Below are 72,089 nucleotides of genomic sequence, written 5' to 3'. Positions count from 1 at the left end.
AAGATATGTAACAGACCAAGAAATTAGCCACCAAATTGTACTGAATTCTGAAAATCTGTATGAGCCAGGACAAATAAACTTATACCTAGTATCTTCTTTGTAGATCACTAGCCATTTAAAATTGAGTCACTTGACAGCTGTATATGAAAATATACTTAAATGTGTTTTGTTTTCTTTTAAAAATCTTATAAGTGTATATGAAAACTATAAAAAATATTATTTTATTTCTATTAAAATATTTTACCAATGACTACATGTTCTAATAATTTTTCTCAAAATAAAACAATTGAAGTTTCCTTTTTTAAATAATTTCTACAATTTTTTCAAGATGTTTCATGTCAGTCCTGCCTATACAGAGAATTACCAACTAAAAAGAATCAGGGCTATAAAATCAAAAATTTATATAATCCTAAGCAAAGTAAGAATTAAACATTTCCCTTCCTGAATTAAATAATAAGCTATTACTTTTTAGAAGACAAACTTAAGTGATTTAAGTTATAAATTGATCAGAAAATGGAAAAAAATGAGGTAAGAAATGAAAAATATACTTACAGTTATATAATCCCACGTGGTAAAAATGTAACTGCTCAAATACAAATGTTCTGTTGCCTTACTTTATTTTTTTCTTTTAATTTTTTTAACGTTTATTTATTTTTGAGAAATAGAGAGACAGAGCATGAACGGGGGAGGGTCAGAGAGAGGGGAGACACAGAATCTGAAACAGGCTCCAGGCTCTGAGCTGTCAGCACAGAGTCCAACATGGGACTCGAACTCACAGACCGTGAGATCATGACCTGAGCCAAAGTCGGCCGCTTAACCGACTGAGCCACCCAGGCCCCTGTTGCCTTACTTTAATTGAGGGTCAGTGTTGGAGGCTTTACTTTTGGAGCATTTTATAGACTTCACAATTTGTTTCTGCCTTTAATTTTATGACGCAAGAACCTATTTCTGTAGTATGTAGGTGGAATTTGGCAGGATGATCCTGGTTACGTAAAGTGAGATGGAACGTACTGAAGAATAAATTCAGGAGAAAGTTTATTCCTAAAGTCAGGGGGGCCCTGATAGAAAGTTGACACAGTCCCAGTTGCAGGTAGAAGGTGCAAGTATTCAAGAGGTTCTATAACAGGTGATCCAGAAAAGAGTTGGTGACACACATGGTGGAACTAGCTCTATGGTTAGTCCCACGTAGTCAATCCATGTTAAGTCTGGAAGACCGAGACTCAAATGGTATTGCAAAAAATTTTCATTGGGTAGCAGTGTCTCCGGCACTAACTCATTGTTTAGGAGTAGAACTAGAGAGGTGGAGAAGGAGGAGCCAGCAGCAAAACAGACCCCTGCTCTAAGTTTCTGCCTGGTTACACAGCAGAACTAGAGACTAAACTTTCCTGGAATGTGGGTAAGACTCTCAAAGAAAAAGTAGTTACAGTGAAATAGGGGTGACAAAGTTGTCCATTTTGCTCGTCAATTAAGTAAAGCTCTTTGTTCATAAGAAGGAAAGGCTCAAACCATGAGTGAAAATCAAGGTATAACAGCTATAGGAAAGAGGTGAGCTGCATGGGAATGGATAAAAATTTGTGAGACAGAAAATCCTTGAAATGTAAGAAACTATCTTAAATTGCACAATCCAAGACCACACATTAATATCGCTTGTTTTCCAAAATTTCCATAAAAACAATATCCTTCCTAACCCTAGATCCTAGGAAGACTTACTAATATAACATTTACCTGACTCACAGTAACTTTTATAAAATAAACATGAGTTGTCATTTTTGTAAACTTTTTATTACCTTCCTGTGGTTTTCTAACCATTGTTACTAAAACAAACAGGTATTTTTTTTCTAAAAATAGTCACAAGGGATCACTTTGGTATGCTGGTGAAACGTAATTTCAAAAATTAATCATCTTTCTTGATGTTCAAAAAGTCACAGGGGATTCAAAAAAAGTAGTCATAGGGGATTCTTGTAGGAAAACAATTAAAATGTCTCTGGGGAGAGATGTTCCTGATGAATGTACTCTAAAGTTTAGTTGAATAATTTTGATTAGGTATCTTTGGGAAATGATTTAAAAACAAACAAACAAACCACATTCCATTTCAGAGGGGTATATAAGTGCAAAGAATAGCAGTGAGGAAAAAGCAGTCTTAGAATTCTTTAGGATTTCCTATCGTCAATGTTATTTTATTTTGACCTTAGATAAATGTCTGTTGAGGTACTATAATCCAATTACATAATTACATGTAAACTTGTGAAGAAACAGAAAACAGCAAGAATAAAGGGCTACAAGTGTATAAAATGTGCTATTCAAATATTTTGTTAATAAAAGTATATTGAGAATAAACAAAGTATAGGGACTACACCAAAATAAAAAGCTTTTGCACAGTGAAGGAAACCATCAACAAAATGAAAAGGCAACCTCCTGAATGGTAGAAGGTATTTGCAAATGATAAATCTAATAAGAGGTAATATCCACAATATATAAAGAAATTATACAAAGTCAACATCTACAAAAGAACAAGGAATCAATAAAAAATGAGCAGGGGATCTGAATAGGCATTTTTCCAAAGAAGACATAGAGATGGCCAAAGACACATGAAAAGGTGCTCAACATCATTAATCATCAGGGAAATGTAAATCAAAACCACATTGAGGTATCACCTTACAACTGTCAGAATGGCTAGAATCAAAAAGGCAATAAATAAGAAGTGTTGGTGAGAATGTGGAAGAGAAAGGGAACCGTTATGCACTGTTGGTGGAATGTAAAATTGTTGCAGCCATTGTGGAAAACAACATGGAAGTCCATCAAAAATTTAAAAATAAAAATACCGTATGATCCAGTAATCTTCAGAAAGATATATGCACCTCTAAACTTATTGCAGCATCATTTACATTCACCAAGATGTGGAAGTAACCCAGTGTCCTTTGATAGGTAAATGGATAAAAAAAGATGTGGCGTATATATAATGGAATACTGCTCAGCCATATGAAAGAATGAGATCTTGCCATCTGCAACAACATGGATGGACTTACAGGTTATTATGCTAAGTGAAATAAGTCAGAGAAAGACAAATACTGTATTTTACTTATATGTGGAATCTAAAAAAAAATGAACAAACAACAACAAAAAAATAGACTCTTAAATGCAGAAAACAAACTGGTGCTAGAGGGGAGGTGATTGGGGGAATGAGTGAAGTAGGTAAAGGGGATTAAGAGGTACAAACTTCTAGTTATATAAGTCAAATAGGTGAAAAATACAGCATATGGAATATAGTCAATATTATTGTGATAATATTATCCAGTATAGTACTTACTTTGGTGAACAAGGGGTAATGTATAGAATTTTTGAATCACTATGTTGTACACCTGAAACTAATATAACATCGAATGTTACTTCTACTTCAATAAAAAAATAAACTAATTCTTTGTCATGGAGAATAAAAAAATAGCATAATAACTAAACAGAAAGCTATGAAATCCTCATGCTTTAGAAGGCTCAATATTTTTTTTTTAATTTTTTTTTTTTAACGTTTATTTATTTTTGAGACAGAGAGAAACACAGCATGAACGGGGGAGGGGCAGAGAGAGAGGGAGACACAGAATCGGAAACAGGCTCCAGGCTCTGAGCCATCAGCCCAGAGCCTGACGCGGGGCTCGAACTCCCGGACCGCGAGATCGTGACCTGGCTGAAGTCGGACGCTTAACCGACTGCGCCACCCAGGCGCCCCAAGGCTCAATATTTTTAAGGTGTCAATATTTAGCAAATGTATTGATAGATTCAACAACATTCCAGTCAAGATATCATCAGGGTTTTTTTGGATACATTTTTTATTTAAGACAGTTTTAGAATTATGGAAAAATTGTAAAGATAGAACAGAGAATTACTACATATCCCTGACACAGTTTCTCCTATTATTAACACGTTAATATGGTATAGTCATTACAATTAGTGAACTGATAAGTTATTAATACGTTATTGGGTTAATACATTATTATTAGCTAAAGAACTTAATTTATTTAGATTTCCTTGATTTTTACCTAATATATTGTTTCTATTCCTGGATCTCTTTGAGGATAGTACAGTACTATAATCATCCTTAGGCTTCTTTTGGCTGTGACAATCTCTCAGAATTTTGATGATCTTGAGAGTTTTGAGAACTCTGATCAAGTATTTTGATCAACTGGGATTTATATGATGTTAGTCTTGGATTAAATTAGGGTCATGTGCTTTGGGGAAGACCATTGAGTTAAATTTACCATTTTCATCACATCCATGTCATGAGTTGGTACAATCAATGTGATTTATCACTGCTGGTGTGAACTTTGATCACCTTAGGTACTGATAGTTAGATACTTCACTGTTAAGGGTGCTATCCCACCTACCTCCACTTTCCACACTGTACTCTGTAGTATGTGCAGTCCACGCTGCGTGGTTGGGAATTACACTCTGCCTAGAAGATGGAGTAAATTATTTGGGATTCCTTTACATGGAAACTTTGTGTATTCTTTCTCATTTATTAATTTATTCAATTATTTATTTATATCAGTATGGACTCATGGAAATGTTTTGTACTTTGAATTATATTCAATACTAATTTATGTTGTTGCTAAATTTTTCTAGCTTTGGCCATTGGGGGCCTTTCAAGTTGGCTACTCTTTCATTTGACATCCATCCATCATAGTTGTTTTTAAAAAATCGCTTACTTATTTTCTGGTACTGTAAGATGCTTCAGGATCATCTTGTATATTCCTTACCACAGCCCTGTAATCAAACATTTCTGCAGTAATACCCAGTTACTTTTATTGGCCAATAGTATTAGAAACCAAGATCTGAGCTCTAGGTGTGTTGATTGCTACCATAGTGTCATTGTTTCTTGACTAAGAGGACAGAACCAGGAAATACATGTGATCCTAATAACCTGTGTATAAATACATATGTATAAATATTACTATATGTAACTTTCCTTCCCTTCTTCTCTGTAACCTCCTATTCCAAAAGTGAGAATTCTGACTCTACCACCCACCATCCAATTACTTATTGTTCAAGTTTTATAGTAGGTCTATGATCCATTTTGAGTTAATTTTGTGAAAGGTCTGTGTCTAGATTTATTTAAAAATTTTTTTAAATGTTTTTATTTATTTTTGAGACATAGAGAGACAGAGCATGAGCAGGAGAGGGGCAGAGAGAGAGGGAGACACAGAATCCGAAGCAGGCTCCAGGCTCTGAGTTGTCAGCACAGAGCCTGATGTGGGGCTCAAACTCACAGACTGTGAGATCATGACCTGAGCTGAAGTTGGATGCTTAACCAACTGAGCCACCCAGGTGCCCCTAGATTTATTTTTTTTATATGTATGTCTAATTCTACCAGTACCATTTGTGGAAAAGATTAACCTTTCTCAATTAAATTGCCTTTGTTCCTTTGTCAAATATCAACTGACTGTATCTGTGTTATTTCTGGAATCTCTATTCTGTTTCATTGATCTTTACATATATTCTTTTGTCAATACCATGCTGTCTTCGTTAATTTTGATCTTTATGGATATTCTTTTGACAATACCTTGCTGTCCTCATTAATTTATTTTTATAGTGAGTGTACTGTATTTTACTTTTAATTATTTTTTCTTCAGTGTCCGTCTTTGTGTAGAACGGGGTTTCTGATCTATATAATTTTCCTTTGATGGAAGAACTTTTGAAAAACTTCTTTCAGGTCAGGCCTGCTGATAATGAATTCATTCAGTTCGTGTTTGTCTGACAAAGTCTTTATTTCTCCTTAACTTTTGAAGTATAATTTAACTGTGTATAGTTAGTGCTTTTTCTCTTTAAACACTTTAAATATTTCTCTCCATTCTCTGCTTGCTTGCATATTTTCTGATTAAAAATGTGTTGTAATTTCACTCTTGTTCTTCTCTAGGTATGCTGTATTTTTCTCTGGATTATTTCAAGATTTTCTTTCTATTTTCTGCATTTGAATATAATATGAGTAGTTGAAAAAAAATTTTTTTATTTGTCCTGCTTGGTGTTCTATTAATTTTCTTTTATCTGTGTATTTGCTTCTGTCATTAATTTGGAAAGTTCTATTTACAGCCACTATTTCATCAAATATTTCTTTTTTCTCACTTTTCTCTTTCTGGTATTTCAGTTATGCCTATGTCACAAGTTTTGGGATTGTCCCATATTCTCTGTTAATTTTTTTTTTTTCTTTTTTCTCTTTGCATTTTGGTTTGGTAACTTTTCATTGAGCTGTCTTCAGAAACCATTGATTCTTTCCTCTGCCTGGTTCAATCCACTCATGTGCCTATCAAAGGCATTCTTCATTTCAGTTACAGTGTTTTAGATTCCTGGTATTTCCTTTGCTTCTTATAATTTTCATTTCTTCACTTAATTTTGTCATCTGTCATTTTATGTTTTCTACTTTTTCTTTTAGAGCCCTTACCATATTAATCATAGTTATTTTCAATTCCTGGCTAGATATCTTTAACATCTGTGGCATATCCACTCTGATTCTGTAGCTTGCTTTATCCTTTCAGATGGTACGGTGTTTTTGTTTGTTGATTTGTTTGTTTCCTTTGCTATGTATTGTAAATTTTTTTTGTCATTGAAATGTAAACTGATGTAAATAGGCCATTAGTATGAAGATTTAGTATAATCTTGCTAGGATAATTTTGCTTCGATGTGTTTACTATTTGCTGTTGCTGAAGCTGTAGGTTGAAGAAGTTTTCATATCTTTTAGTGTCTTTGCTTTTGTCTCCCCCCTCTTGACTTCAGGCTTCTTTTCAGGAATGAGAAGAGCTCTGCAGCTGTAATCCACTGTTACTGTATTGTATATTGTGTGATGGTAGTTGTGGCAAAGGGATAGTGTTCTGTAATCTTGTGATTACACCTCAATATCTTAGGCCTGTGTCTCTAAACTGTGATTTTTCATGACTGTTTCTCCAGTAGTATAATTGTCCCAAATACTCACCTTTGAGTTGAGACATGAAGTTTAGAGAAGATTGGACTGTGAGTAAGGTGCTTTGCCCAGGTGGGATAAGGATATAGTAAAGTTCCTTGAAAATTTTTGTGATGAGGAACAATTTTGGTGTGTTTTAAAATGGTTAATTCCTGGGGTGCCTGGGTGGCTCAGTGGGTTAAGCGGCCAACTTTGGCTCAGGTCATGACCTCGATGTCCGTGAGTTTGAGCCCCGCCTCAGGCTCTGTGCTGACAGCTCAGAGCCTGGAGCCTGTTTCAGGTTCTGTGTCTCCCTCTCTTTGACCCTCCCCTGTTCATGCTCTGTCTCTCCCTGTCTCAAAAGTAAATAAAACGTTAAAAAAATTTTTTTAAATGGTTACTTTCTGAGGCACCTGGGTGGCTCAGTCAGTTAAGCATCTGACCTCAGCTCAGGTCATACATGATCTTACAGCTCATGAGTTTAAGCCTGGGGTCTGTGCTGACAGCTCAGAGTCTGAAGCCTGCTTCACATTCTGTGTCTTCCTCTCTCTCTCTGCCCCTCCCTTGATCACACTCTATCTCTCAAAAATAAGTAAACATTAAAAAAATAGATCAGTTACATTTCCTTTAGCATGAAGGGATTTTCTTTGTTTTTCCCAAAACAAAAAGTTACCCCTGGAGGTAACTTCCATGTAAGTGTCAGGTCATTCAGAATTCTCTAATTCTAGTCTATACTAGGCCCCTAGCAGTTTGTAAAACTTACCGTTTAAGAATTCCTACCATTTAATGGCTCTAGCAGTTGTGTTCCAGGTAAGCGGATCTTAGCCATGACTCTGAATTTGTTCCTCTCTTCAGTTTGCAGGGTGGCAGTTTATCCTGTGACCTCAGTTCTCTGAATGGTCAAAGACAAGCCATCAATTTCAGTTTGTTTAGCATTTTATGTTCTAAGAATGGGAACTCCAAGTTCTTTACACGTCAAGCTGAAACTGAAAGTCTTTGTGGTGGTGGTTGTTGAAATTACAAGCCTAATCTAAAATTTCCATTGAAATCTAAAAAACCTAAAATACTCCAAATAACTTTGAAAAAGAAGAACAAAACTGGGAAATATGCAATATTTAAATTTTAATGTATCCTTTAAGACTTAAAGATTTAATGCATGTATTAGAATGTCAGAAATAAGAGTACTAGACATGATTTTATTTATATATACTTTTGTGAATTTTTATATAATAAAATTATTAAATCATTATTTCTAATGTGATTATATGAAATATATATATTTTAGGTGCCCCAAAGATTCAATGACAACACATTATTTTTCAGCAAATGGTGCTGGAAAAATTGGACTTCCATAAGCAAAATCTGAACCACAGCATATATATTTTATTATACAAAAACCTCAAAACAGATCTACCTAAATATGAAACCTGAAACTTTATAATTTCCATCAACTGGTGAATCCATGTATTCATACAAACAAGGAATAAACTAATGATATATGCAAATCATATATATATATATATATATTCATACATAGATGAATCTCAAAAGCATTTTATGAGGTGAAAAAGGAACACTTAAAAGGTACATACTATATGATTCATTTTCTATGGCAATACAAAATAAACAAAATCATAGGACAATGGATCAGTGGATTCTTCAAGAGCTGTAAGATGTAGGGATTGGCTACTAAAGTACATAAGAAAATATTTTGGATATTTTTTCAAAATATATTTATTTCAACTGTGCTTGTGGATACACAACTGCATACATCTGTCAAATTTTATAAAAGCATGCAGCTGAAATTTACTGTTTGTAATTTTTAATTCTCTAAAACCTGACCAAAACCCAGGAAAGAAAAATATAAAGAGTTAATTTTGGTAGTGTGAAAAGCAAAGCAGTGTCAGTACAGTCGACGTGTCTTTTGAAATCTGTATTTTGGAGGACAGAAAAGTTGGGGGGTTCTATGTTAATATGGTGTTTGGTATGTTAGCCTGGGAAGTGGAAGTATGCATGTTTTTTAGGTATCATTTTATTTATTTATTTAAAAAAAATTTTTTTTTTTCAACGTTTATTTATTTTTGGGACAGAGAGAGACAGAGCATGAACGGGGGAGGGGCAGAGAGAGAGGGAGACACAGAATCGGAAACAGGCTCCAGCCTCTGAGCCATCAGCCCAGAGCCTGACGCGGGGCTCGAACTCACGGGCCGTGAGATCATGACCTGGCTGAAGTCGGACGCCCAACCGACTGCGCCACCCAGGCGCCCCAGCATTTTAACTGAACATCATTAACTTCCTATGTATTTCTCTACATAGGATACATTTGACAATAAATACAAACCAGATGGTAATGTAAGAGTTTAATCTTAAAATCTCAATATTTTCACCATACCCAGATTATTTAATTTTGGATCTGTTTATGTTTATGATAAAAATGTCAAATGTTAAATTAAATTCTGCAATGGGTCATATAGTTTATTTTCAAATTATTTTTAGATCTGTTTGATTAAAAATTATAAAGTTACTGTTTTTCACTTATGAGTGTGAGTACATCTTTTGTATATAGAAAGCTGACTTTCAGACCCAGCGCTTCCATTTGTGAACTTGACATCTGTTGGAATTTAATTCTCCGTGAGTTCCTCTCCCCTCAAAACCTTTGCGATATTGTATGGTCATGGAAACATAATAATACCATGAGGTTTGTGGTTGGAGGACAAGGAACATGACAGGCAAGGCTGATTTTACTTACCTGAAATACAACGATGATGATAAGATGCCTGTGAGAATGAAATGTGATAATACATATGCAGTGATCAAATAATTGTAGAAACTTTCTGCTTTCATTCAATGCATGAAAATTATTGTGACTGATATCAATGTAGAGTATGTGTACTGCTTTAGCCTAAGGTTATCTTGGTTATTGCTATCAAACTAAGAATAAAACTTTAAAATGCTGTTGCATGAGTAATACTCTCCCTTATATAGTAATGGAATTGACTACATAATATTGTTCCAAGGCTTATGATGTACTCAGATCATGTAATTTGTATGTGGATTCTAGATGTCACTGATTTTGATGAGTGTACAGAAAGACTCTTTTTCATTAGGTAAGAGATTAATTCTTTGCTCAATATTTATATAATTGGGAAGGAGCAACATAAGGAAGGAATGGAGCATTCCTGGAGAAAGGCCTTTGTTCCTTGATAGCTCCTTCTCCCTTCCCTTTTTTCCATTAATTTTGAGATGCAGTGTCATTCAGACTATGTCATCCATATTTATTTTTAAAAAATCTTTGTTTATTTATTTAAGTTTGAGAGGGGGTGGGGCAGAGAGAGAGGGAAAGAAAGAATCTCAAGCAGCCTCTGCACTGTCAGCACAGAGCCTGACATGGGGCTCAAACTCATGAGATTATGACCTGAGCCAAAAGCAAGAGCCAGAGGCTTAACCGACTGAGCCACCAAAGGCACTCCCCAGGAAAGTTAATTCTTAACTAATGTATAGTTTCTAATAATAATTCTTTTCATGTGGAATTTGCCAAATAGCATGTTTGGTCACATAAAGGGGGAAGAAGACCATGATTTATCTGATATTCTCTGAATGTTATTTTAAATGGTAAATAATTTCATTTGTGCATCCAACTCAAACTTTATTTACTGCAAAACTTGATATTCTTTCTGTGCTCTTAGGCTCTTCCTCCTCTGCCTTTTCACCCATTTCTACCTCTCTCCTCGTGAACTTTATTAATGACTTCAGTTTAAGGAGGGATTTAAGATAGAATTCTTAAAAGATTGAATTGAAAAGTTTCCCTTAGCATTGCATGTATTAGAGATAAAAAAAATAGCTGAATATTTATGAAAGCAAATGGATAATATAAAAAGTAGTTCTAGAGAACTGGAAAATATCACACCTCTCCTGAGTTATAAAGTTGCTTCTAAAAAAAGGAATATGTAGTTTGCCTTTTATAGAAAACATAAATGGAATGCCTTAGAAAAATGTTATCACATTTACTGTATTAGTACTTAGAGGAATTTAATTAAGTACAGGCAGCCTGGTTAAGATCAATGCAGAAATGTTGTGGAAGGTACAAAATAACTGATTTCTTCCTTTTCTATTCTAATTATCTATTCATCTAGCTCACTTTTCCTTCTGAGCATTAAAAAAAATTTTTTTTAATGTTTATTTATTTTTGAGAGACAGTGCGAGGAGGGGAGGGGCAGAGAGAGAGGGAGACAGAATCTGAAGTAGGCTCCAGGCTCTGAGCTGTCAGCACAGAGCCCTACAAGGGGCTCCAACTTACAAACTGCAAGATAATCACCTGAGCCAAAGTCTGATGCTCAACTGAATGAGCCACCCAGGCACCCCTGAGCATTTATAAGACAAAATGAAGGCTTTTCCAAAATTGTCTGATTGTGTGATTCTTTCTTAGATTTTGTGACCTGTAAGTTTTAGTGATTACTTTTTCTTTAGCCAATCATCACTTGGTATTAAGATCCCAAGAGATTCAATGGCCCATGAATGGTTAATACTTTTTGGAGAGTATTTTGTAATCTCTAGAGCTTGAGGAATGCTTCATGGGAATAGGAGTCAATGAAATTCCAATTTGCAATGCTATTAAGAAATTTTTATTCTAAGCTCCCACTTTTTGTTTAATAGAATCAACTTTTAGGATGATAATTCACCAATGAAAATAAATGATTTCTTATGTTTTCAATAACCACAAAACAGTAAAGTGACAGTAACTGTGATTTGATTTTAAAAAAGGTTATGGCACAAGTGTGTTTGTGTGATCATTACATACATGTAATTTCCCTTGTCGTTAAAGGGAAGGCGTTTTAGAAATATTAGTGTGAAAAATAATATGAACTTAATACTTTTGAAAGCCTCTAAAACATAACTGTATCTGATACATTTCTCACCAACCATCACATTTGCAATAAAATTTCATTATTTCATAAAACTTTACAATAATATTTCACCTTACGCTTATGAACAATGTGAATATTAGAATCAACTTTTTCCAGAGAAGTTTCTGTCAATCAAGAGGATCACCTTTCCCTTCCCTCTTATTTTTGTTCCTCTCTTTCTTATGTCTACCTACATACCTATTATATATACCATATGTATAGTATATATTCATTTAGTTAACATTTTCACGTTGTTTGTATACACTCATATATATATATATAATCAGTTTTATAATTTAAATGTTTTTATTTAAATTTAAGTGAAATACAGTGTAATATTGGTTTCAGGAGTAGAATTTAGTGATTTATCACTTACATATAACACTCAATGCTCATCATAAGTGGCCTCCTTAATACCCATCACCCATTTAGCCCATCACACCACCAATCTCCCTCCGTCAACTCTCAGTTTGTTCTCTATTATTAAGAGTCTTTTATGGTTTTCTTCCTTCTCTGTTTTTTTCTATGTTCATCTGTTTTGTTTCTTAAATTCCACATATGAATGAAAGCATATTGTATTTGTCTTTCTCTGACTGACTTATTTCACTTAACATTATACACTCTAGTTCTATCCATGCCATTGCAAATGGCAAGATTTTATTCTTTTTGATGGCAGAGTAGTGTGTATACACACACACACACACACACACACACACATATATATATATATGTATGTATGTATATAGATGCCACATCTTTATCCACTCATCAGTCGATGGACATTGGGCTCTTTCCATAATTTGGCTCTTGTTGATAATGCTGCTATAAACATCAGGGTGCATGTACCCCTTCAAATCAGTGTTTTTGCATCCTTTAGGTAAATACCTAGTAGTACACTTGCTGGGTTGTAGGGTTGTTTTATTTTTAGCTTTTTGAGGAACCTCCATACTATTTTACAGAGTGGCTGCAGTAGTTTACATCTACACCAACAGTGCAAAAGTGTTCCCCTTTCTCCATACCCTCATCAACATCTGTTGTTTCCTGAGTTGTCAATTTTAGCTATTCTGACAAGTGTGATGTGGTATCTCATTGTGGTTTTGGTTTGTATTTCCCTGATGATGAGTGATGTTGAGCATCTTTTCATGTGTCTGTTAACCATCTGGATGCTTGGAAAAATGTCTATTCATGTTTTCTGCCCATTTCTTTTGTTTTATCTTTTATTTTTTTAATGTTTATTTTTGAGAGAGGGAGAGAGAGGCAGACAGAGTGTGAGTAGGGGAGGGGCAGAGAGAGAGAGAGGGACAGACAGACAGACCGACAGACAGAATCTGAAGCCGGCTCCAGGCTCTGAGCTGTCAACACAGAGCCTGATTTAGGGCTCAAACCCATGGATCGCACCATGAGATCATGAGCTGAGCTGAAGTCAGATGCTTAAACAACTGAGCCACCCAGGCACCCCTTCTACCCATTTCTTAACTGGATTATTTGTTTTTTGGGTATTGAATTTGATAAGTTCTTGCTTTTGCATTTCAGCTTGTTATTTTCTTACAAAAGTAAACCTATATAATTTCATTTCTTACAAATTGCCCCAATATGGAATTTATAATTGAATAAAATGATAAATGAATTTTCATTTTGTGGTAATATTATGTTAAATCCTTTTTTTAAAAAAATGTAACCCATTCCATGAAAGGACAATGGTAAGAAATAAGTGAGTGTTCACAGACACTCTTGTCTATGAGATACAAGAAAAGGTATTTCTGCCTGGGAGTTAGAAACTATGTACAGCTCTTTACATTAACCTATGTATCAGACCAAGCTGGAAATCAAGAAACCAAAGTCAAATCCACTTACCTAGTATCTAGTTATATTCACAACTGCTGTCTTAAGACAACCAGTTTTCTTAGTGATACATAGATGCCAAAGGGGATATTAACTGTAGGAGCCAGGCTTGGACACATTTTTTACAATTCTGAAGTTGTCAGAGTCATTTTCTTGGATATTATTGAGGGAGGTAGAACATGCTGTAAAAGAGGCAAAGGACAGATAAACACAGTGTGTAGATTTGCTAATAAAGGAAAACTAAGGCGTAAATAAGTCATGTATCATCATTTCCAAGAAACTCTTTGGAGTCTATATGTCCTATCATTCCAGATTATGAATTTGTTGTTTCATATCACTAGGAAAGACCATTTTTGTATCAGTTGAAAGAGTTTGAATATAAATATGACATTTATCAGGATAGCTTAATTTACCTTTATATACCATGCTTTTCCCTTTCAAATATGATTGGCAGATAGGGAATTCTTCAGTTAATCTATTTTCTTTTAAGAACATATCAGTGGAAGAAAAAGGTAAATTTCATGTCTTGTACTGAAACTTCTATATTTTCCTACAAAAACTAATATAAAATAGATACCATCTCATTTCAAATGGCAAAGATAAGGCTGACAGCAGATTTTATCTTAAATTTCTATTTGATTTTTCAGCATGTTTTAATTACATTTTATTGATAAACTCATGGAGATATTTTAATAATCCTTTTAATTTTAAACGTTTTATTGATGACACAGAAGTAGAAATTTAAGAAATATTAATTGATACATATTATTATTTCTCATAAAATACATTTCATAGTGCTTGTGGTTTTTAGTAGCTTCTTATAGTATAGCAATCTGTATCTTTTCTATGAATGTTTAAGCTGCTTTGCTTTGATATGAGAAACAATGGAGATTATTGACACATGAATTTGAGTTACACAGGATAAGATTGACTATTTTCTATACAGAAAGCCAGTTAAGACCTGGTTTTTAGGCTAGTAAGAAAAAGAGGCGTTGTTTATATACATATGTCTAACTGAAAGAATGAATTGAGGTGTTTGAAGAATTTATGTAGAGAAAGGCAGAGAGTTCTTCATTCAGCTTTACTTTTAAGGGTATACTTTTTTCATAATAACATTCATTTATTTGAGTAAAAGGCCATTCTCTGGACCACATTCTTAAAGGCTTGCTTCACCTGCTGATTCCTTAGTGTATATATGAAAGGATTTAAGAGAGGAGCCACTGAGGTATTGAGCACAGCTACTCCTTTGCTTAAAGTCACCCTTTCCCTTGCAGAACGCTTAATGTACATGAAAATGCAGCTTCCATAAGAGAGGGAGACCACTATCATGTGGGAGGAACAAGTGGAAAAGGCTTTCTTTCTTTGACTTGTGGAAGGAATTCTCAGAATTGTACGGATGATGTATGTGTAAGAGAGAATAACTAGCGTTAAGGTGACCATAAGTGTTACCACCGCTAAAAAAAATGCCATGAGTTCTAGAAAGCGAGTGTTTGTACAAGAAAGCTGTAGAATTGGAGAAGCGTCACAGATAAAATGATCGATTACATTGGAGGCACAGAAATCCAACTGTAGAAGCAACAGTATTGGTGGAAAGATGATCAGGAATCCTGCAAGCCATGAGCTAAAGACAAGAAGGGTGCAGACTCTGCTGCTCATGATGGTCATGTAATGGAGAGGCTTGCAGATGGCCACGTAGCGGTCATAGGACATGGCAGCCAGAAGGTAAAATTCTGTCACCCCCAAGAAGATGAAGAAAAATAGCTGAGTCACACAACCATTGTAGGAAATGGTTCTGTCCCTTGTCACAAAAGTGACAAGGAATCTGGGAATGCAGACAGACGTGAATGATATTTCTAGGAATGAGAAGTTTCGAAGGAAGAAATACATTGGCGTCTGCAGGTGGGCATCTGAAAGGGTGAGGGTGACAATGATCAGGTTCCCAGTCACACTTAGCATGTAGGTAGCAAGAAGAAATACGAAAAGTACAACCTGCCACTGTGGGTCATTTGTCAATCCAAGAAGAATAAATTCTGTTACTGAGGTGTAATTTTTCATTATCTTCCTTCTTTATAATGATATTTTTGTGTAGCTGTAAAATAGATGAAAAAGTAAGAAAAGTTACGACACCAGAAAAGAAAAACATACACACATACACAAACACATAGACACACTTTTAAACAATGTTTATTTATTTTCAGATAGAGGAAGGAAGGGGCAGAGACAGAGGGAGAGAGAGAATCCCAAGCAGTCTCCGTGTTGTCAGTGCAGAGTCTTACCTGGGGCTTGATTATATGAACTGTGAGATCATGACCTGAGCTGAAATAAGAGTCAGGTGCTTAACCGACTGAGTCACCCAGGCACTCCAACTTAAATAAATAAATAAATAAATAAATAAATAAATAAATAAATAAATAAATAAGTTTTAAGTCATTGCTGCCTTATATTTTTAGAGAAACATGATACTGACATTTATAATAATAATTATATAATAATATATAATAATAAATGTTAGTATGTCATATATTAATTCATTATTCTTATATATCTTTCATTGTATTCTCACATATCTCAGTATAAATCCCTGTCTTCTGAATATTTTGGTATATACCTGAAAACAAGAAAAAAAGATTAAAACCTCTAAGATGGAAACCTTTTCTAATAAAACTCAGCTTACTCCCAGCATACTACAAAATTTTGAAGGTATTTTTTATTACTTTCTTCATCATATATATTTTAACTTTTCTATTTTGAATAACCATTTGTCTTCTCCCTTTCAAACTTTTACAATCTTCAGAGACAACTTACTTGCCCATCTGGTAGAATAATGTTCCATGATAACAGTATACAGACACATTTAATGCATGGGAGGGTAGTCTCAATCGAATTCCAATGTCTGTGTCACAAGACATTCTAGTTTTAATTAGTAATTTGCCATAGTGGTCTTTTCTAAGATTATAAATATATTCTTAAATATATTTGTATTTACTATCTACCTATCGTGAGTCTGCTCTCTGATACATAAAGCACTACTGTTTCTTAAGTCCTAATTTTATTTTTGTATATTGTAAATTGTAAATTTTGTAAATTCTAAAATGATTTTGGGGCTCCTGGCTGGCTCAAAGGAGCGTGTTACTTTTGATTTAGGGTTGTGAGTTCAAACCCCATGTAGGATGTAGAGATTATCTCAATAAATAAAACTTAAAAAAAAATAAAATCATTTAGCACTTTTCCATAAAATTGCCTATTGTTTTCTTGAGGGAGACAAAAGGTACGCTTTGGGGAAGCAAGGATTATTTCTTATTTCTTTTATTTTTCATCTTTGGCTTTAATGCAACTCTTGATGTTTATCAGGATTTGATTTTTTCCTGTTTAAAGTTTTTATTTTCCATAAAAGCTTTAGATGCGCTGTCATCTAAGATCATTTTAAAAAATGCTTAATTGTCCATACAGCCTAAGTCTGTAATATCTCCTTTGTTTTCTACATCCTTCTGAGGTTTCAGAGCTTTCAAAAGGAATGCTATTTTCTGAGGATTAGCCAATTAATTTAGTGTGTTAATGAACAGATTAAAATCTTAACCTGATTGCTAGGAGGGGATTATTCCTACTTTCCATCATCTGTTCTCCTCGTGGTCATAAGATATGCATGTTTTTTTTTTTTTTTTGTCTTCTGCCTTTACATGATGGATGCTAACCCTCACTGTATAAAATTCACATTGTGTAAAATTAAAACAGAAAATGTATCTGCTCAGCGTTAAGACACATGAAATGGTTTCAAATCTTGCACAAAAATGATTACATGGTATCTTGATGTTGATTATATTAAAAATAATTATTAAAAGACATTTAGATTAAGAACACAAAAATATCATGTAGTCTTATCAATCACTGAATATTTACATTATAATGAACAAAAATGTTGCATGAAACTATTACATTGTTGCAGTTTAAAAATTTCATTTATATATTTCATATAAATTGTGTGGTTTAATTTAGTCATATATAGTATTGTGCATAATTGAGAAAACTTGCATAAAGCATAAATTTATCCTATTAAAGCAAAATTGCATTCCTGAAAGAAACTACTAAAGACATACTTACTTTTTTTTTTAATGTTTATTTATTTTTGAGAGAGAGAGAGGGAGAGGCAGAGCATGAGTGGGGGAAGGGCAGAGAGAAAGGGAGACACAGAATCTGAGGCAGGCTCTAGGCTCTGAGCTGTCAGCACAAAGCCTGATGCAGGGCTTGAACTCACAAACCATGAGATCATGACCTGAACCAAGTCGGACGCTCAACCGACAGAGCCACCCAGGTGCCCCAAGACATACTTACTTTTATGGTAAATATGGTTGGTTTAGTCATTGTCATTTCTAATGGCTTATTTAATTTGTTCAAATGTAAGAATTTTGGGAATTTTCAAAAGTCTTTGCAATCTGTTTCTTCTCTGTAATCTTATACTTGTAACCAAGTATTCAAAATATTGATAAAGCATAATTCAGGGAGCTTCTCAGCAATTTTTATAAAAAGGGCATACATCAACTTATTTCTATGCATTAACCCAGATTTCTTGAAGGATCTGAGTTCTCAAGATATCCTACCTATTGTCACTTTAAGAAGTATTGTCTTGATACTTGAAATGAAGTAAGTTATAGTTGAAATGAAATAAGTTATAGTTGAATGAAACAAGTTATAGTTGAGTGAAATAAGTTATAGTTGAAATGAAGTTATAGTTGGAATGTCTTTCCAGGTATGGTGGGCAAGATGATATGATCTTAGTAATGTTATTCAGGCTAGTTATCATTTTATCTGCTCCATTCACAATGGACTCAGGGGGAATAGCTGAGTAAATAAACAAAAGGTACCATGGAGATTGGTGTTCTCCAGACACCAGCATTCAACAATAGTCCAAATTAGTAAATAATTTAGAATAGATTATTTTGGTGATTGTGGCCTGAAATCAGAGCAGAAAAAATACATAGAAGAATTTAAATTATAAAAATATTCACATTGTGCAAAACTAAAACTTAAGTATACCTGCTCAGTGTTAAGACACAGTGTTAAGACACAAAAGTAAATTATAAAAAGAACCCATAACTTCACAAGGAGAAGAAATTTAATGGTGTAAGAGATAAACAATTTCTCAATGGCAATAGATTTTAAATTGTGAACAAGTGGGCTTTTCTCTAATCTTAGGGAAAATATTAAGAATTCACTGTGATGTTTTAGACTGGGGCTGAGGTCTCAATCATTCTACACCTTAAGAAATGCCATGTTTTTTAAGGTTTTACATTTTTACACTGAATGGTGACATAGAAAACCTGTCATGATTATAATCATTACCATTTATTCACTCCATGATTACTTTTGGGATGTTTTCTATGTGTTGGGGTCAAGCTTAGGTTCTGAGGGTAGAGAGATGTAAAAGACAACTGTGCGCATAATTTTCACTTCTTACAACAGAAGGTGAGAATTCTACGTTATTTTAGAAACCTCAGATTCCTTTTCTCATGTCCAAGATAAGCGATATGTCCCTCATCCCGTGCATCATTTTATTTTTCAGTGCACTGATCTGAAAAGATGTCTGTAATATCCCATTTGCATTCATCATTCGGAACTTATATTTAGTTGCTATTTAAAAGAGGACAGAGAACAAACTGAGGGGTGATGGGGGGAGGGTGAGAGAGAGGGGAAAATGGGTGATGGGCATTGAGGAGGGCACTTGTTGGGATGAGTACTGGGTGTTGTATGTAAGCGATGAACCACGGGAATCAACCCCTAAAACCAAGAGCACACTGTACACCCTGTATGTTAGCCAATTTGACAATTAATTATATTTAAAAAAAATAAAAGAGGATTTCCATAAGACATACAAGTAGTTTAAAGTCAATGGAAATTTGGATTACTTGATGATCTTAAAATGTTAGACAATTTCTGAAGAAAGATTTTAAGATTTTTTTTTTGGAGACATGAAATTATTCAAGGTATATGACTAAGTAATAAAGAGTACACACTAAAGAAAGAGACTATTGAAGCAAGCAGAACAGCTATTTAAATTCAAAGAATATTAGTCTGTTCATGAGAAAAGTCAAGAACTTGAATACTATGCCATACATGTAATCATGTTTTTAAAAAATTTTTTAATGTTTATTTATTTTTGAGAGAGAGAGAATGAGTGAGAGCGAGCAGGGGAAGGTCAGAGAGAGTGGGAGACACAGAATCTGAGGCAGGGTCCAGGTTCTGAGCTGTCAACACAGAGCCTGACACAGGGCTTGAACCCACAGACTGTGAGATCATGCCCTGACCCAAAGTTGACGTTTATCCGACTGAGCCAGCCAGGCACCCCTGTGCTCATGTTTTATTATAAACATTGTCAGAATAGTATCTACATGACGTTTATGTGTAGGTCATCATATTATTTAAAATTTTATGTTATATAGAAACTGTTGTCACATCAAGTTACATGGAAATTGCTTTAATGTATATGACCTCAACTTGATTATGTATGGGAGGAAAGATGAGTTTCCTTTTGCTCTTTTAGGTTCTTGGCTGAGAGCCCTCCCCTCCCCCCCCCCATAATAAAAAAAATTAACAGGAGAAAAATAGAAGTTTAATAGCATGCGTACCTCCTGTATACATGGGAGAGATCCAGGAAAACGGAGTAATTCCCCCAAATGGCTCAAGCCACCACCTTTAATAATATCCTCACCTGTAGCCAAAAGAAGATGTCGTGGAGTGGGGAGGGAGCCAGTTATAGGAAGTTATCAAGGGAAACACAGTGAAGGAGGGTATGGTTGTTGTACAGATTTGCATTGCTGCCTTCTCCTTTGGTAAGAGTTTCTAGAGATTTGATTATCCTCCACTTCTTGGTACAGAGAGGGAGATACCCTTACAAATGGAATTTTCTTACATAATGCAAATACCTTACAAAAAAGTGACTTCTCAGCTTCCCAGAGCTTTTCCTTTGTCTGTTATTTCTTAAACAAAACCAGCAAAAAATAATCCTATGCCAAAGAGACATATCAGGGGGTGACATAGTCTGCTCCCCTTCAGTACTTCTGCAAAGACCCTATTTCCAAAGAAGGTCATATCTGTAGGTTTCAGATGGGCATGACCTTTGAAGGGCACTATGCAAAGCAGTACAGGACCCAAACAGATACTTCTAATAACAGTTTAAGAAATAATGTATTTCCAGGGAGTAGAGCAACTTATGTGCCTCAAACTTTTTAGCAGAATTTGCTTTTATATCAATATTTTCAATAATAGATTATAGAGAGATGCATAAAGATTGACAGAATATAAGTAATAAAGCTGTTACATTAAGCATAACCTTATAAATGAAGAAAAACTTAATCTTTTATCTTTTAAAGACATAGCCATCAAAGATTAAAGATTGTCTTAAATCAATGGCATGCAATATAAGTTATTCATGATAAGACCTATATGTTTGTATTTTAGCTTTAGTTTACTTTTAAATTCACACCTGAGACCATCCCTCCCACCCCCACCACCAGTGATTAAAGTGATACGCTTCATCAGTTGGCTATCCACTATGCATAGTAAAAATATTAAATATATGGATATCTAGTATTCACCTTCATTTAAAGTTGTGAAATAAAAATGAATACAATGAATATATACAAAATTATAAATAAGCAAAAAGACAGATGGAAGAAATGAGTCAAGTTTATATATGGCATATTAATAAACTCCTTTCTACTCATGTGGCTCAGTAGTTCATTTTACCTTCTGTTGTAAGCAACACGATGCTTCTTAGACATCTAAGGGCTTACCCCCAATCAGAAAAAAATGTCTTAAACAGTATTTTCCTAATTTTATCATTCTACAATGATCTCGCTGCAGAATTGTCACATGGTTTTGTGACTTGAAACTGGGTTTGCCTTTAGGTGGATGTTGAGCCAAAAACAATGAGCAAGTTAAAGAATAGGAAAGGAAGGGTTTTACTTGCAACAAGTAAAGGAGAACACCTGGGATATTTCCTAAAGCGATATGTCCTTCATCAACAAAACTGGAGAAATTTTAAACCAAGGGTGAATACATATTCATCCAGAGGCTTGCAAAATGGGAAATTCAGCATGGGATTGGGAGAAAATTCCAAGGTGACTGAGTTAATTGAAATCACAAGGGCTGTCAAGGGTCACTTCTCTGGCTTCGGTTGGTGTGATCTGTTAAATTGTTCAAAGGCATTTAAATCCTGCAAAGATAACAAGAATGCATCAGGCCGATCTTTACTTTTGAATCAGCCCTGGGAGTTCTACCACTGATTTATTGTTTCGCATATGACTATGCTGTCTCCTGACCTTATAGTGGCTATTTGGTCTTACCTTGTTTTATTGACTATTGAAGTCTATTCTTCTGCAATTTCAACATATCCTAGGAAGTTCTGCAAGAAATGTGCTTTGGACAAGTAGTGCTGCTCAGGTATAGGTCCCAAGATGGCAGGGGGCCTAAAACAACTTTTCTTATGTCAAGAAAGCTATGTCTCATCTTTTTCAGGGGACCCCAAACTCTTTCTGCTTATAGTTTTAAGGTAGTGATTTTGTATTTGTCACTTTTTTCCTGTATTTGTTAATTGGCATTATTCTGTAAGAAGGATTCACTTTTTTCCACTTTTATTTAATTATACAATCATTTCTTTATAGTATGTACAAATGATTATTTTAAAAAGTTTCAAACACTTATTTATTTTTGAGAGAGAGCGAGCAAGTATATGGAGGAGAAGCAGAGAGATGGAGACAGAGGATCTGAAGTAGGCTCTGCGCTGTGAGCACAGAGCCTGATATGGGTCTTGAACTCACAAACGCACCATGAGATCATGACCTGAGCCAAAATCAAGAGTCAGCTGCTTAACCAACCCAGGTGCCACCCAGGCGCCCCAACACTAATGAATATAAATTGTATCCTTTGGATTATAATATAATACTAGATTCTTTATTTTTTAAATTCTCTATCTTTGGCCTTTGGATCTTTCAATGGCTCTTGAATCCTTTCAACCTGACTCCATCTTAAAAAAATTTTTTTTTTTTGAGTTTTGAGGTTTTCCTAGGGTCTGTCAGTGGACAGTGATGAGAAATCTTTCTGTGCACACTAATCCATGTATACAAAGCATCAGCATGCATTTATGTATCAATATACCTGTATATACACATGTACAGTTTTTTAATGTTTATTTTATTTTTGAGAGAGACAAAGTATGAGCAGGGGAGGGTCAGAGAGAGAGGGAGACACAGCATCTGAAGCAGACTCTAGCATCTGAGTTGTCAACACAGAGCCCGACACAGGGCTCAAACTCACCAACCATGAGATCATGACCTGAGCTGAAGTCAGACGCCCAACCGACCCAGCCCCCCAGGTCCCCCTACAAATACAAATACATTTGTAGAGAGTATTGATTCTCATTATTCCAGGTAGTTATGCTCCATAAGCTTTCCACACTGAATTAGCAATATTGAGTTTTTGTTCCTAGGGGGAATAGAAAGGTACATTCCTTCAAGCCTCTGTCACATCATTTTCACCAACTCAAACCACTTGTTATTATATAGGTTATATGCAATTTGTGCTATATGGCTTAGTTTTCCAGTGTCCTTTTAGAACAGACCAGTCTAATTAGCACTGAAACCCTGCTCTACATAATCATTTTCCTGTATGATATCTTAGAGATATTTAAAAATTCTTCCACAGCCTCTTGATCTTCAGAGCTTGCCTAACCTGCAAATTTAACATTTCTTACACCTTGTCACCTTTTGAAAAATGTTAGTCAACAGCACTAGCTCTGTAGAGTTTAACATTTCCTAATAATGAGAAAACATGACCATAAATTTCTTCGGCTTTCAGACTTACAATGTTGTCATTATGCCTCCCCCCCTTTTTTAAAATCTGTTTTCAGAGAACAAGCTGAGAATTGCTGGAGGTGTTGGGTGGGGGAATGTGCTAAATTTGTGATGGGCATTAAGGAAGGCACTTGTGATGAGCACTGGGTGTTCTATGTAAGTGATGAATCACCAAATTCTACTCCTGAAACAGTTATTACACTATATGTTACTAATTTGGATTTAAAAAAAAGTATAAAATCTGTTTTCATTTCATGCGTCTACAAATTTGTCTGCTTTTCATCTTCTCTATGGCTTCATGACACAGTAAAGATGCTACTTTAGCATTTTCAATAGAAGCCTCACGTACAGAGTGACAAAATTTCCTCTTCCTTTTTCTGAATGTACTATGTTGTTGATCTATTAGCATTAAGCCAACAGTCCTAGAACTCATGCCTGGCCCAAACTTACCCAGTAGATAGGTATTTTCTCTGTAAGTCACATCACAGTTCTTGCTCTCAAGACACTTAGTGCTATAGCACTGTGCTCTGGGTTCATTAAAAGCAGTGAAATAATTAAAACAAAAAGTGAAAAATGTGGCATTATGTAGACCTTGACAAAGACTTTGTTTAAGGTATGAGGGCTGAAACAAGAAGGCAGAGCATCACCTTGTTTAACCTCTGCTGGGAACAGGTGTAATGGGTAACTCAAACTTTTTGCTGCTCTGCACATGTCCTGGACTGACTCAAAAAGTGTCCCGTAGATTGATTTTGGGGTTGCAAATACATGCTAGAGAGTAGGAAAATGTACAAATAAGGAGTCTGAATAAGGAGGAACAACTTTATATAAAACGAACGTAAGTTCATGATCCCTCCAATGTCGGTTCTTCAGACTTCATTCTTTATAAAGTAGGTTAATTTGTCAGTGTATGTCCCTCTTGATTTCCACTGACATCCTGGGCGATTATTTGTCGTTTTCATTTGGTGAACTCACACGCTATGGGTTGTTTACTGTTCTATGGGTGGTTAAAATTGCATGGATATAAAATTGCTAACTGTAAAACTATTTGTATAATGTATGGCTTAAGGAATTATCAAGACAGCTGAAGGCAGATTTTAGGATGAGCTTTCTGGAATGATCTCAAAGCTGCCTCACAAAACTGAGCCCATGAGAGCTGCTCCTCAGGAATGTAGTACTATTGCTACAAAATGTAGAGTCATCTGAATCTACTGTGATCTACACTAGCAATACAGGTATTTAACTGTTACTAAGTTTAGAGTTTGTACCTTTTACAAATGTATCTGATTGGCAGAACTAAAATTACATTTAGAATCCTAGCTTCAAGGACAACTTAAAATGTAGTCTTTGCAGTCCTTGCATATAGATAGACATATTTGATGGAATTTGGAAGATGCAAAATGTTTAAGTTCATAATGTTTTTAGAGTAGTGATAGACGAAAGATAAATTTAAATTATTCACATCAATAAATCAAGTAAGCATTATTGTAATCCTCAATTTACAGATGTGGGAATAGCATATAATGTACTATAGAAGGACAGTTTTCCTGCAGACACTGTTGTGATACATAAAGCTGAATTATTTTTGAGTAAATACCATGTGGTTAAAACTGACATTGTGTAAAATAATAGTATTAGTTTTAATTTATCAGGTGCTTGGAAGGTACCAGGCATGTTTGTAAGCCATTTATAAGCCTTGTCTAAATAAATATTTACAACTACCACCAGAGGAAATCCTATTATTCTCCTTAATTTTTATGTTAGGAAGCTGAAGCTGACTCATTGAGAGTTGCGCTAATTCTTCCAAAGTCTCACAAATGGAATTGTGTTTCTGGGGATTATATAGAGTGAATGATAGAGTAGATGAGCTGCTGAGACTTGAAGAAATCTGTCTCAAGGAAGCCACTTATATATGCTAAGTAAAAAATATTATTGAGCACCATTGTGATGTTTCACTATTGTCTATATGAAAACATCTCAAGTTAAGAAAACATTAAAATTGTGATAACCATGATAGTCTAATCATGGGGTTCCATATGGTACCTTAATGATTAAAAGATAGGATTTTGCCCTAAATATGTCTACAGTGGAGATCCTGGGAGGTAGACCTATAAATAAAAGAGAGGTCCTATCTATTGAGTAAGGAGTTTAAGAGGTGTTGGTATTGTTTGAAGGGGTATAGCAATTTCTGTCTTTGGTTCTAAACACAAGGAGTCCTAGAAAACCCAGATACAGAAACTTATTCAAACAAGATATCAGCAGAGGAATGATAATTTCAAGGCAGGAGATACCAATCATTTAGATAGGAAGTAGGCATTTTGACACTTTCATCCATTTGTTGATTAATTTAACAAATATTTGAATATATGACTACACTACAATAAACCCTTTGGTAGGCAATAATGGACATAGTATTCCCTTTGCTAGAAAAATGCTCGTGGTCTATTAATATAGTCATGAAAACTGAAATTCAAGCATATTGTGAAAACTTCTAATTATATTGATAAGTATACTGTACCACGCGGATCATGTAATCCTATATGACTGTAAATTATAACAATCCACGTCCAGTTTTATAGATGGAGCCAAAAAGGCAAGTGAGCTTGAGAACTTTAGCACTGGAGATTTACCATCAGAGGGTGATGTAGGGCATGATGAACACCAAAATGTTCTGATTATTTAAGAATACAGAGGTTTACTCTGACTCAAATCAGAATGATGGAGAATGACTAAGTAATATCTATGAGTGAGATAATGAATTATCAATTGCATATTCTATGGTGATGGCTGCAGTTGTTGTTGTGGATAACTCAGGGTTCAATCCAAAAATAACAGAGAGTCTTGCCAATTGAGTGTCTATATTATCATACAGGTATATGTTGTATCTGAGACTACCAATGGAAAAGTTTGGGATTCTGAGTTTCTTTGGCTATTTTTCTGGTTTTAGGTTTAGGGATTTAATTTTAATTTCAAAGGAGTGCTTGTCTTCTGAATTTTTAATTTTCTGAGAGATGTTATTTTGAGAGAAATCCCCATAAGCCAAATGTGGCATTTTGGTGGACTTATTTAGTACTCTTGTGAAAGAAAGTACTTTCGTGAAAGAATGCCATCCTATTCTGAAAGTCTATTTCTTTGTATACGTTTATATTGCAAGATTTCTCCCTTCCCACAGGAATTGGCACAATGGCTTATTTGGGGACATAGCTAGATTTGAATCATGGTTCTAATATATATTGGCCATATATACATTATTTGTTTCCTGTGAATTTCTATGTCTCATTCCTTAAAAGGAGAAGAGAAACATACCCACTTGAGGGGATTGTTAACACTCATAGGGGTAGATAAAATGTTTAATATCATTTAAAACATACAATACTCACATGAGGAAAGTGAGTATTGGTTTTATAGCATTATTTTACCTGTGTATAATAAATTGAATCAATACAATTAGCTTTTTAAGGAAAACATAAAAAAGAAGTAGTGCCTACTTGTTACCTTCCGTTTATTTCCATATGGTTCACATTCACTTCTCTCACTTTTACAATTGTGTTTTGTGCAATCATTATTCTCCTTGTCCAGAATATCCATTTGATTATATTTCTTACATCGAATTGGTGTTCTTACTTCATTACTGCAAATATTGTGAGCAATCCCGTATTTTATATTGATATAGCCCTTGGCATATGTTTTTATAAAGATTCATTCTATATCTAAATGTCCACCTTTTTATCCATTGCCTGAAATTTTATAAGATGGAGATGGTATATCTTATTAACCAAATGGCTAGCCCATGCTTGCAACATTTTAAAAGTATTTTTAGAAATAACATCTAAACGAATTTTCAATGATACAAGAATTAGGAAGAAATTATATTTGTGAGATTCTTACTCTGCTTATAGGAAGCTGTTACTATCCACGTATAGGTATTCAGTATTGTTATTGGTTTTTCTTTCTGTCTGTTTTGTTTGCATGGGTTTAATTTGACAAATACACCTCAGTGTTCACTAGATGTAAATGCCTGAAATAGTCCTAGAAATCTAGACTGTGGTCATTGATATAAATTCTTTCAAATAGATCCAAGAGAGGAATAGAAATGGAACGGTAATGGGTTAAACTTTGTATAAGATTAATGTATGATTCACAATGCAGTTTGAGGGTAGAGGGACCCTTGCTGGAGAGTGTCTTGGAGAATATCATAATCCTATTTCTCAAAACCCTTTTTTACTCAGGAAATAATGTGACTTTGTGTATAACATGTATGCTAATGACCAAGAAAGAAAATAAAAGGGAAGCTAAGATGACAGCCAAAGCGGGCGAGTTTTATCTTATGCATGTGACTTTAGGGTTAAAAAGAACCAACATTTAGCAATTATTGTGAAGTTGACTGTAATTGTGCTAAGAGAAAAGGCAGGAAAACTGCCATTTTCTTTGATGATGATAACATCACCTGGCCTCTAGGTTTTTTAGGCCTAAGCTGCTGCATTTATCAAATTAAATTTTAATTATATGTTGTTTTTCTCCCCCACTAGAATTTGAGATAATTTAGGGCAATAATCATTCTTTTTCATTATTATATCCCCAGTGCCTGTCATAAGTAAGAAAACCTGGAGTTCACCACACATTAAAAAGTCTTTTAAGGGGCGCCAGGGTGGCGCAGTCAGTTAAGCGTCCGACTTCAGCCAGGTCACGATCTCGCGGTCCGTGAGTTCGAGCCCCGCGTCGGGCTCTGGGCTGATGGCTCGGAGCCTGGAGCCTGTTTCCGATTCTGTGTCTCCCTCTCTCTCTCTGCCCCTCGCCCGTTCATGCTCTGTCTCTCTCTGTCCCAAAAATAAATAAACGTTGAAAAAAAAATCTTTTTTTAAAAAAGTCCTTTAATTTAACAATTCTAATATTGACTATGAACTTTTGTTCATAAATTATTACATGTGAAATTCAATGTGAAATGAAAGTAACCCAGTGGTCTGGATTTTGAGATGAAAGAAAAGTGATTTACATCCCAGTTCTGAAAGCTGCAATCTCTGTAACATTGAAGTCTCAACCTCAATTTCATTGTGTTTGTTCACCTATAAATTAGGAATAATAATGTTCATTTTCAAAGAGTTTTTGTAAAATAAATACTTCATGTGATTTGCTTAATACAAAGAAAAGTGTGTAGAATATTGTCAACAGATGTTATTTCTGTTCCGTACTTCCAAAAACCCTGAGGTCGATTCTAGATGCGACAATTAAAACTCAGATCTCCAGAAAGATGAACTTTTACCAGTTTATCATAGTTTCATACATTTTATACATTTGCTATGTTTTACATTGCCTGTTCTCTACCCAGTTTTTAATTTTGGGGCATATTTGATCTACAAAAAGAAAAATACCTCTAACTAAAAGAGAATAGTAATTGAAAGTACATCATAAGGTTGTTGTCAGGATTAAATGAGTTAATACAAAGAAAACAATAGATTTTGAGTGTAGGAATTGCTGAAAAATATTATATTATCTTCTACCCCGTCTCTCTTTCTTCTTCTCCTCATTAGCACTATGATTAATATTATAAAGATTTTTTAATATGTATGAGTTTCTAATTTTTAAAATATTTAAGTAGATATTTATATATTATTTCCAATCCCTAATGGTTGTGCTCATTTGATTTCATGGAAATGACAAATAGAATCAAAATTTTCTAATGACATTCATTTCTATTAGTAAGAATGAAAAGTTCAGAAATCTGCATGTACTCTTACACACTTACCATCAACCTAAAGCCCATGTCTCTTCAAAATCAAACCACTCCCATTCAAAATCATAATCATCAACCCAATTTTATTACTTCATTCAAATACATTTGAATAAAACTTTTGAATGTACACAAAATTCTGACACGATATTCACATTATCAAATTTATTGAGTTCCATGATTGGGAAATTGTAATAGGGGGATGGAAAAAAAAGGGGGAAACACATAACTCGAGTAAAGGAAAGCGAGTTTTGAGAAAGTGTGAATAACAGAAAGCATTTCCAAGCACTTCATTCTTGTAATGCTACTAATGCCTTCAATTACTGGAGAAAAACATAACCTTTTGGACAGTATCCTTGAAGGCTTGCTTTACTTGCTGGTTCCTCAGGGTATATATAAATGGATTCATCATAGGAGCCACAGAGGTATTCAGAATAGCTACTCCTTTGGTCAATGATGCCTTCTGTTTTGCGGAAGGGTTGGCATACATGAATATGCAGCTTCCATAAGAGATGGAAATGACAATCATGTGAGAGGAACACGTAGAAAATGCCTTTTTTCTCTGACTGGCGGAAGGCAGTTTCAGAATTGTTCTCATGATGAACATGTAGGATAGAATTATTAATGCCAAAGTGAAAAGCAGTATGACTATTGCAGAGTAAAAGCCAATCACTTCTAGGAGCCATGTGTCTGAGCAAGATAACTGCAAGAGGGGAAAATAGTCACAAGCAAAGTGATCGATGACATTGGAGCCACAGTAATCTAACTGGAGAAAAAGAATAACTGGTGGGAAGATATTTAAGAATCCTGCCAGCCAAGCACAAAAGACAAGTAAAATGCAGACTCTTTTGTTCATGATGGTTGTATAATGTAGGGGTTTACAGATGGCTACATAGCGATCATAGGACATGGCAGTTAGAAGATAAAACTCAGTTATACCCATGAAGATGAAGAAAAACAACTGAGCTGTACAATTATTGTATGAAATAGATTTGTCTCTGGTGATAATTGTGCCCAGAAATCTAGGAATACAGACACTTGTAAAGGATATTTCTAATACAGAGAAGTTCCTGAGGAAGAAATACATAGGGGTCTGTAGATGGGAATCCACCAAGGTGAGAGTGATGATGGTTAGATTTCCAGTGACGCTTAATATATATGTGATAATTAAAAAGAGAAAAATCACAGTCTGGAGCTCTGGGTCATCAGATAGCCCTAGAAGAATGAATTCTTTGGGTACTGTGTGATTTTTCATCGCTGATCATTTTTCCCCACTTTCGAACAGAGACTGTATGTTCCCCTATAGAAAATAAAAGAGTTAAAAGAAGATTGAGGATAGAACATAAAATCTTAAAATATCCATGATGATGAATAATCTATGAAAACCAAAAACACATGTTCCCCTTCAGCAACTCTGTCCAATTTCTATTGGACCTTACATTCAAGTAATAACATGATCTGAAGTTAAAGATTGATCATTTATTGTTGAGTATACACAATTACAGGCCATGGATTAAAAAAAATGTCTTTTGCTAGCATTTAAGCAGAAGCTATTTCTTCTAATGTTTCTTTAAGATTAAGCTTCTAAGCATTCTCTTTCTTATAAAACTATGAAAATATTCTGATTGATCTTTTCTTTTCCTCAGTACTATAAAACTAGTCTCGATTATGGATAATCTAAATATACAGTTTGAAATCTTACAGGGGTCATTTAGGCTATCTCCACATTTTCTAATTTGAAGCCCACATAGTTGAGGGAACTCTCACAAGGTTAAACAACTTGTCACCATAGTGATCATCTCACAAGTTTATCCATGGGAATGTTTTGTTCCAATTCTCTTGTTAATTACTTTCTTAAAGGTTTGGTTGATGCTACCCTTTTCTTATCTTTTTAAATCCTTTTCTGATAAAAGTCCAGAAGGACAAGAAGGCAGTCTTCTTCTATTACTAAAATAATTATAGCCTAGAAATAGTTTAATTCATACAATGTAGAATTCTTTTGTTTTGTTTTTTTTACAGTATTGTCATGGAAAATGAACAAGTAGGTGATCAATATAGCATTTAGTGGGAAACAGATAACCTTTCCAATTGGGAATTTTTTTTTTTAATTTTTAAATTTTTAATGAAATTCCAGTTACTTAACATATAGTGTAATAATGATTTCAGGAGTAGAATTTAATTATTCATTACTTACATATAACATCCACTGCTCATCCCAGCAAGTGGTCTCCTTAAAGCCCATCCCCCACCCAACATAGTTTATGTAACAAAAATGATTATAATATAGATCTACCTTTAAAATTAAATGTAATAAGTATATTTACACTTGAATTTAACACAAAAAATAAGCAATTAGAAATATTAAACTAGGAAAACATTTTTTTATTCTAAGAAATGGTAACTCTTAAAAGGGAAAGTATGAAAGATCCAATAGGGAATAAAAAAAATTGTATTTTTATAACAGACCACGATTTCAAGTTAGAAAGAAAGAACAATCCAGGATTTATTTGTGTGTTCCTTCTTTAGCATTTTATTAATAGTCTCTTGGTAGTAAACAATTATTTAATTTGTAATATTGAAAGATTTGTGAATCCACAAACTTATGTACAAATAATATTTTTAAAGACATTTGAATAAAATGAAGGTATATATATTGAAGAATAAAAAATTGACTTACTTCTTGGTCTTCTTGATGATTTAATCTCAGATTTTATCATCTGGTTTGCTTAAACATTTACATAATTTCAGAGCTGCTAAATTGAATTAGCAAAAGATTTAGTTTCTATTGTGCTCTCAAAACAAGCATATTGATTTTTAAAACAAACAAGTATACTGATTTAGCTTTGTCATGGTTTTAAGGATCATAATTCTCTTTGTTGCTAGATTAGTTATATGTGACTCACAATATCCTTCATTACTGATGCTATGAATTTCTGAAAACATAATACAACTCATTCTGGCTTTTCATCTCTTATCAAGCTCCATGTACTAATTCACTTACTCCTGGGCTGACTAGTAAAGTACTCTTCCATTTGCCTCTTTTCATATAGTACAAAACATGATTTATTAAATCATTTTTCTTTCTATTCGTGTAAACATTTAAAATCAATAGTTTGTAATTCTATGATTATGCATCTATAAAACCTAAGTAGTATTTTCCTTAGGTTCAGGGACTGCTATATTTTCCTGCAAATGCTGTTTTGAAGAACAGAAAATAAGGAATGTTCTTCTCTATGCATGCCATACACATGGAACTGGACTTATTTTATGTGCCTTTTTGTTGGCCCAGGGGAATTGATTAAGTAAACTGAGTGCCAAGGAGAAGAATCATTAAAGATACAGGTGAATCATTTTTATAAATATTGATTAAAAAATATAAAAAGCAAACTTATAGGCAAATGTACAAACAACATTATAATGAATGTGTGGGAGCTTGACTTGGAATTTCACCCTTCTGATTATACAAGGAAGTCACATTTTTCTTCCAGAAACTTTGGACTTTTCCTCAGTAGAATTGGTGTCCTTATATCCTTTGAATTCTGGCAACCCCGAGAAGAATTCTTTAGCAGAATGAAATGGTAGAAAATGCTGCTATGGATTTCTAGTGTGACTTGATTGCCTTCTGAAATGGACAACCAATTAAAGACATGAGAAGGTTTATCCCTGTATTGGGCCTTTGAATTTAGGGAAACCCTTCCCATAGCTCCCGCTAATGTGGCTTTTATTACCTTTTGACTACTTTCTTCCATTATGTTATTTACTTCCATTAAATCCTTGTTTATATTTGTGCATATGACATCTTTTTGTTGTGAGAATATTTTTGAACCGGTAAAATAAATATCTGGGAATCCGGCATCGAATATTTTTAACTTGTTTATTTTCACATTTTCTTCAATGAGAGATGCTGTTTTCATTACTAGAAGAATACGATATTTGAATATCATATATGTAATATACACATATATGTACACATATGTAATATAATTTCACATTTGATGACTTTATTTTCTTCAGTTAAAAATGTGGGCATAAAACATGCATGCATTAATTCCAGAAATGCAGATAATATGCAGGATTGAAAGATGAGAAAATTTGAAAGTGGGACAAAAGAAAGTAGTGAGAAAGGATGAACAAACAACTAGCTAATACATAGAACAATATATAGATGCTGAGATGTGTTGAATTTATTTATTTTTTAAAATATTTACTTATTTTGAGAGAGAGATCATGAGCAGGGGAGGGGCAGAGAGAGAGGGAGAGAGAGAGAATCCCAAGCAGGCTCTGCTCTGTCAGCACAGAGCCTAACACAGGGTTCGAGCTCATGAACCATGAGATCATGGCCTGAGCCAAAACCAAGAGTTGGTTGCTTAACCAACTGAGCCACCCACGCACCCTGAGATGCGTTGAATTTATAATTGATACATATTAAAACAGTAATTGAAAATATTCATTCAATATATTTCAATAGAGATAGTGAAACTGATTTTCTACTTATGAAAATTCTATTCCTTTGCCTTTATTTTTGTTTCCAAATAGTGATTCTGTTTTGTTCTGAGCTTTTATTGATTACCAGGTGCTGACCATACACTTAAATTATCTCAACTTTTTCAAACAAGCAGACAACACAAAACCCTCTGAGGTCAGTGCTATTATTCAGGTAAAGACTCTGAAGTAGAAAGAAGTTAGCTTAGTGTCTGCTGACCATCACTTGTGTGTTTGTGAACAATGCAGTCTTCATTGATTTTCTTATAGGAAAAGGAAGTGAATTTCTATCTCACAAAGCACTGCACTTCATTTGAAATATCCTATTAGACAGGTTTCTTCTCCACATCTTTTCTGAGACTCCTAGATGCTGAATTGCCTGTCTTTCTTCCTTGATCATTCTCTCAGTCTCTTACGTTCTTACATTGTTTTATTCCTAGTTCCTAATAGCTGTCTAGCTTTTCTCTGGACCTCCTCATAATTTACTTTTAGTTAAGGCTGCTTATACCTGCTACGTATCCAAAAGATACTAGGACATCAGGTTTTTAATAATGTGTCCATTACCTTCATGTCTTGTGAGGTTGATGAGTGACTATGTTTAAGGCCAATGAAACATTGTTCAGCTACCAGGTTTCACTCTCCTACAGTTACAAATAATGTTTTACTGCAACATGTTCAAAATCATAAAATAAAATTTATTAAATCAAGTGGTTAAGGGATCCAAATAATTTAAGACTTTCTTAGAAGGACCTCTCATAGAGTTCTGAGCCTGGGTGGCTCAGTCAGTTGAGACTTGATTTTGGCTAGGGTCATGATCTCAGGGCCAAGGGATCAAGCCCCACTTTGGGATATATGCTGAGCACAGAGCCTGCTTGGGATTCTCTTCCTCTGTCCCTCCCCGCCTCTTGCTTTCTCTCTATAAAATAAATTTAAAAAAATTATTAAAGACTTTCTCTGAAAGCCTGAACTGACATCATATTACTAAATAATTCCAGTGCATATAACTAATTATTTTCAGTGATATATTAACATCCTTTTTAGGTAAGCTATCCTGCCCCTGCAGGATGTGTGATTGATCTCCCATTTACTGAATACTATCAGTTAATTGACCTATTATTCTATAAGTTGAATTTATATTTTCAGAAGTGTATCAACTGACAGATGATGTTGGATTTCATACATTTCTTGGCATATCCCAAATAGTTATAAGAGTTTTTCTATGAGGAAAATAAGGGTTTGCATCATGGGAATTCCTACTATTAGAAAGCTCAGTAGGAAAACCTTAATAAGAAGTGTTATCATTGACTTCATGAAAAGTCAAAGAAATAAATTTGTATGTAGTTTTTAGATGGCCTAATGTAAAATAAAAGAAAATGAACATCAAATGCATTAGAAATATTCAATTATTTCTTTCTCATTCAACATTATCTAGTTATGATATACACATTTTATTTGAACATTGTTTTAAAAGCTAACTCAGTGTCATGTACATTATTATATAAATAGCATGTGTTTCTGTTGGACAAAATAGTGCTCTGATTGCTAGGACACTGGGGCCATTCTACATTATTTAAACTTATTTATTCAAAAAATATTTATTGAATACCCACTACATGGCAGACACATGTTCTAAATGAGGAGGAATAGTGACTTCCAGTAAATGTTTAACAGCTGCCTCAGCGAGTGGAGGTGAGGAGCCCATCGGTAGAGTTTATCAATTTTTAAGATGTAAAGTCTCGCACCCTGGCAGGTGATGTGGCCTTTCTGAATGCAGAATTGAGGAGACACAAGCACAGTTGGCTGTTGGGAAGTGTATAGGCAGGTCCCAGCACAGCACTGCTGGAACACATCACTGTGTCTACAAAGTGGACAGAGATCCCTGCTTTCATGGGGTGAGGGAAGGGTGTGAGATGGACAATAAGCAATGGACATGATTGATTAGTACGTTATATGGTCTCTTGTAAATTAATCAATGTTTTCTAAAGGAAGAGGAAATTTAAAAATCTTGGAAGTGGGGAGCCACTAAATTTTAAATAGTGTCATTGGGGTGGGCCTTATTGAGGGGACATGTGGATGTCTGGCCTATCCCATGCAGATATCTGGCAGGGGAGTATGTCAGGGTTAAGAAGCATTTAGTGTAAATGCAGTAAGGCCGTAGGAGGAAAATAATGTTCTTTGCAAAGAAAGATTTATTTGTTTCTTCTTTTCCAGTAGTTTTGAATGTATTTATTATTCTTGTGCTAATGCCCTCGATAGAACTGTCAGTGGAGTGCAGAATAAAAGCAGTGATGGTGGGCTTGTAATAGATTTTTGTTAAATAAGTTTTCTATGAACAAAGTATATATATTATGAACAAAGTATATTATGAAATAAAGAAGGCATCATTTGCACTTAAATGAATTGTTCCTATAAACTGTTATATCAGAATAGCCAGTAAAGATAAGAGAAAGTTATAACTCTTAGCCATTGATTATCAAAAAGAGCAGTTTAAGATTAAGCACTTGTTTAAATATACCCCTGAACCATATGTAGTCATATCTGGTATCTAGGAATATTTATTTCTTCAGGTTTTTTTTTTTTTGGAAGAACTGGTATTGTATATCTGATAATTATGGAATTCCAAAAAAAAAAGGATTAATTCAAGTTTTCCTAATTATGTTTTAAATTGATAAATTATTTGGCACAGAAAATTTTAAACTGGGTAATAAAAGATGTTTTTTGATTTCTCAAAATATATATAATTACATTTCTCTTTCAGTGGTACTGTGTCTTATATAATTACTAATAGTGCTATCACATGGAGAGGATAGTAACTGCAATATTCTAATAAGACTGTCAAGCTGTATTTACAGTCTTTGTATAGTAAATTTAAAATAATGTTAAACTTGATTGAATATTTTCTGAATTTCTAAAAAGAGTATTTCCTGATGAAATTATAAAACACAGTTTTCTCCCCAATGCTCTTGCTCTTTTTCTGTGTCTTAATTCTCTAAGAATTACTGTGGAAAAACTGGAATTTAAAACTATTTAAAAGAAGGAACTGAGGCCAAGCTCATAGTTACAGAGTGGAAAGACTAGCTCAAAGGTGGGGAAATGAATGAAAGAGGGATGGAATTTGAATAGAAAAAATGTATATATATTCAAATATCCTCAGTAAACTGCTGGCAATAGAAATAAAAGCAATGAAAAATAACTCCAGTGAGGTTATGTGTATTTAATAGATTTTTGAGGGGCCCTATTTTTTAACTATTCTTCATTATGCCTTTAATTTATCACAGTACTTTTATTTTTTTCATTTTCTTGAGAAGAATACAATCTTTCTTGCCCTGTCCATGAAGGCTCGCCTGACTTGCTGATTCCTTAGGCTGTAAATAAAGGGGTTCAGCATGGGGGCCACTGAGGTGTTTAGCACAGCAACTCCCTTGCTCAGGGACACTCTGTCTTTTGCTGATGGATTAATATACATGAAAATGCAGCTGCCATAGGAGATGGAGATGACGATCATGTGGGAAGAACAGGTGGAAAAGGCCTTTGTCCTCTGACTAGCAGAAGGAATCCTCAAAATTGTTCTGATGATATATATGTAGGACAGAATTATTAATGCCAAAGTGAACAGTAGAGTAAGCACAGCACAGGAAAAACCCACTATCTCTAGAAATTTTGTGTCTGAACAAGAAAGGTGTAGTAAGGGGAAATAATCACAGGTAAAATGGTCTATAATATTGGACCTACAGTAATCAAGCTGTATGAACAGCATAAGTAATGGGAATATGATTAAGAATGACATTAGCCATGAAGCAAAGACAAGGAGTACGCAGACTCTGTGATTCATGATGGTCATGTAATGGAGAGGTTTGCAGATGGCAATGTAACGGTCATAGGACATGGCGGCCAGAAGGCAAAATTCAGTGACTCCCAAGAGAATGAAAAAAAAAAAACTGAGTCATACAGTCATTAAAGGAAATGGTTTTATCTCCTGTAATCATAGTGCCCAGGAACTTGGGTATGCTGACACTTGTGAATGAAACCTCTAATAAGGAAAAGTTTCTGAGGAAGAAATACATGGGGGTCTGGAGGTGGGAATCCAGCAGGGTAAGGGTGATAATGGTCAGGTTGCCAGTGATGCTGAGCATGTAGGTGATGAGCAGAGAGACAAAGATCACCACCTGAAGCTGTGGGTCATCTGACAATCCCAGGAGGATAAACTCTGTTATTTCTGTGTGGTTTCTCATATTTTTCTTCTCTTGTATAATCTAGAGGGAAAAGCACAAATAGAAGGATTAGAGGATTATTCATGGATACTGCTAGAATATGTCTCCGGAAGTAAACATATTATACCACACTGATTTAATTTAGGAGATCTTTAAGACAACTTAATAAAAGTAGGTAACACGTTTTAAAGTATGTTTTTGCCATACGGCAGACTCTGTATTTTACGTAGAATGTTTCTTCTTAAAATCCTTATTTTACAGATTGGAAACTGAATCTAAAACAGTTATTAAAAATCCTCTCTGAGTCATATACCCTAAATGAGAAAACAGGGATTTTAACCCAGGTTTTTCTGAATGTTTGATAACTGGAATAGAAATCCTGCCTGTTGACACAGAAATACTTCTCTCAAGGGTTGCCTTCTTATTGGGAAACTCCTTGTCCTTTTTCCAACCACAATAAAAGTGTCTCATTTTCTCATTTCTCTCACTGAATTTTCTGTGTTATTACTTACTTGTAAAATATAGAAAGATAGATGTGTCAGGAAAAAGGTCCTTCAAATGGGGAGGTCTCCAAAATTTGAAAGTCATTGATGTTAAATCTTTAACAATGTGACAAATTTCTGTTTTCATTCTGGCTCACATTCTCCTTTCAACCACCTACTCCTCATCTCAAGCCACAGATAATGAATTCATTGCCATAATGTTAATGTCCTCAGATTCTACAGTGTACAGAATACGGAAAAGGCAGAGCAGAAATTTAGTAGATTGGATTTACATATTTCATGGGCTAAGGAAGCAAAATTGTATGAGTATCTAAAATAAACATTATCTTCTACAGAACTTTTTTCCTTCAAAATTTCTTCCATCTAAACCTTGTAGTGTATTCTCTCTGTATATATATTCTGCTTTCTATCACGTATAGTATTTTTATATTTTTCTTTCTATGTACATTAGGCTTTACTTGTAGAAGCTTTATTTTGTCAACACCTGGGATAATCAAGGAAATAGCACATGAAATCCCTTTATTTTCTCTTCCTGAATTATAATCATCATCATCATCATCATCAATGCATTTTAGAGAGAAGCTAAAAGTTCCCTCAATGAATTGAACTAATCCATTATCATATCCCTTACTCTGGGCATTCTCATTAAATAGTTAGGTTTTCAGTTCTGTGTCCTGAGAGAAGTTTTGCAATAGAATATTTAGTTTAAAGATGTCAGATTGTTGATTTGTAGTATATAATGCATCTTAATACTGTGAATTTTTTGTTTTTTTTTTCTCTTACATGCTTGAGCTGTCTTCTCACTCACTTCCCTGTGTAGCCAAAAATATTGCTGTAGATTAGAAGTTAAATTTCAGATAAGATGGATAGTGCTAATGCTATTGGGAAAGTGTGTGAGATTTCACAAGAAATGAGTATTTCTTTTGTTATTTCTCAGGGACTGGAGAAAACAGGCTGAAGAGCACTTACTTGGGGAAACAGACATTATAATGACGTATTTTGTAAACAAACTTATGGCAATTCAAGTGTATAATAGATATTTCAATTAGGTCATTGTTCTTGAGGTACCTGGGTGGCTCAATTAGGGTCTGGTCTTGATCTCACAGTTCATGAGTTTGAGCACCACAGCAGCTCTGTGCTGTCAGCAGAGCCTGCTTCAGATCTACCCTCTTCTCTCTGCCCCTCACCTGCTCACACACTCTCTCTCAAAAAGAAACATTAAAAAATCTTTAAAAAAAAAGGTCATTGTTCTTGATTAACAATCCTCTATAATTAATAGCTGTATAGATCCTTTGATCTCTCAACCATTTCTGTGATGTTTTTGGTGGAGTAATGAAACATTTATCCAAGAATCTAAAACATCATTTTAGGCTTTCCTTCCTGACCACTCATCCATATTTCTTCTTCCCCGTCACATGTAACTTATGATCACAAAATTAGTATGCTCCCTGCCCCTTTTTGTTTCAATGAATTTTAACCCATCCTGGGTATCTTTGTTGAACTGTGTTGGGTGGCTCATGAAAGTGAAAATTAACCTATTTAATGAACAAATACTTGCTGTTGTGCTAAATGAAATAACTGATGCATGTGAATAAAATAATAAGCACCAACTAAATATTTTATTTAAATAAATGACTTTTAGGACACCTCTGCCATTTCATATGAATTTTAAGGATGGCTTTGTTGAGAAGAGAATAGTGTCTTCCTATGTCCAACTTAAAATGCAACAATGTAAAAAGACCTATTAAGGTATAAGAGCTTGCGTTTCCTTGTTTTGTGTTAATAATTAGGAGAGATGGTTAGAGTCTCCCTAAATTCCACAGTTTAGTTGGAAACTAACTGTATCATTCTGCATTCTCTATGTGTGCTGAAATCTCTCAAGTTAAAACTCCCCAAAAAGTTGTGAATGCGTATATCCTCAAGGCAGTTTGTATGCACAACATTACTACGCAGTTTTCCAATTCTCTGTGTCTCTCTCACTTGACAATCTTTTTCTTGGTTTTAGGTCTGTATGTTAGGCCAGTTTGTCAAAGTAGAGAGCAAAATGCTGGTTTAATCTGGTATCTTGAGTAAGTGGTTTACTTACACCAAGTACTATTTTTTTTCTGGAATGATTCATTCCATTTTTGACATATGTTTGGTGACATCTAATATCATGTAAGAACTTCATGGTGACTGCAAAAAATCTCATAAGGTGAACCAATTTAGATTCTTTTTCGGATTATTATTTTAGTAATGCCTTAGAGTATTCCTAAAGTTTGTTTAGAATGCAGTTTACCTGAGTCCTCTGAAAAAAAGATATGACCTTGCTTTTTTATTCTAATAGAAAGGGGATATTTAAATCCCAAGTCAGATCAGAGCACCAACCAATATGAATAGGAATAATGAAGGAAAACAGTAATCACCTAAATCACTTCTAAATCTGTAGGTTCTCATAGGTAGGTATTCTACTTAAACCCTGATTATCTCAGTCTGTTAACCAGGTAACTATATTTGTAGATCATTTTCAATTTAAAAAGGGAAAGGACTTCTTATAAAACAAAGGTATCAGAACTTAATATTAATTTATAATGCATGGTATTATTGGGGCAACCTGTGGGCTTTGCACTCAAAGAGAAATTAAGTGGTTTAAAGTTAAAAATGCAACTTAGCTACATTATAGTATAGTATTATAACTTTGGACAAGTTACTTAATCTCTCTGAGTTTTAGAATATTTTTAAATTTTAAAATGAGAATAATAGATTATGGAAATAGAGTTAATTTAAATACAAAGTAAAATTAAATTGTACAAGAATTTTATAGCGTGTCCTCCCAGACAGCAGTTACTAGTATCTTTATTATTCCTAAAAATAAAATCAGTGATCACATGAGGAATAGAGCCCCGGTGCAAAATAACAAAAACCGTTTTTGTAGTCCCTCATGTGAGAGACTGCTAACGCTGTATGTTCTTACCTCATTTACTAATTTTTATAATCCTGTGTTGGTTAAAAGAAACTGACAATGAGAGAGGTTAAATAACATAAACAAGGTCAGACAGCTACTAAATGATAGAATTGAGCATGGGCTACCTAGTATTCAACACCTATATTCAATGGGGGAGACCAAACTCAGAGAAAATAATTTTGAAAATTAATAAAGGAATAAATTATGAGAAATAGGAAATGTAGCATGCTTATTTTTCATAATCCTTGACACATTCAGAAAGAAAATAGCAACCCCTAATTTTTCTATATGATTTGATGAAAAGTTGAGTTAAGAATGAATGAATCAGGGGTGCCTGGGTGGCTCAGTCGGTTGAGCAACCGACTTTGGCTCAGGTAATGATTTTGTGTCTCCCTCTCTCTCTGCCCCTCCCCCACTCATGCTCTGTCTCTCTCTGTCTCAGAAATAAACATTAAAAAAAATTAAAAAAAAAAGAATGAATGAATCAGTGCTAAGAAAAGGGAATTTTTCATTGGCTTCAACTTACAGCCTTACCTCTACTTGTCATACAAATGTTCTGCATCGGCTGGTTGAAATGATAAAAATCCACATTGACAACTATTTCAGTTTTAGGTTAGGAGATTCAGTATTCCTAAAAATCATAGTTTATATTCTATTACTCATTTTCCATTGTAATTATGGGAGCAAAAATAGTGAAGACAAGCTAGGTTTGGAGTTGCTTTGGCCTTTCTGGACAAAGATTCTATATGGACTTTCACCTGCATAGGTACATGTTTTGTCTACCATAAATACCTATCTCTCATGGCTATTACTCCAGTGAATCATATGTGCCAACAAGGGCTTAGAGGAAGGTACACTAAGGGATTATAAAAATGTTATCAACATTTGCACCAATATTGGAACAGCAAACTTTTGTGATAATACCCAAAGAGTTACAAAGGGCATGTGAAGTAAGCCAGAAACAGATGGAATATTTTGCATATTATCTGAGTGAGAAAATAACTTAGTTGCAAAGCTTTTGGGAGAGGTCTCCTGAATTTCCTAAATCAGAATTTCTCTGACAAATTGAGGCCCCCACTTCTTTTCTTGCTGAGTTAAATACTGGGACAACTTAATCTTACATGAAAACATTACATTTTTATCACACACTAAAATGTCTCCATTAAAGTGACTCTCCAAGCTAGTAGAATCACATAAATTGTTCAGAAATGCTGAATGCAGAGCAATAAAAAGAGTGGGATAGAGTTCAGTGCTCCCTGGATTCCCATCGAAAGGCGTGAAAAAATATGGATTAAACACTCATTGAACTCTTCAACATTTTCCAAGAATCATTCTCGCAAAATAGAAATGGTGCTAATTCTTGAGAAGGATCTACAATCCAGAAGGTCCTTTCCCATTTGAAAGATGTGCTGGGTTTAACCTTGTAGTTAATGAAAGCATAATATCTGGAAATGTGTCATGATTTTACAATTCAGATTCCTTTTTGTCCATTTTAGCAACAGCAAAAAAAGAAGCTTGTTGACTCATGCACTATTTGTTTTCATTCAATAAATATCTTTCCAGGACCTGCTATCTTTAAATAGTATACAAAACACTAGGAATAAAATGGAATCAAAATAGATACGAGTCCCACTGCCTATAATTACCAAAATCAAGGGTAAACCGATGAGAGAAAATGTTGTGACAGATACAAATAAAGTAACCTGTTTCTCAGTTCAGAACTTTTTCTACTACACCAAGTCAGTTTTTAATCAGCAAATTTACTCCATTATACTAGGTCATATGCCCTATTGATCCCATTATTTCTTAGTCATTTTTCTAACATGAATTTGTACAAAAGTCTACTTTCAACATGTTCTAAGCTTTCTGTTGAATCACATGTTCATCAAAAGTTTCCCCAAAATAGTGATTCTTTGCTTGTTAAACACTCTAATTTATTCTGATTCAACCCTCATATCTAATAAAATTATATTTGGAGATCAAAGTAATTTGGGGCTGATGATCTAATTATTCATATCACGACTAATCAGCATAACCACCATATGTATTAAAAAAGCTATTTTAACAGATTTCTTTAATTTCTACTCACGTTTTCATGTATACAAAACTTTGTTATATTAGGGCTCAAAATTTTCAAAAAAATATTTTTTGATTGATATATAAGTGCTTGTGATATACAAGAACACCAATGGGAGGCAGTTTACCAGAAAGATTTTTCAAATGGCATCCTAGGTCCAAGAGAGAGAGGTTCAAATGCAAGCTATGATATTTATTCATGTTGCAATCTTGGAAAATTGTTAAAGACCTTTCTTCATTTATAAAATAGGATTAACAATGAATTTGCAAGTTTTTAGAGAATTAAATAAAACATTATGTGGAGCCTTCTGTTTCTGTAAGGAGTGGCTTGATATGCACCGATACTCATGAAACGAACGTATGGAAATGTGAGATTAAATGGAAAAACAATGTGTTTGAAGACAGAGGACACCTTCAGTTTTCAGTTCTGCAAGTAAGGAGTTGCAAATCACCACTCAAGTCTAACAATAAGGAAAAAAGATGAACAGATTGAAAAATCCACTCTCTTTGTATCCTTAGGGAAGGCAAATCACTGTCCTTAAGATTGAAAATCAAACAGATAAACACAAGAAGTGAAGGTTTAAGGGAACAGAGACTTGGGAGCCAAAACTACCACAAGGTCCAGTGCCAGCACAGGAAAACCTGAAGTAAACTGATAATTTGTGGAGGTTCAGGGAAGAAACTCAGTGTTGAAAGCTCTGGGGGGACCAAGATATATGAGGCCCCCGGCTCATTTTTGAGATATGCTTCCAGGAGCTCAACCAGGTTCAGATAGTGAATGTCAGAGAAAAATCACCTCATGCTTCTGTCAGGGGCAAGAGAAAAGGAACCATTTTGAAATGCACCAGAGCACTGTGTTGTTGTTGAGAGAGCCTGCCCTCACAGAAATCTTAGATGGCCAGAGACTAACCTGCTGGAACACTATCAGAGCTTAAGTGACCCAGGGAGAGAAATACCCAACTCCGGTGTCCTCTAGCCTTCCACGTAGGACAAGGGAAATACCCAACTCTAGCCCACTCTAAGTTTCCTGTCTGACTTAACTGGGGAGAAAGAACTGAGAACCCCTTAGGAAGTTCACAGTCCAGAGGCCTAGGCTCACTAAGAGACTGAGACCTAATCATAGGACTGTGGAATGCTTCTCCTCCCTCGATGCCTATCACAGCCCCTAAAGGCTATTTGCTCCAGTTCTTTTCACCCAGTGCATCATGTCTGGTTGTCAAGAAAACAGTACAGACTTAAAAAAGGAAAAAAAAAAAAAGTTTTGAAGAGGCAGAGAATGATTCAGAACCAGCCATGACAGAGGTGTTAGAATGATTAGGCTGGAAATTTAAACCAACTATGATTAATATGATAAGGGCGCTTCTGGATAAAGCAGATGGAATGTAAGAACAGAAAGCAGAGGATTGAAAATCCAACAAAACAGACATAAGCAGAGGATTGAAAATCCAACAAAACAGAAGAAAACAAACAAACAAAAAACACCCCGAAGAAATAAAGAATTCCTTGGACAAACAGAAACTTAAGTGTATGTTTTGTCAGTGTTCCAAGCTTGAAGGAAATGTTAAAAGAAATGCTTTAAAGAGAAGGAAAATAATATAATTCACAAAGTCAGATTTCCATAAAGTAAGGAAGAAGGAATAAGTGAAGGTAAAATAAAAACATTTGTTTGTTAACTCAGGGAACCTGACATACTCTAGGTGACTATGGGCTGCTGAGAACAAAAAGGATCTGGATGGCCTGCTGTTGCTTCCAGGACCTGAGTTACCCCAGACAGAAACAGAGTTCAGAAAGAAATTACAAGCTCCATCAAAAGCAAAAAATGAGTAAAATCTAACTAGGAATATCCATGTGAAATTCTGAGACTGCACATCCTTAGAAAAGGCTTGAGAGGCCCCCAGAATCTCTAGGGGGACTGAATGGTGATGGTCTTGCTCTGCACAAATCTGGTTTTACAAGACTGTGAGAGATGGTTGTGTTTTCAAATGTGTACATAACAATAAAAAGGTAGTAGGAACGTGAAGAAACAGAGAAAAATGGTCCAATCAAACAAATGAAATCTTCATTAGCCGACCCTGGAGAAATATATGCACTACTGACAAATTATGCTCAATGAATTAGGAAAGTGGTATGTGTTTTAGTTTTATCGTATTTATTTTGAATTTTTAACAAATATATATATATATATATATTTAAATAACAAAGAACATGGAAATTCTATAAATAGTGCTCAATATCATGATCAATATTTTCCTTGATAATATGCACTAAATTTCACAAAATATAAAACTCTACATTTAAAGTGTAATTCACTACTACATATTACTTCTAAGGACTGAATGTAACATACGATATATAGGAAGTGTATATTTTTAAATGTTAAGAAATTACCAATGAATATCTTGAAACACAAAAGAAATCACACACTGATTTTGAAACTCTACATTCAAAGTATGATATGCTGTTATATGTGATATGTGTTTTTGAGGGATTTTTTATTAATAGAATTAACACTGTTTTTCACATTCTGTTATAGGGTATGTCTTAAAGAAATCCATACCCAAAAAATTTTGTAGGAGAAATAAAGTTTACCATATTTTAAAAGAAGTGAATAAACAATGCATTGGGGAAATCTGGGTGTGGAAGTGGAAATGGACTGGAAAAACATTAAGTTAACTGTAAGGTGGCATATAAGAGACTATGGGAACAAGCATACGGATACAGATATTTAGGAATTTTAAGATTTTACCTACTTACTCTTTAGCATGTCCTTTGTTTGCCAAAATAAACATTTCATTTATTTGAAGAAAATACTACCTTATGGACCACATCTTTGAAGGCTTGCTTCACTTGCTGGTTTCTCAGAGTGTAAATGAAGGGGTTCAGCATGGGGGCAACAGAGGTATTGAGAATAGCTACTCCCTTGGTCATTGATGCCCTTTCTTTTGCAGAGGGATTAGCGTACATGAATATACAGCTTCCATAAGAGATGGAGATGACAATCATATGAGAGGAACATGTGGAGAAAGCCTTTTTTCTCTGACTGGCAGATGGGATTCTCAAAATAGTTCTGATAATATACATGTAAGATAAAATCACCAATGCCAGAGTGAATAGCAAAGCAACCAACGCAAAGTAAAAACCGATGACTTCTAGAAACCATGTATCTGAACAAGACAGTTGTAAAAGGGGAAAATAGTCACATGCAAAGTGATCAATGACATTGGAAGCACAGTAATCCAGCTGGAGCAGAAGCATGAGGGGTGGGAAAATGGTCAGGAACCCTCCGAACCACGCACAGAGCACAAGCCAGGTGCAGAGTTTCCTGTTCATGATGGCGGTGTAATGCAGAGGCTTGCAGATGGCAACGTAGCGGTCATAGGACATGGCAGTGAGAATGTAAAATTCTGTCACCCCCATGAAAATAAAGAAAAAGAGTTGGGCTGCACAATTGTTAAAGGAAATAGTCTTATCCCTGGTGATAATTGCTCCTAGAAATCTAGGAATACAGACAGTTGTAAATGAGATTTCTAAGAAAGAGAAGTTTCGGAGGAAGAAATACATTGGTGTCTGTAGATGAGGGTCCACCAAGGTTAGAGTGATGATAGTCAGGTTTCCAGTGACACTTAATATGTATGTGATAAATAAGAAGAGGAAAATCACAATCTGAAGGTCAGGATCATCAGAAAGGCCGAGCAGGACAAACTCTGTGATCACTGTGTGGTTCATTTCTCTGTCTCTCTCTCTGTCTCTCTGTCTCTGTCTGTCTCGCTCTCCTTTTTCTTCTCTTAAAGATATTTAGGTGGCAAGAGTATTAAAGGGAGCAGATGAAAGATATAATTCATGATGATCAATATCACCATCATCGATACAATTCTAAAGTATGTTCTATAATCCATGCTGATCTTATTTTCAATTGAACTCTATTGTCTGCATTTAGTTTTCATACACATTTGTGAGTTTTGCTTTATTTACTAGTTTTCTTATTTGAAATGTACCAGAAGTTTGAAAATCTTCATACAGTAACTCACATCATTGAGAGTGATGATTTATCATCATTGAGAGATGGTAAATAAAACCAGTGCTTCTTGCTTTGTCCAATTTATGCAAATCATTACAATCTTCTTGAAAAATTAAGAGAAGTATGCATTTTCTTTCTTTTCTGTCAAGTATTTATTAAAGGATGCCACTACCTAGAAGCATAAATGGATAATCTTAATTCCATCACAAGGTAAAAGTGAAATTTAGAATGGTTAAAGTAATAACCATTATACTTTGTATGATATAAGTAATCAATTAATAACTTTCTTAACAAGTAAAATAGGTTATAAATTACTAATTATTAATTTACTTCTACATTAATATTTTTGGTGTAGTCATCAATATTATGTGAGAACATTATATTTATATATTATGTAACAATACATATGTATTTACTCTATGATTGAATAAATAACCTAATTATTTTATTTAACAGAACATACTCACTTACTGGTTTGTTTTGTAATTCCATTGAAATCATTAATGTTTGACATCTTCTGTGACTTGCTAGAAATGTACATACGGAAACATTTTTACTTTTGAGCTTAAAGGGACATGCATTATTTATCCATTTTGTGTATTAGACTGTGGCACAAACTGGGAAAGTAACTAGTTGCCTCAGATCTTAGTAGCTCTGTCGGTTCTATATTCTGTTTGAATCTTCCTTCTGAGCTCTTAGCTTTATGAAAAAGTGTTTGATTCTCTTGTAATTCTGCCTCACACTTATCTTTTACGTGAGACCTCTGGTCCATAAGGATATTCCAGAAACATAAAGAAGAATGTCTACCATTGGTACTAACCTATTCAGTTAATTCCCAGCTGTGCTATGCTGTAGATTTGGTTTTGTAAAATTATCACAGTTAACTCCTTTAAATTTTAAATAGTCAAATTTGGGCTGTGAAGATTAGAATGCACCTCATTGCTTCTCTGCCAGACTTCAGCAAAGTTCACTCTGATCAGATTTGATTTGTTTTGTCCCTATTTTTGATGACTCAAAGGAAATAGTTCAGGAAATAAAAATACAATGTCAGAAAGCTTAAAAATATATTGAAATAATATGACAGTCCTCTTCAATAATGTTGATATAAAAACTTAAAGCAATATTTAAAGAGAGAAATGACAGGGATGTAACATCGTTGGATTCTGAGGACAGATTCTTAAAATTGGCTTCCCTCTGGTTGCACTCATAGCTCCAATTTTCCAAGTCTACTTGTTTTGACCTCAAAAGAAAGTTGTTCGTTGATCTCCTGGGAACAAAGCCAAGGCCAGGCCAGATCTGTGCTATATGGGAGACCATGAGGGATTTCTGGAAGCCTTGCATTTCTCAGTAGCCTTTTAGCTCTTCTCTATGGTGAATCTCCCTTGAGAATGGTTATGTTCACCTTCATATCCCACAGAGAACCTGAAATGTTGTCTTCTATAAAATAATTACTTCCATTAATCACAATTACCTAATATTTCATGAGTAATACAAGTTGTGAAGCCGACTTTCTTACAAAAATAAAACTCAGAATCTAATTTATATTTAAGCTTCTGGAAATACAAACTTTTGAACATATACCCTTTTTGTTGTTGTTTATTCTTAGGCTTTGTTAGTGTTGAGACATTGAGAAGTAAGGCCATTTCATAATTCTAAATTAAATAATAACTATTATGATGCACATATCATACTCACATTTAAAAAAAATGCTATTACACTGATGAACCAACTGAGCCACCCAGGTGCCCCATAGCTAGTTAATATTAAATGTGTTTTATATCTAAATAAAATAACAAAACATGCATTTAATGTAAAATATACATAATGATTTTATATAATCAAATAATACAGTCACTAGTGCAGAACTAAATCACAGCTGGGCTGCACATTTGTTTGGGAATTACTTACTGGAAGAGGGGAATTAGAACAGAGTAGGCAGAAAAATGGAAGAAATAGGTAGGCCTAACTCAAATTTATGACCATGTGTACTTCATTTATTTATCCTAGTTAAAGGAGCACTCAGTAAAAGAGAATTTTTGCAGATGTGGCTGTATGTCATAGAGAGTGATACCCTGGTCCAAATCACTTTTTTTTTTTTTTAGTCTTATTGAGATATAATTGACATGTAACACTGTGTAAGTTTAAGGGTACAATGTTTTGACTTTATACAGTTGTATGTATGAAATGATTACCAGGATAGGCGTACTTAACACAGCTATCACTCGTATATTTACCTTTTTTTTTGTGGTGAGAACATTTAAGGTTTACTCTGTCAGCAACTTTATTTATTTATTTAAAAAATTTTTTAAATGTTTATTTATTTTTGAGAGACAGAGACAGAGCGTGAGTAGGGGAGTGACAGAGAGAGAGAGAGAGAGAGACAGAATCTGAAGCAGGCTCCAGGCTCTGAGCTGTCAGCACAGAGCCCCACACAGGGCTTGAACTCATAAGCTGTGAGATCATGACCTGAGCCGAAGTCGGACACTTAACTGACTGAGCCACCCAGGCGCCCCTCTGCAACTTTCAAGTATATAATATGGTAATCTTATAGATCAGTTTTGTTGCAGTAATTAAATGGTATTTTGTTTTTACCCTAAAAGCCCAACTAATAGGCAACAAGAAAATCTATTATTATTTATAGAGGGCAATGTGAAGTCATGCTTCACTTGATTGCAAGCTCGTCTTCATGACTGCCTCTAGTTGCTAGTTAGATTTAGAGGCTCAATCCAGGTTTAGGTTTGGGAACGTTTTTTTTTGTAAGACTACTCTAGAGATGGAATTTAAACTTTTAGCAGGACATACATGTCTAATTGTCTTCTTCTTCTTCTTCTTTTTTTTTTTTTTCTTAGCAGGCTTTGTTTATCAATGGCTGGATCATTAATTCATTATGTACTGCAAGACGGTTCTGTTCTTAATCTGTCATTTTCCAGGTGAATGCCTACTTTATATCTATTCTGTAGTTAGGGTTGGTTTTCTAGTATCTTTTTGTGGGTATTGTTATGAATTCATGGCTTTATAAATTTTGCTTTTGTTGTAGGTCACATTAGTGATTGACTTACACATTTCAAGAGAGATTTAAATTGGGATCACTATCTCTTTGGAGTGTATCCGCTGGGGGAAAACGCTTCCCTTTTGGGCAGTACACTTTTCCTCTTTGATTCCTTCCTTCCCATCTTGGATGACAAGTGTTCCCAGGCTCATGCTACAGTTTTTTGTATTAGAACTGGACTGAGTCATTTCTCTAAAGAGTCCTCCTTCCATTGATTAGGAAATCTGGGATTGATTAGGAACATTAAGAATCTGGGCACTAGCTGTGATAATTACTATGATTTCAATCATCCTTTCTAGGTATTTTCAGTGGAGAGGGCCAGCAAACACATATATTTTATTTTCAAATAAAATGTCTGTGAGCGTAATTTAAGTGTATCATTCAAACTTAAGACTACAATACTTTTAGGCTCGCCCCCCCCCTTTTATCTGTTAAACATTTATGTTTCCTTTATTTCATGATTAGAGCCCTGGCTATGAATAGCATTAGATAAAATCGTAATGTCACGTTAATTTTCATTTGCTTCTTTTCCTCATGTTGCACATACAGCAGTATTAGAATAACAGCCCTAGCATCCACAATATTATTCCTACCTAGGAACAGTTTAAGATATTTTAAGCTATTTTTGTTGTTGTTGTTGTTGTTAGATTAAATCCCACTTGTATGTCTGGTCCAGTTACAGCATTGAAAATCTCTTGGAAGGGTGCCTGGGTGGCTTAGTTGGTTAAGTGCCCGACTTCAGCTCAGATCATGACCTCATGGTTGGTGAGTTTGATTCCCCCATTGGGCTCTCTGCTGTCTGAGTAGAGCCTGCATCAGATTCTCTGTCTCCCTCTCTCTGCCCCTCCCCGCCACTTGCACACTCTCTCTGTCTGTCTCAAAAATCAATAAGCATTAAAAAAAAGTTTAAATACAAAGTAATAAAAATAAAATCTCTTGGAATAATTTAACTTCATGTGGTTATCTCACCAACTAAATGTACATTAAATAATACAATAAAAATAACATACTTTTTATGAAAATATACATTAAATGTATACATTTTAATTGTATTTATTTCAGTTAAGTGTAATGGCTTATTCTGTTAAGATACACATTTCCTTCCATTCTTTTCATCACAATTAAGTTTGATGTGCCTTTTAAGGATTCCTGTGATTCACTGAGGTATTTAAAATTGAATTTTAAAAATAACATTTAACATTGGCAAATAAGGCTAGAAAGCATCTTCATGGCTTTAGTTCTTAAAACATTTCGATATCCTGCCCTCCCTAAATCTTGACCATCAAGTAAATATTCGCAATGGCCCTCTGATAAACTGGTTAATGCCAAATTCACTGATGCTCAAGGTAAGAAAATGACTCTGTTTAAAAAAAAAATACATGAGAATCAAAGTCCAAATAATGTCCCTTCGACAGTCTGAGAGAGGACCTTTTGAGTGGTTCCACTTCATCTCAGGTGTTTTAAATGAAATAAAAAAATTTTAAATAATTCTTTCTGTTGTGTTGGGTGGAAGTCTCCCTTAGTAACGCATTAATATTGAAAGTGTTTTTTTCATCTTATGTATTGATTCATTTATCTCTTCTTTCGTTAAAGCTCATTAAATGACATGTTCAGAGAGTGTCTCCCAAGCAATTTGCTTTACTGATGATGTAATCCTGTGTCTTTTTCCTTTATTAAATTGTTTAATAAAGTAGTTGTTCATGTTCCACTTAATATATTAGAGAAAAGGAAAAGAAATTAATTCAGTTAATTATGGGCAACATCTAGTTCAGCTTCATAGTTACACTGAAATTCACTTCTGGTACTGCTCATTCATTCTTGACAAATTAGAGTTCATGTGAAACATTCTCTCTGCCTGAATTAAACAAAATCTCTACAGTGGACTTCACTGAGTGGTTGGAAGAATTATAAGAAATGTGTTTTACTCTCTTCATAATTATTTTAAGTGACCATTTCCCTGGAGAAATCAGAATATTTTACATTTATTCATTTCATTAAAGATGAGCAGATTCAGTTTTTAGAATTCATACAGTTGTGTATAGTAAGAGATCAAGGGAAAGAGAGATCACCAAATCACATTTAATAATGTTTTCAGAAATAGTACTAATCATATCTGTAGGAGTTTATGCTGAATATCAATATATAACCTCATGCTTTTGGTTTATTTATTTATTTATTTGTTTGTTTTTCTTTTCTTTCTTTCTTTTTTTTATTTTCAAGTTAGTTAACATACAGTGTAGTCTTGGCTTCAGGCATAGAACCCAGTGATGCATGTCTTACATATGACACCCAGGGCTCATGCTTTTGGTTTGTTAACTAGCTATCTAAAATATGAACAAGGAAGGAAAAGTAAATAAATTGTTAATAAAGTTATGGCATTTAAACTTACTACTAACTTGTGCTTAGGACATTATAGGGTGAGTTTATTATCATAGAACATGTATGGCTTTTGCCATTAGGAACACATGGACTGAAAAGGCAAATGAGCCACTTAATAGAATTTGTGACTTTGGATGTTACTTGATTGTTTTAGGCTTCAGTTTTCTTTGTTTGACGTGGAGTTGAAATTTCAAGTGTTTTAATTTTTAATTTTTATTTATTTTTGAGAGAGTGAGAGACAGAGTGTGAATGGGGGAGGGGCAGAGAGAGAGGGAGACACAGAATCTGAAGCAAGCTCCAGGCTCTGAGCTGTCAGCACAGAGCCTGACATGACACTTTAACTCAGGACCTGTGAGATCATGATCTGAGCCGAAGTGGGACGCTTATCCAACTGAGCCACCCAGGCACCCCTCAACAGTGTTTTTGAGAATTAATTGGAATAATATAACTAACATGCTCTATATTTTATGTAACACTTACTAACATACATGAATAGCCTCTTTACTTATTTTATTTTATTTTTTTAGTTGGAAATATCCTTTGGGAAGGATATTCATGGTAGTTGTGATTTCACAAAGGCGTTATTTATTTCAGTGATACTTAAGGACTTTTATTATTTATTTCATTTAGTCCTTTAAACACAGCTATGAAACTTTTATTCTCTGATTCTACATTCCCACATGAAGAACTGAGGCTGATACAGATTGTATACCTTCCACCAATTCACACAGCTAGCAAGTGTCCAAATTGATCTTAGACTTCCTAAAATTAAAGTCTGTTTTCTTAAACACAATACCACATGGACTATATCCAATTGGCAACACACGTAGATAGTAACTTCCTGTTTTTAACTGAGGATGAATTAATTGATATAATAAAACAAAATATACTATTTTGTTTTTATACTTTTTGATATTTCCAGTTGTAAATTATAACCCCAATACTTTTTTCCCTTGACATTGTTTTTTAGAGATTAGCAACCACATATCTCAATTCCTAATGCAGATCTCTACTGAATGCATCTCTACTCAATGCCATTTTTTAAACTGGTAATCTACTACATTGTACTATTCTATTCATTAACTCCATTATTTTTAGTCTAACTTCTAATAAGAAGTCTGGGTATTGTAATACTGCTAATACTTTAGATTTTTTTTGGTCATTCTATTTCTCACTGGCAACAGCAGTTGAAGAATTTCTTATTTTGATTAATGTTCTAATTTATATGCCAAGTATAATATTAGGAGTTAGTACCGACATGGACTAGACTATAATAATATGATCATGTCCAAATGAGAAAATGTGAGTGAAAAACACCAGTAAGATTGTGTAGGTCCTTAGTAAAAGCTATGCAAAATATGGATGTCTCTACATATATATATATATATATATATATACACACATATATATATGTGTGTGTGTATATATATATATGTTTATGTATATATGTGTGTGTGTATATAAGAGCAAACAAGTTTTTGTCTATTTTGTTTTTCAAATCAAGTTATGATATTGGCTGTTATAGCAGAAGATCGCAGGCAACTTATGTAACTTTTCTGAGCATCTATTTACTCACTTGTAAAAAAAGAGATAATTAGTCTAATTTACTATCTAGCTGTGAAGATTAAATATGATATGATTGAGGATATACGTAGTTCAGCATACGGCACAATATAAATGTTCTCTATAGAAGAAATTTTCTTAAATTTTATCAAACTTCCTGGTGGCTTAAGTTTAGTGATAATTGCCTAAATATTCATGTGTTAAATATTTTTAAAAATAATACAGATAAACAAGGAAAATATGTTAAAAAAGATACATAATGCATGCCTTAAGGATAACTGGAAAACAGAAGACATATGATGTTCAAATCATACGTAGTAAAATAAACACTCAAGTCAACTAAATGAGTTGGAAGAACTGGACAGATACTGAAGATAGTGTGCAAAAAATATGGATGTTACATATAATTTCATATATTTTTGACTTTACAAAGGAAACTGATATTGTTAACAAAAAAGAGTAAGTTGATGAAATCAGTGTTTACTCCTTTAGCCATTATAATATACAAAATTATTATTCAGAGCAAGCAGGAAAATGATTTATATTTTATAGCCACTGGATTTCTATTTAGAATTGTAAATCAATGAGAAAATGGAACCCACAGACAGTTTGAAAGACACCATAGTTACTTTCAGTGTACAAGAAAGCTTAAGCAAATGAGCACAGCTTTGCAAGTATCTGTGAGATGGATATGGGAGCATATTGTAGAAGTCAAATGTTAATACATACTTTCTTGTTAATACATACTTTCATTTGTTTCTAGAGAACACTGTTTTATGAAGCAAATTTTTGAAAGCTTGTTTTACTTGCTGGTTCCTCAGGGTATAAATAAAAAGGTTCAACATGGGGGCAGTTGAGATGTTGAGAATAGTTACCCCTTTGATCCATGATGCTCTTTCTTTTGCTGAAGGCTTGACATACATGAATATACAGCTCCCATAAGAGATGGAAATGACAATCAAGTGAGAGGAACATGTGGAGAAAGCCTTTTTCCTCTGAGTAGCAGACGGGATTCTCAGAATGGTGCTAAGAATGCACATGTAGGAAAGAATCACGAATGCCAACGTGAAGAGCAGAGTAGCAAAAGCACAGTAAAGTCCAATAATCTCTAAAAGCCATGTATCTGAGCACGAGAGTTGTAAAATGGGGAAATAGTCACAGGAGAAATGATCAGTTACATTGGCAGCACAGAAATCTAGCTGGAGGATGAGCACGAGTGGTGGGAAAATGGTAAGGAATTCTCCCAGCCATGACCCAAAGACCAGCAGGGTGCAGATTTTCTTGTTCATGGTGGTGAAATGAAGAGGCCTGCAGATGGCAATGTAGTGATCAAAAGACGTGGCCCTGAGAAGAAAAATCTCTGACATACCCATGAAGGTGAAGTAAAGTAGCTGAGCTAAACAATTGTTATAGGCAATGTCTTGACTTTAGTAATGATCGTCCCCCCAAATCTGGGGATAGACACACTGGTGAATGTAATTTCTAAGAAGCAGAAATTCCTCAGGAAGTAATACATAGTAATCTTGAGATGACATTTTGTCAAGGTGACATTCTGTTAATGGTGGTTAGGTTTCTGGTGACATTTAATACATAAGCCATAAATAAAGTTAACCTGAAGCTTTGGGTCATCTGATGCCCAAGAGAACAAACTCTGTAATCATTGTATGGTTTCTCATACAGATTTTTATTTTCTTTAAGCCAAATATATGGCTGAAAAATCCTCACAGAGTAAATTTGGAAGTTTTGTTTCCATTTCTAGTTTTTGGAATAATTTTAGAAAAATAGGTATTTACTCATCTTTAAATGTTTTGTAGAATTCATCTGTGAAGCCATTTGGCTCTGGACTTTTGTTAGTTGAGAGATAATGGAATACTGATTCAATTTCTTTGCTGGTTATCAGTCTGGTCAACTTTTCTGTTTCTTTTTGTTGAATTTTTGGTAATTTATATGTTTTTAGGAATTTATCCATTTTTTTTCAAGTTGTTCATTTTGTCGGCATGTAGTTTTCATAATATTCTCTTAAAATTGTTTCTATTTCTGTTGGTAGTGATTTCTGCTCTTTCATTTGTGACTTTCTTTACTTCAGTCCTTTTTTTGGATGAATCTGGCTAAAGGTTTATCAGTTTTATTAATTTTTCAAAGAAGCAGCTCTTGGTTTCATTGATCTGTTCTATTTTTTTTCTATATCATTTTTTTCTGGTTTAATATTTATTATTTCCCTTCAGCTGCTGGCTTCAGTCTTCATTGGTTGTTTATTTTCTATCTCTGATAGGTGTAAGGTTAGGTTGCTTGTTTGAGATTTTTCTCCTTCTTGAGGAAGACCCGTATTGCCATATACTTCCCTCTTAGGACCACTTTTGCTGCATCTCAAAGGTTTTGGACTGTCGTGTTTTCATTTTCATTTGTTTCCATTTATTTTTAACATTTCTTCTCTAATTTCTTGGCTGGCCCATTCATTCTTTTAAAGATTATTTATTAATTTGGAGGGAGAGAGAGAAGCAGAGAAAGAGCGAGAGAGAATCCCAATGAAGCTCTGCTCTGTCAGCATGGAGGCTTGATCTAATTAACTATGAAATCATGACCTGAGCCAATATTAAGAGTCAGATATAGGGCTCCTGGGTGGCTCAGCCGGTTAAGCATCCGACTTCAGCTCAGGTCATGATCTCACGGCTTATGAGTTTGAGCACTGTGTCGGGCTCTGTGCTGACAGCTCAGCCTGGAGCCTCTGCAGATTCTGTGTCTTTCTCTCTCTCTCTCTGCCCCTCCCCTGCTCACACTCTGTCTCTGTCTCTCAAAAGAGTCAGATATTTAAGTGACTGAGCCAGCCAGGCACCCCGACCCCTTTATTCTTTAGTAGAATGTTCTTTAACCTCCATGTATTTGGGTCTTTCCAATTTCTTTCTTGTGGTTGACTTCAAGTTTCACAGCATTGTGGTCTGAAAATATGCATGGTATTATCTCAATCTTTTTGTACTTATTGAGACCTGATTTGCGATCCAGTATGTGATCTATTCTGGACAATGTCCCATGTGCACTTGAAGAGAATGTGTATTCTGCTTTAGAATGAAATGTTCTGAATATATGTGTTCAGTCCATCTCGTTTGGTATGTCATTCAAAGCCATTCTTTCCCTGTTGATTTTCTATCTAGATGATCTGCCCATTGATGTAATTGGGGTGTTAAAGTCCTCTACTATTATTGTATTATTATCAATTAGTTCCTTTATGTTTGTTATGAATTGGTTTATATATTCGGGTGTTCCAATTTGGGAGCATAAATATTTAAAATCGTTAGATCTTCTTGTTAGATAGACCCCTTTATTATAGTGCCCTGCGTCATCTCTTGTTAGTCTTTGGTTTATAATCTAGTTTATGTGATATACATATGACTACCCTGGTTTCTTTTTTATATCTGTTTGCATGATAAATGTTTCTCTGTCCCCTCCCTTTCAATCTGCAGGTGTCCTTAGATCTAAAATGAATCTCTTGTAGGCAGCATATAGATGGGTCTTGTTTTTTAATCTACTCTGACACCCTAAGTCTTTTGATTGGAGCAGTTAGTCCATTTGCATTCAGAGTGATTGTTCTTTTTTTCTTTTCTTTTCTTTTTTTTTTTTTTTTTGAGAGAGAAAGAGAGCAGGGGAGAGGTAGAGAGGTGGGTAGAGGATCTGAAGCCGAAGCGGATTGTGCACAGCAGAGAGCCCAATGTGGGGCTCGAACTCAGAAACTGTTGAGATCAAGACCTCGTAGGAAGGCAGACACTTAACCAACTGAGCCACCCAGGGCTCCCACATCAGAGGGATTATTGATAGATACGAATTTAGTGCCATTTTGTTATTTGTTTTGTCATTGTTTCTGGAGGTTTTCTTTGTTCCTTTATAGTCCTTGTTGCTTTTGGTCTTTCTTTTCCTCTCAGTGTCCCCTTTAGTATTTCTTGCAGAACTGGTGTAATGGTCATGAACTCCTTTAGTGTTTTTTTTTTTTTTTTTTTTTGGTCTGGGAAACTCTTTATCTCTCCTTCTATTCTGAATAATGGTCTTGCTGGATAGAGTATTCTTGGCTGTAGATTTTTTTTTCCCATTCAGCACTTTGAATATATCATGCCACTCCCTTCCAGCCTGCCATGTTTCTGTGGAGAGGTCTGCTGCTAACCTTATGGGTCTTCCCTTATAAGATAGGGACTTCTGTCTTACTGTTTTTAAGACTTTTTCTTTATCTCTATATTTTGCAAATTTACAGTATGTCTTGGTGTTGGCCTGATTTTGTTGATTTTGATGGGAGTTCTCCATTCCTCCTGGATTTGGATATTTGTTACCCTCCCCAGATGAGGGAAGGTTTCAGCTATAATTTCCTCTAGTAAATGTTCTGCCCCCTTTTCCCTCTCTTATTCTTCTGGGACTGCTATAATATGAATGTTATTACCCTGATGGTATCACTGAGCTCCCTAAGTCTACTTTACTTATCCAAATTTTTGTTTCCCCCCTTGTGAAGCTCATTATTTTCCATAATTCTATCTTCTATATCACTTATTCATTTCTCTACTTCTTCCATCCTTGTGGTCATCACGTTCAGCTGGTTTTGAATCTCAGTTATTGCATTTTTCATTTTGGCCTAATTAGTCTTTAGCTTTTTTTTTATCTCTGTGGTAAGGGATTTGCTGGTGTCTTCTATGCTTTTCTCAAGGACAACTAGTACCCTTATCCTTGTTGCTGTAAATTCTGGATGTTGTATATTACTTACATGTTTCAATTTCATCCATGGCCATGATCTTTTGTTGTTCTTTCTTTTTGGAGGAATTCGTCAGTCTTGGCATTTTCTTTAGGCATCTGTCTTCTATGAGTTAGAAAAGCCTTTTTATGTTTCCTGCTCCTGAGAGGAATGGTTTTATGAAGAAGATGTCATATATTGCCCAGGCCTGATCCTTCAGAAAGTGTCTCTGGTGTATGCTTCGTGCACTCTGCTGTTGTGTTATGGCTGCTCTATCCCTCAGGTCAGTTCTCTGCAGAGTTTCTCCTTGCGTGCAGTGGGAAGTATTTGGACCTTGGCCAGAGGGTGGTGAGTTTTAAGTAGGTGTGCTCTGATCTGCTTGCTAAAAGAGACCACACAGTATTTCCACTAAAGCTGAAACTTTGCACAACTCTGTGGTCAGTAGATGTGGCGATGTGGTGGTTTGTGCTGGTTTTCTTGTGGAGGGGCCTGTTGTGCTCATCCTAAGGCAGACTGGGCCTAGAAAAGCAGTCCTGGTGGATCACAGTGACTTGGGACTTGGTGTAAGCAGGTTGAGTTGCCAGTATTGGTGCTGTGCTGTTTACTGAAGTTGGTTTTTGCTGAGGGGTGGGGGAGGGAACTGGCACCAGCCTGCTCCTTGGTTCCTAGTGAGGGGAGTCCATGCTTGCTGCTCTCAGGGAGTGAATTATTAAGCAGTGAAACTGCTTGCAGTTTCAGAGGAGTGAATTGTTTCCTCTGTGGCGTCCCAGGCATTTTTTAGATTGCTGAATTCACACTGTATCTGGGTCACTTGCCTGCCTGGAGCAATGCAATACACCTTGAGCTCTACACTAGCTGGGCCTGCTGCCTTTTAAAACTCCAAACTTCAGGGACCTGGTGTGATGGGACCTGTGCTTCTCCTCGGGGAAAGGGTCTTTCCATTCTGGGACTGATGCTATCCTCTAAGATCATCTTAAGAAAAGTTTAACTGGGGGTGCCTGGGTGGCTCAGTTGGTTGCATGTCCGACTTCGGCTCAGGTCGTGATCTCACAGTTTGTGAGTTTGAGCCCCGCGTCGGGCTCTGTGCTGACAACTTGGAGCCTGGAGCCTGCTTCAGATTCTGTGTCTCCCTCTCTCTCTGCCCCTCCCCCACTCACACTCTGTCTCTCTCTCTCAAAAATAAAAAAACATTCAAAAAAAAAAAAAAAAAAACAAAAAGAAAAGCTTAACTGCCCAGACAGTTTGGTTAAGTCTGTAATGTCTCCTTTGTTTTCTATATCCATCAGAGGTTTCAGAGCTGTTAAAAGGATTGATATTTACTCACGATTACCAATCAATTTAATATGTTAATGATATTACTATAGTGCTTTACCTACAAAATTGCTGGGAGGGAATTATTTCTACTTTCCATCATCTATCCTCGTTGTGGTCACAGATACGTATGTTTTTGGCCTCTGCCTTTGTGTAATAGATGCTAACCTTCACTATATAAAATTCACATTGTGCAAAAGTAAAACATAAACTATATCTGTTTAGTGTTAACACATGAAATAAATTATTTTGAATCTTGTACAAAAATGATTACTTGGTGTCTGATATAGACTATATGAAAATAGTTATTAAAAGATTTCTATGTAAGAACACAAAACATCATATAGTCCTATCAGTCACAAAATATTTATGTTATAATGAACACAATATAATGTCACACAAAACTCTCAAATTGTAGCATTTTAAAAATGTTTTTCTTTTAGGGGCACGTAGGTGGCTCAGTTGGTTGAGTGTCTGACTCTTTGTTCAGCTCAGATCATGATCTCACAGTTCCTGGGATGGAGCCCTGAGTCAGGCCCCTCCCCTGCTCATGGTCTGTTTGTCTGTCTCTCTCTTAAAATAAATAAATAACTTTTTAAAAAATGTTCTTCAATTTTATATTTCCTATTAATTTGTGTGGTTTAATTTTATTCATTTATAGCATTATGCATAATTGACATTACTTGTACAAAGCATAAATTTATCTTATTAAAGCAAAATTGTATTCCTGAGAGAAAATATTAAAGACATACTTACTTTTATGATAAGTATGGTAAATATGCCTGGTTTGGACAATGCCATTTCTTTAAATTTTTTTTTTTTTTTTTGCATTTTATTTATTTTTGAAAGAGAGAGACAGAGCACAAGTGGGGGAGGGGCAGAGAGAGAGGGAGACACAGACTCCAAAGCAGGCTCCAGGCTTTGAGCTGTCAGCACAGAGCCCATCGCAGGGCTGGAACCCACGAACCATGAGATCATGACCTGAGCCAAAGTCAGTTGCTTAACCAACTGAGCCACCCAGGTGCCCCTAGACAATGCCATTTCTAATAGCTTCTTTAATTTGTTTAAATGTAAGTATTTTGGTATTTTTCAAAGGTCTTTGCAAACTGTTTCCTGTATGTCATCTTCTATTTGTAAGCAAATACACAAAATACTGATAATAAAGAATAATTCTGGGATCCACTGTACAATTTTTACAAAAAGGACATACATCAACTAATTTCTATATATCAACTCACATTTCTCTAAGGATCTGAAGCCCCAAGATAACTTGTGTATTGCTATCTAAAGAAATATTATCTTAACATTTGAAATGAAATAAGTTATGTTAAAATGAAGGCTCGCGTAATGTCTTTACAAGCTGGTGGACAATATGATATGATCTTGGGAATGTTATTCAGGCTAGTCATAATTTTATCTGCTGTCTTCACAATGGAGTTGGGGGATTCATTGAATGAATAAATGAAACGTACCATGGAGTTTGGTGTCCTCAAGACACCAGCATTAAACAATAGTTCAAATAGTATAAAATTTAGAATAGAATATTTCAGTGATAATGGCCTGAAATGTTTATAATAATCCATAACTGCACAAGGAGAAGAAACGTAATCAAGTAACAGAGAGTAGCAGTTTCATAATGGCAACAGATTAAATTGTGAACGGGTGACTTTTTTCTCTAATCTGACGAAACTATTAAGAATTGCAATGTTTTAGGAATGGGAAAAGATATTTGCAAATGACATATTGGACAAAAGGCTTGTATCCAAAATCTGTAAAGAGCTCACCAAACTCCACACCCGAAAAACAAATAACCCAGTGAAGAAATGGGCAGAAAACATGAGTAGACACCTCTCTAAAGAGAACATCCGGATGGCCAACAGGCATATGAAAAGATGCTGAACGTCGCTCCTCATCAGGGAAATGCAAATCAAAACCACACTCAGATATCACCTCACGCCAGTCAGAGTGGCCAAAATGAACAAATCAGGAGACTATAGATGCTGGCAAGGGTGTGGAGAAACGGGAACCCTCTTGCACTGTCGGTGGGAATGCAAATTGGTGCAGCCACTCTGGAAAACAGTGTGGAGGTTCCTCAGAAAATTAAAAATAGACCTACCCTATGACCTAGCAGCCATAACACTGCTAGGAATTTACCCAAGGGATACAGGAATACTGATGCACAGGGGCACTTGTACCCCAATGTTTATAGCAGCACTCTCAACAATAGCCAAATTATGGAAAGAGCCTAAATGTCCATCAACTGATGAATGGATAAAGAAATTGTGGTTTATATACACAATGGACTACTATGTGGCAATGAGAAAGAATGGAATATGGCCCTTTGTAGCAACATGGATGGAACTGGAGAGTGTGATGCTAAGTGAAATAAGCCATACAGAGAAAGACAGATATCATATGTTTTCACTCTTAGGTGGATCCTGAGAAACTTAACAGAAACCCATGGGGGAGGGGAAGGAAAAAAAAAAAAGGCGGTTAGAGTGGGAGAGAGCCAAAGCATAAGAGACTCTTAAAAACTGAGAACAAACTGAGGGTTGATGGGGGGTGGGAGGGAGGGGAGGGTGGGTGATGGATATTGAGGAGGGCACCTTTTGGGATGAGCACTGGGTGTTGTATGGAAACCAGTTTGACAATAAACTTCATATATTGAAAAAAAAAAAAGAACTGCAATGTTTTAGACTGGAGCTGAAGTCTTTATTATTCTACACTGTAAGAGATGTCAGGCTTGTCTTTAAGGTTTTACATCTCTCGACCGAATGATGACATAGAAAACCTGACCATGATTAGAATCATTATCATTTATTCATTCAATAATAACTTTATAGATGTTTATTATGTGTTGGTCTCAAGCTTAGGTTTTGAAAATACAGAGACAAAGACTCTGTATGTGTGCATAATTTTCACTTCTTACAGCAATGGGTGCGAATTCTATATTAGAAATCTTAGATTCCTTTTCTCACGTCAAGTATAAGCAATAGACTTCACCCTACACATCATCTTGTTGTTCATTGCATTGATCTGAAAAGACATCTATAATATTCCATTTATATTGGTTCTTTGAGACTTCTATTTAGTTTTTAGTGCAGCCAGAGTGCAAGGGTACATGGGCACCTGGCTCCAGGGCTCCCAAACAGACCAAGTTTGACCACTCACCACTGACAAAATCCAAAAGCAAACAAGTGAATAGTGGTGAAACAAGAAATGAATTTATTTCACCGAGCCCAACACCAGGAAGATAGGGGACTAGCATCCACTAGTCTGTCTCCAAAGTGCCAAAAATACTTCTAGATTTATGCCAGGGAAATGTGGGCAAAAGTGGGTGGGTAAGTGCAGGTAAGCAGTCAATTGAAATCAATCATTGTCTTGGGGCCATTCATGCAGAGTAGTGCTGGCTCAGGGCAGTTCTTATTGCTTGAGGGGTTAGTTTTGGTTCCCCGCAAGACTGCTTCACCCACAGGGCCTTTGTGTGAGTTAAGAGATAAGCTGGAAAGAAGAATTTCATCAGTTAGAAAGTTTGAAGTTAAAGTGGAAGTAGTTGAAGTCCTCTTTTGCTACTTGGTTCTGGAATTCCATAAGTCATATAAATAGTTAAAATTAAATGGAAATTAGGGTTATTTAATAATCTTCTTGCTAGAGATTCTGAAGAAAAATTTTACAATATTTTTACTGCTTCTTTGGGAAACGTGAGGTTTTTTAAGGTATGTGACTAAGTAGTACTGAATGCACACACTGTAGGAAGACACTGTTCAAAGAGACCAGCTATTTTAAGCTCAAAGTATAGTAATCTATTAATGATAAAAGTCAAGAACTTGAAGGATGTGCCATAAATATGCTCGTTTGATTACAAACATTGTCGCAATAATATTTATATGATGTTTACATGTAGGCCAAAATATTATTTCAAATTATATATTATTGGGAAACTGTTATTACATTAAGATCCATGGAAAATTGCTTTAATGTATATGACCTCATCTTAACTTGATTATGTAGGGGTGGAAAGATACTTTTCCCTCTACTCTTCTAGATTCTTGGCTGAGACCATGTTGTAATAAAAGACAGGTTAACAGAAGAAAAACAAACAAATTTAATAACATGTATACCACCTGAATACATGGGAGAGATTCAGGAAAACTAAATGACTCTTTAGAATGGCCCAATGACACCACTTTAACTAACTTCTTCAGTTAAAGACAGAAGATGATGTTCTGGAGTGGAGAGGGACTAGGCAAAGCAGGATAATAGAGGGTATGGTTGCTATGTAGATTTGAATTGCCACCTTCTCATTTGATAAGAATTTCCAGAGATTTGATCATCCCCCACTTTCTGATACAGAAAGGTACAGAGACACCCTTACAAATAGAGATTTCCCTTATAAATGTAGATGTCTTAGAAAAATTGTCTTCTCAGTTTTCAGAGCTTTACTTTTGCTATTTCTTAAAAAAGAAAAAGCTCAAAATAATCCTACACAAGAGAGACATGTTTTGGGGTGGTATAGTCTGCTCTCTGTCAGTTATCTCTGCAAAGACCCTGTTTCCAAATAACGCCCTATGTATAGGTTCCAGGTGTGCATGGATTTCTGAAGGGCACTATGCAAAGTACAGTTTCCAAAAGAAATACACTTTTTTCCCAGAAGAAATACACTTTTAAACAATAATACATCTCCAGTTAGCATAACAATTTATGTGCTTTCAAAACTTTTAGCAGAATCTGTTTTCATGTCAATGATGCCAGCACACTATAAAGGTGTTTACATGATTGTGTTTTCCATAATACCAGCTTTATTCAATCATACAGCAAGGTTAAAGCAGGTTTCAGATTCCAAACTCAATGACATTTCAGTACACATTTAACTTGGCTTCATACAAGTCACCCAAAGCAAAGCACAATACAAAGTCATAAAACAAACAATATATACAACAAGGGGTAGTAAATAGAGGAACCAAAATGCAAAGTCAGTCCATGAACATGCAGTTGAGATGAGGCCTTGGTCTGGGCCAGGTCAGCTCTAGGCACAATTCAAGCAGTGGAGCATATCTATTCAGATTTCAGTTGGCAGAAACTCTGACGGTGGTTGCATTTTCAATGTGGTCAGACATAAAAGGGTCAGCGTCTGGAGAGTCTGACAGTTCCCTGCAAAAGTCTTGCCCTTTTAAAGGACTTTAATCAGTCTTGGGGTTTTGTAGGCCTCTTCTGGTTCTGCTGGTTTTCGTTTCTGGGTGTTGTCAGTCGGTGCTGGTGTCAGTGATGTCTGGTATCAGCTACAGTGTCCTTGGATGCTTTGTCATTGCTTGACATGGGTCACTGCTTGACATGAGTGACCCCATTTGCTCTCTACAATGATCTTTTTCAATAGTAACAGATTGCAACGTGCATAAAGATTGATGGAATATACATAATAAATGTGTTAATTAAGAATAACCAAATAAACAAGTAACTTAATGTTTTATTCGTTAAAAATAAATCCATTAAAGATTGAAGACTGTTAAACTTTTGGTATGTCATATCCCTTTACTCATGATAGGACCCGCATGTTTGTATTTTAGCTTTAGTTGACTTTGAAATTCACACCTGAGACCGTATTTTCCCCTAGTGATTGAAAGTTACTATTCATCAGTTGGTTATCCAGTATGCAGACCAAAAAAAAAAAAAAAAAAAAAAAGAATATTTAGTGTTTGCCTTCATTTTACAAAAGAAATACAAATGGAAAATAATAAATATATGTAAAATTATAAAGGAACAAATGAAAACTGAAAAAAAACAAGCAAAATTTATATATGGCATATGATTAATACACTCCTTTCTGCTTGTGTGGCTCTCCTAGTTCATTTTATCTTCTGTCATAAACAAAGCCATGCTTTGTAGCACATCTTAAGGGCTTTTCCTCAATCAGATCAAATGTCTTATAAAATATTTCCCTAATTTTAACATTTGACAGTGATCTTGCTTCAGAACTATTATTGTGATTTTGTTCCTGGTGAGAAATGAGGAGACCTTGGGTCCTAAGGCCTTTACCCAGTCCATCCAAAAGATGCCACCAGAAGCTCTTGGTCTCATCATGAGAAAGAATTCAAGGACAGGGGCGCCTGCATGGCTCAGTTGGTTAAGCGGCCAACTTCGGCTCAGGTCATGATCTCACAGTCTGTGGGTTCGAGCCCCCCAATGGGTTTGGTGCTGATAGCTCAGAACCTGGAGCCTGCTTCCCATTCTGTGTCTCCCTCTCTGTCTCTGCCCCTCCCCCACTCCCCCACTCATGCTCGCATGCGTGCGCACGCGCTCTCTCAAAAATGAATAAACATTAAAAAAATTAAAAAAAAAAAGAAAATTCAAGGACAGACACAACATAGCTCATTAGCAGTACAAGCAGGAAAGTTTATTAAAGTGAGAGTACACTCTTGACAGAGCACTTAGGTGGCTCAGTCAGTTAAGCCTCCGACTTCGGCTCAGGTCATGATCTCACGGTTCATGAGTTCGAACCCCGCATTGGGCTCTGTGCTGACAGCACAGAGCCTGGAGCCTGCTTTGGATTCTGTATCTCCCCTCTCTCTCTGCTCTTCCCCTGCTCACATGCTGTCTCTCTCTCTCAAAAATAAAGATTAAAAAAAATTTAAAATAGTACACTCTTGAGATGTGAAAGCAGGAGAGGTCAAAGGAGAGCTACATCCCTGGGTTTGGGTCTCTATCTTTTATTGACAGTTGTTAACAAGGGGTTGGGATATTCATTACTTGAGGCAAGGATTTCTTGGAGGCAGGGTGGTCTCTTCAGGGATGTTGGTTGTATGTGCTTTTTCTTCCTCATTTGTTCATGGCACCGTTAGGTAGAAGATTTTAGTATGGCAATGTGGTATAATGAAGGAATGCTGTAAACTTTGGCCTGGTATGTCAACCATCTTGGGCCTGTCTGGTTTGATCTGGTTCCTTGTGATTTTGTATTGGAGTGCTGCCAAGACGGGCCTCTGACTTCTTCAGAGTTGTCCATGTCTTCCTCTTTGCTGGTTTCCAGGCATCCCGTTAGAACCTAATTAACTGCCTCATCTAACAATTTTAAGACAGTGGTTTTGTATGTTTTTTTTATTTTTTTCTGTTTACTCATTGTCATTCTTGTGTAAGAAAAAAATTAACCCTTTCCACTTCCATTTAATTATACATTTATTTCAGTATGCAGTAATGAATATGATTTTTATTCTTTAGGTTGTAATTCAATACTACATTCTTTCTTTTGTTTTTCATAGTTTCCAGTTTTGGCTATTGGCTACCCTTTCAATTGGCTCCTGGGTCCATTCAACCTGATTCCATCTGTAAAAAAAATGTTTGAGGTTTTCCTAGTGTCTGTCAGTAGACAGTTATGGGAGACCTTTGTATGAACTAATCTATGTATGCACATCTACATAGGTTTATATCCATATATCTGTGTCTACACAAGTACATTTGTAGAGAGTGTGGATTCTCATTATTCCAGGTGCTTATGGTCCATAAATTTGCCACAACAGTGAATTAGCAATATTGAATTTTTGTTCCTAGGGGAAATAGGAAGTTAAATTCCTTCAAGCCTCTGTCACAACATCTCCACCAACAAAAACTATTTGTTATTATATATGTAGTTCGTGCTATATGGCTTAGTTTTCCAACGTCCTTATAAAACAGACGAGTCTCATCAGCACTAAAACCTTGCTCTTTTACATAATCCAACCCCTCAATAACATCTTGGATATATTTAATAAATACTTTCACAGCCTCTTGATCTGCATAACTTGCCTCACCTGTAAGTTTAATATTTTTTCACACTTTGTCACTCTTTGAGAATTTTCCCATTTCCTAACCGTGGGTAACAGGACCATAAATATCTTTGGCTTGTTCCAGTTGACAATAATGCTGTCATTATGACTTTTTAAAAGTGTATTTATTTCTTTTGAAAGAGAAGGTGGCAGAGAGAGTCCAGGCAGGCTCCATGCTGTTAGCATAGAGCCAGACACGGAGCTCAGTCCCACGAATTGCGAGATCCGTGACCTGAGCTGAAATCAAGAGTCAGATGCTCAACCGACTGAGCCACCTAGGCACCCCTGTCATTATCACTTAAAAAAAGATCTGTTTTCATGTTATGAATCTACAAATTTATCTGCTTTCCATCTTCTTTATGGCTTCATAACACAGTAAAGCTTTTACTTCAGCACTTTTAGGAGAGGCCTCACATACAGAGAAAGAAATTTCCTCTTTCTTTTTCTGAATGTAGTATGTTGTTGATTCATTAACATCAAGCCAAACACCGTAGAACTCACGCCTGGCCCAAACTCACCCAATAGGTATTTTCTCTGTAAGTCACATCACACCCTTCTTGCTCTCAACACTGAGTGGTATAGTACTGTGCTTTGGGGCCATTAGAAGCAGTGAAATAACCATCATTAAAACAGAAAGATGTGAAAAGTATGGCATCATATTGGCCATGAAAAGGACTCTGCCTAAGGTACAAGAACTGAAACAAGAAGGCAGAGCATCACCTTGTTTAAACTTAGCTGGCAACAGGTGTGATGGGTAACTCAAAACCTTTGTTGCTCTGCCCATGTCCTGGACTAGCTCAAAAAAGTGTCCCTTGAATTGATTTAGGGTTTATAAACACATGCTAGAGAGTAAGAAAATGTGTAAATAAGGACTCTGTGAGTAATGAGTGAGTAATGAGTAATTTATATAAAATGAACATAAGTTCCTGATCCTTCCAACTCAGTCCTCTAGTCTAGAGTTTATTCTTTGTAAGATTGTGAGAGTCATATCACAGTGTGTGCTCCTCTTGAGTCCCACCAACATCCTAGATGATTATTTGTAATTTGAATTTAGGAAACACACACACTTAGGGCTGTTTTAGGTTCTATGGGTATTTAAAATTGCATAGGGTCATGTATCCACCCCACAGAACCACATGGGATCGGTGCATTATCTCACGAATCCCCTCATGATGCACCTTTGTAGTCAACCCTTTGTCTCTCTCAACCCTGACAACAATGGATTTGCTTTCTGTCCTCACGGATTTGCCATTCCAGAATGTCATACAAATAGAACTATCTAATATGTAGTCTCTGGATGAGGATTATTTCACATAAACTGAAGTTATGTTTCATCCATGTTTATTGCTCAATCAGGATGTGGTTCCTTTCTAGTCCAAGGAGTATTCTCTTAGATGGCTACATCACAGTTAGTGTATGTATTTACATACTGAAGAACATGTGGGTGGTCTCCAATTTATGGTGACTATGAATAATGATGCTTTGTGTGAAATTACTTCAAAACACTTGAGTAAAATAACTAGAAGTGGGATTGCTGGGCTTTTTGTTAATTGTATGTTGGATGTTATCAGCAACTTATACTGCTTTCTAAAGTGACTGCACCATTTTGTAATCCATCCACAGTTTGGAAAGTTCTGTAGTTTTGCCTCAAGCATTTGATATTGTCTTTGAAAAAAAGACAGTTTGCTAAATGACTAAAATACTCATTGTAGTAGATACATGACAGTCCCCCGTTAGGGTTTTAATTTTTATTTTTCTAATGACCAATAATGTTGAGTATCTTTGTGCTAAGTTGACATTTGTATATTATCTTTGATAACTCTTATATTTAGATATTTATCCATTGTTTAAACTTTGTTTTATTATTGCATCTTGAGACTTTTTTATGTATTCTGGATACATATCCTTTTATTACATATTCATATATATATATATTTTTTTTTTCTGTCAGTCAGCACCTTATTTGGTTATTGGCATGATGACCTAAACCTCATTTTTGAGGAAACAAAATATTCTTGCATAAAGGTATACTTGATCTGTCTCTCATGTATGTTCCATTCTAATATAGCAGTTAAACAGTGATTCTAATAAGATCCCTGGGGAATATTTGGCATGTAGACTTTTCCTACAAGCCCCAATTATTAAATTAGTACTCATATTTCTTATATTTCCCCAAATTTATCATCATAGCTACTTTTATGTTTGTTATTTCTGGATGACATAGTACATAGTAAGACAAATCAATGTGTTGTCTCACTTCTTTTACTGTCAAATGAGTTCCATTTTCAGAATAAATTTTTTTTTAGGTCATCATGACTCGATAAAACAAATAGGTACCTACAGATTGTATTGCTGGAAGGAATCCTGTGCAAAGCAAAAACAAATGTATATTTAGAATAAATATCTCTTCTGAAGGGCACATTGTAGTCCCCTCCATGAAGAAAGGAGTCTAAACTTACTGGTTTTCTGTAAGGTAGTTGATTATTGCCTCTAGCATTTGAGCAATATCAAAAGCTCAACATTGGTCTCAAGTACTAACAGGTTTGACATCCAGGTAACTTACACATAAATCATTGCCCCACAGCCATATTTTCCATGAGCCTGCTAATCAAATATTGAAGTAAATGGTTTCAGAAAACTGAATAGCTTTCACAAAATGGGTCATGTTATCCTCGTTTCAGATGAGTATTTGTTAATAAGTCACTTGGGACACAAACACCTAAATAATCTTTTTTTATTTCTTTTTTTTTTTTTTCAACGTTTATTTATTTTTGGGACAGAGAGAGACAGAGCATGAACGGGGGGAGGGGCAGAGAGAGAGGGAGACACAGAATCGGAAACAGGCTCCAGGCTCTGAGCCGTCAGCCCAGAGCCTGACGCGGGGCTCGAACTCACGGACCGCGAGATCGTGACCTGGCTGAAGTCGGACGCTCAACCGACTGCGCCACCCAGGCGCCCCGATAATCTTAAATAATTTTTTTAATGTGAGGCACCTGGTGGGTTAAGTGTCCAACTTCTGTTCAGGTCATGATCCCGCAGTTCATGAGTTTGAGGCCTGTGTTGGGCTCTGTGCTGACAGCTCAGAGCCTGGAGCTTGCTTCAGATTCTGTGTCGTCTTCTGTTTTTGCCCCTCCCCTGCTTGCTCTCTCTGTCAAAAATAAATACAGTAAAAATACAATAAAAACATTTTTTTAATGTTTGTTTGTTTTTGAGAGACACAGAGAGAGAGAGAGCAACAGAGAGCAAGCCGAGTTGGGGAGGGGCAGAGAGAGAGGGAGACACAGAATCCAAGGCAGGCTCTGGGCAGAGCCCTACACGTGGCTTGAACCTACCAACCACGAGATCATGATCTGAGCTGAAGTCAGATGCTTAACAGACTGAGCCACCCAGCCTCCCCTAAATATTCTGATCCATGAGCCTACTAATCAAATATTGAAGTAAATGGTTAAAGAAAACTGCATAGCTTTCATAAAATGGGGCATCTTATCCTCTTGATTACTATAAATCTCTTTTCAGATGAGTATTTGTTGGAAAGTCACATGGGCCACAAACCATATTCTGGTTCCACTATGAGAGGCACATTCAAGTACCACTTTCCTAATTCTCTTTGTTATTGATACTCTGATATTTCTAAGCCCCTTGCTGTCCAACACATCATTGACTAATGTTCATGAAACAGTGTAACATCTTACGTCTAACTAGCTGTAAACTTCTTAGAAACAAGGACAAGATATACCCCTTGAATTTTTCCCACTGGAAAAACAATGTATGCTAACTGTGGTTTAGGGCCATTCCTAAATGGGATTCATTGACTCAG

At 35.3% G+C, this 72,089-nt stretch overlaps 3 protein-coding genes and 2 pseudogenes across 3 annotated transcripts; all 5 read right to left on the bottom strand.

Moving 5' to 3' along the window:
* Window positions 1-14,784: 14,784 nt before the first annotated feature.
* Window positions 14,785-15,723, bottom strand: LOC122473094 (olfactory receptor 6C75). The gene has a single exon (XM_043563208.1). It carries the CDS (start codon window positions 15,721-15,723, stop codon window positions 14,785-14,787), a length of 939 nt encoding a protein of 312 aa, XP_043419143.1.
* Window positions 15,724-29,304: 13,581 nt separating this feature from the next.
* On the bottom strand, window positions 29,305-30,581 carry LOC122473093 (olfactory receptor 6C3-like). The gene has a single exon (XM_043563207.1). The coding sequence runs from the start codon at window positions 30,491-30,493 to the stop codon at window positions 29,555-29,557; it is 939 nt and encodes a 312-aa protein (XP_043419142.1). The 5' UTR covers window positions 30,494-30,581; the 3' UTR covers window positions 29,305-29,554.
* Window positions 30,582-37,012: 6,431 nt separating this feature from the next.
* Window positions 37,013-37,971, bottom strand: LOC122473092 (annotated as a pseudogene).
* An 8,273-nt stretch (window positions 37,972-46,244) lies between these two features.
* LOC122473091 (olfactory receptor 6C3) lies at window positions 46,245-47,180 on the bottom strand. The gene has a single exon (XM_043563206.1). It carries the CDS (start codon window positions 47,178-47,180, stop codon window positions 46,245-46,247), a length of 936 nt encoding a protein of 311 aa, XP_043419141.1.
* An 8,032-nt stretch (window positions 47,181-55,212) lies between these two features.
* On the bottom strand, window positions 55,213-56,139 carry LOC122473190 (annotated as a pseudogene).
* Between the last annotated feature and the right edge of the window lie 15,950 nt (window positions 56,140-72,089).

The sequence above is a fragment of the Prionailurus bengalensis genome, chromosome B4, assembly GCF_016509475.1.
Source record: "Prionailurus bengalensis isolate Pbe53 chromosome B4, Fcat_Pben_1.1_paternal_pri, whole genome shotgun sequence".
NCBI lineage: Eukaryota > Metazoa > Chordata > Mammalia > Carnivora > Felidae > Prionailurus > Prionailurus bengalensis.
This window is presented reverse-complemented; position numbering and strand designations above follow the sequence as displayed.

Coding starts and splice junctions, on each gene's coding strand:
- LOC122473094 (XM_043563208.1), bottom strand. CDS start 15,723: ATGAAAAATTACACCTCAGTAACAGAATTTATTCTTCTTGGATTGACA.
- LOC122473093 (XM_043563207.1), bottom strand. CDS start 30,493: ATGAAAAATCACACAGTACCCAAAGAATTCATTCTTCTAGGGCTATCT.
- LOC122473091 (XM_043563206.1), bottom strand. CDS start 47,180: ATGAACCACACAGTGATCACAGAGTTTGTCCTGCTCGGCCTTTCTGAT.